Source organism: Pipistrellus kuhlii, unplaced genomic scaffold, assembly GCF_014108245.1.
Source record: "Pipistrellus kuhlii isolate mPipKuh1 unplaced genomic scaffold, mPipKuh1.p scaffold_m20_p_91, whole genome shotgun sequence".
In the NCBI taxonomy this organism is placed as follows: Eukaryota; Metazoa; Chordata; class Mammalia; order Chiroptera; family Vespertilionidae; genus Pipistrellus; species Pipistrellus kuhlii.
The window spans coordinates 10,961-68,272 of NW_023425597.1; the positions used below are offsets into that span (position 1 = coordinate 10,961).

General features: G+C 55.4%; 1 protein-coding gene across 3 annotated transcripts; it reads right to left on the reverse strand.

Moving 5' to 3' along the window:
• Nucleotides 1–20,809: 20,809 nt before the first annotated feature.
• MOB2 (MOB kinase activator 2) lies at nt 20,810–44,595 on the reverse strand. 3 transcript variants are annotated; one of them, XM_036428809.2, is made up of 5 exons: nt 44,446–44,595; nt 24,263–24,423; nt 23,516–23,609; nt 22,285–22,409; nt 20,810–21,772 (listed from the first exon to the last, which is right to left on the reverse strand). In XM_036428809.2, exons 1-5 carry the CDS (start codon nt 44,460–44,462, stop codon nt 21,462–21,464), a joined length of 708 nt encoding a protein of 235 aa, XP_036284702.1. In that variant the 5' UTR covers nt 44,463–44,595; the 3' UTR covers nt 20,810–21,461. The 3 variants fall into 3 exon arrangements, with proteins under 3 accessions (XP_036284702.1, XP_036284701.1, XP_036284700.1); XM_036428808.2 differs by lacking the exon at nt 44,446–44,595 and adding an exon at nt 40,961–41,243; XM_036428807.2 differs by lacking the exon at nt 44,446–44,595 and adding an exon at nt 29,189–29,298.
• Nucleotides 44,596–57,312: the final 12,717 nt, after the last annotated feature.

A 57,312-nucleotide genomic window follows, 5' to 3' on the forward strand; every position in this document is an offset into this window, starting at 1 on the left:
CTGTGGCTGGCATGTGGCTGTGGCTGGCTTGCAAACAATCAATGGCAACTCCACAAAGCTATCCCAAGTACCAGGGAACCCCCACCCTGATCAGGGAACCCCTGCAGGACAAACCAGCTGGCCCCCACCTGTACACCACGCCTGGACGCTATCAAATGTAAGAGTAACATATACATTGACCATCGCTGCAACACACAAGATGGATGCCAACATATGGTCGAAGGCCCTGTATCTGTGGAGAAGAGAAAAAGGCAACACAAGATGGCCAACAGGGGATGGAGGTTGGGAAGGCACCTGGCCTGCAAGGGAGGGGAGCCAGAGACAATCCACCCTCTAGGAAGTTACAATGGTGGATTGGCAGGCCAGCACAGAATAAAATCTGAGGACAAACAGGCTAGCAAGGGAACAGTTACAAATCAATCATGCCAGCACGGTAAAAGGTAGGGTGTGATCAACATGACAATCAAAAGCGGTCAAGGGCAATCAGGATGGCAGGCAATCAGTTTGGGGCCAGCAGTCTACCCTGCATTGTGATAGGGATGTCCAAATACCCGTTTGGCCTAATCACGGCGAGATCGGGCATGAACGGGCACTTCAACATTCCTGGAAGGGTCCCAGATTGCAAAAAAGGCAGCATGCTTACCTTTGCTGACAGGTGTCCATCATATCTCGGCTGAACCAGAGCGAGAAGTTAGCAGAAAGTGGCTGCAGACATCCCTTCTTCTCTTCAAAACTGTTGGGGAAAAAATAATTGGCATCATAGCTCATGCACTGTAATCTCTAGGATAATTACCAAAGTAACATGATCAAATTAACATTAGATTCTCTATATTGAACAGATACACCAGGAAAACTCACACACAGATGAATGACAATGATGGCAACAGAAAGTTTTGGAAAATGGAGAACCATAGAGTTGGATTAAGGTTGATAAATACCTAACATTAAAGAAGAAATTTGTCAGAATGCACATCATGTAGATGCTTGTTGGGTAAGTAATCTCAAAACTACAGGCCCAAAAAATCCTGTCAGCCTGAGCAAAATAACTATATACTCCCAAACAAAACACATACAGATTGTATGCTCGATCAGAAATAAATCGACCAGATAGAATAATGCATTGCTGCTATAATGATACAGGCATTAAAACACTGTGCTAATGCCCTCAATGAGTAGCTGGCAAACCGTGGCTCTTGAGCCACATGTGAGTCTTTCAACCAAAGTATGGCTCTTAAACAAAACACCACAACCTATGCAAGCATATTTTCCAGGGAAAACAGTGCAGTAAATGGAATATTACAGACTTTACATCTGTAAGAGAACACCAACTGTTACACTATTCTCTTGAGTCAAAACTTGGACAACCAGTGCCCAAACTGGTTTAAATCAGTTTGTGTAGCATTAGCCTGCAGACTGGACAGTCCCAGGCAGGCAGGATTCCATGCAAGGGCATACACTTTCCTTTCAGGCACATACCCAGTAGGAGGCATGCACAAATCAGCTGATCAATTGTTATTTTTCAGGGATGCTTCTCTCTGTGTATGCCTCACCTGTCCTCTCTGTAAGATGATGTAAAGGGACACCAGCAAAAAAATTAATTAATAAATCCATCCACTAAGAAAAAAAAAAAAAAAAGAAAAAAATATATATATATATATAAATATATATATATATATATATATATATATATATATATATATATATATAAACAAAGTAACCACCAAGTGAAACAAAAAGCAGTGCATGTTCTGTAAATATGAAAGTGGATTGAACAGAATGGAAACACCAATAATGAACTCAATGGAAAATGGAAACATTGCATGATAGACATTTCACCTGGAACTCGGAGTAATGTAGTACTATCACAATAAATGACAATGGAGTAACAGAACACAGAAAAAATATCCAACATAAATGAATCCATCTCCCTCATAGGCAACACATATTCTAAAAGGGACATAACACTCAGAAATCAACTCCCTCATCTCCCTCATAGGCACCACAGAATCTAAAAGGGACACGGCACTTAAGGGGACAAAGAGATGCAGTAAAAAAAATAAATAAATAAAATTTAAAAAAAAGGGAAATATATTAAGCAAAAATAAGAAAACTCAAAACAATATAAAACAGGGCACTTAAAAGCAAAAGGCATAAATAGACATAAAGAAGGGCAATCCATAAGAAAGAGCTCATTCCCATAAGGAATATCTCTCTCTGGCCTCCTACTTGCAGGAGCTGCCAGGGGGGCGGGGAACAGAGGCAGACAAAAGTGAACTCTGAAATGCAACAGGCTCCCTGTTTGCATCCATAACTACTGAACCACACTCCATCAGGGTAATGTTCCCTCCCAAAAAGGCATTCGCACATAAATGTCTTAGGACTACGTGTGGTGCCTTTCTGAAACCCACCTGAACATCCCCACCTTTAGACAGGGGGGGAAAAACCTGCACCACGAAGCTGAGGTACCAATCTTGAGGCATTAAAACACTCCCCCTTTTAAGGCTCACTGAGCTAACAGGATACAGAGGACGCACGATTCACAGAAACAACAGAGACAAAAACCAACATAAAGGAAAAGCCACAGCCTTGTCTGCTACAGGACCTACCGAGTCCCGGGGCCAGCCACGCTGCTGCGGCTGGAAGGGAAGCGGAGAAAGAGCAGCCTGATGCGGAGCCCCCACCGCTGTCACCTCCCGCCTCTCCTCACGGCCTCCACGGGGCTCACCTCACCTCAGCCGCTTGGCCGCTGCCTCTCCCTGAGGCGCTCGCCTCACACTTCAAGGCCAAGCCACAGCCGGCCACTCGCCTCAGGACCGCACTGCACACCTCGTCACGGAACCCGTACGGATCCAGCAGAGACACCTCACGAAATTAGACCCACACCTTCACTCCCTCAGGCTCACTTCCCGCCTCTCTCGGCCGTTCCCGCCTCTCTCCCCATTTCCCGCGCACGCCGTCAATGGCTTTGGCGGGGACGCACAGAGAGGCCACGCCCCCAAGTGCAACACTGGCTCCAGCATCCAAGCGTGCCCCGCCCCTCGTTCCAACCTAAATGCACACCTCCCTCAGGGAAAAGATTTCCGGCTTAGCCCTTAAGTTACCTGATAATGCTCTTGAAGGACACTTTCACTAATTTTTAAAAGACATTGGAATGGAGCCCTACCTAAACGTCACGACTGTGCATGTACACTGCTAGCCTGTGGACTGAGGGTTCCAGGAATCGACTACAATTAGGGCACACATGCCAAGTTTTAAGACTGGCTACCTGTACGGAACGTACAGGAGTCATCAAGTCCATGGCCCCCTCTCACCATGAGTACTCCTATATATCCACCTATGTCCCTCTTCACCCATCTCCCGAAAACAGGAAAACCATAACCATACTGTCTTAAAAGATGAAGTGTAACACAGAGGGAATAACCAGCAGAATCACGTCAATTTGCAGCCTCCCAAAATGCAGCCCCCTGTCTGGGAAAGGAGCAGGGATACGATATTCTGCTGCAGACATTCATCCCTTTGGAAGAAAAGCGCTATAGCCGCAATGACTGCACAGAACAGCGGCACTAAGTAGCGATCAAGGCCTTTCCCGGACACGCACACAAAAACCACTGTACCCTTTCCCAGCAAGTAAAGAAGGGATAGAGAATGTGGCTGCAGGTCTTTCCGTGACCACACACTCATGACGACCCCCTCCACGGTGCATGGACATTGCATAAGTCACTTGTTTCCTGGTCTATCCTCAGCCCTTCAACAACTTCCAAAGTAAACACTCACAGGCTGTAATTAATATAGGAATGGAAATGTGGCTCAAACCTAAAAAGACTCCCAGCACATAACGGAGAACAAACTCACAAGAATAAAACACAGGGGCTACTCGATCGTGATATTGCTTGCAATTATCCTGGCACATACATAACACACACATCGGCAAGTTTTATGGACTGCATCATGAGGACATACCAAGGCAAGGACTGGGCACACAGACCAGATCACAGTTAGAGAAATTGCACATCCTGGGAAACTAGTAGTTTACGGACTCCCGACCCCAGAGCATGACAAGAAATCCAACTGGCAGACAGATAAAGGCAAGAGCGAACAATCACAGACGCCACACAATGGAGCCAGAACCAAGACACCACGAAAACTCCAAGCCACCCTAAAAAGCCCCCCAGTGCCCAAAGCAGAACACGTACCACAGGACGACAGAGGCAATAAAAGCAATTCTTTGACCATAAACGCTGGACACCACATCACAAAGCATGCTTTGCACAAGGACCTAATGCCATACCTTCATGGGGAACCCACACAGGAACAAAGCAAGTAAACCAAGAACACCCAAACAAACGAGAGACCACCTAAGACAATTTACCGGCAGAAAAACACACTGCAACCGAACCTCAGATCTGCATCTGTGAACTGACATCCCTAAGCAGGCATTGGACACCGGACAACAATCACCACATGGCAGTCATAGAAGTGGAAACACGGGACCTCACACTGAGAACACGGCAGCAACAACTAACAACAGACATCCTACATGACCCTAACCCTTACCCACCCCCACTCTTTATAAAAACCTTTTCAAAGTAAAATGAAATTTAAAAAGGCAAAAAAAGACAATGATGCAGCATCAAACACAACACAGTAAATAAATGAGGACAATATTCCTAGAGCCCAGAAGACAACCACGCACCAAGAGTCTTTCCTAACTTCCCTAAAGAATCCTAATCTCTCCTAAAGAACGCGTGCAAGATGTCAACATTTATTTCCAGCAACCACAGTAATCAAAACAAAAGCAGCTCCCACCTGTGATTTTTAGAATGTAGCCTTTACGCACATGGGAATTTAAAAACTGCACTGTAATATTAAAGAACATGCAACCAACGCAGGATAAAAACTATGAAATGGCTTGCAATTCAAAAGATGTCCACAAGGAAGCAGCACTACATCGTATGTCAAATGCACACAATGGAAAGTGGAAAAGACAGAAGCAACAATTCCAACATTGGCCTCAAGATTGTAGCACAGGATCGCAATGAAAATGCAAGGAATACAGTCAAGAAAACACAGCCGAATCTCTAAGTAAAGGTGCCTGTAAATAAAGGGAAATCGCAGTCGAGAAAACAAAAGGAATCAGCCAAAAGCAAGAAGCAGGACAACCCAAAAGGCATGCACATCACCACATACTTACAAATGTGAAAGAAAAAAGCCACATGCTAACCTGACAAGCTTAGGGAAGGCCTGCGTGGCAGTCTTGCAAACCCAGAGACCTAAGATAACCACAAAAGATGGTTTGAAAATTAAATATCTAACAGGTTATAGTAGGTAGTCATGTCCCAGATATTTTCCCAGACAAAGATCAACTTTGATCTTTTTACTGAGCCCATTTGCCTTTTTGCCTCTAAGATAACATATCTGTGAGATGTCTGGGTAACTTGTAACTTCCCTTTTTCCGAAGCCCCTGGGGAACAACCGAATATGGTGGGCGCCAGGACAGATGCCTCAAATTCCTTCTTTATCATGTTAATTGTTCCTGCACTCACCTGAGTACACGTCCATCATTTTACTTTTTATCCAATCCCAGGAGTTTCCCACCACTTTGCTTTCTCCCACCTCCTTACTCCATCACCAATGAATTTCATGTAATCCACCTATGTCCCTCCTTTGATTTCGGTGTATAAATAGAGAAATGTAACTCGCCATTCTTCGGAGCATTATCTCAATCCGTTGAGGTTTTGCTTCCCGGCAATTGTCGACAGTTTTGGCTCAAATAAACTCATTAAAAAATTCTGTACAGGTTTCAATGGTTTTTTTCTTTAACACAAATGACCTCGGCTACCTTAGTTAACAACAGGCCACAGAACTGGCATACACAAAATGAAACACAGCAGGCAAAACAGCAGAAACTGGCCAAAGCACTCAACATTGTAAATGCCACAGCACAGTAAACCAGCCTCCCTAGGCTGCCGCGCTACTCACCTCAGGAGCCAAGAATGCAAGCGCGATGCTCAAACACTACGTAGGCTTCTGGGAAAGTAACAATCCCATCTCTTCAGGCGCTGCTCCAAGAAAGCATGGCAGACACAGGCGGAGCACAACTCATTGCTCCCCATAAACACACACAAAGAGATGGAATCGTGCAGTTCGCATGCCTGTCATCAGGACAGGGACCTGCCCTGTAACTATCAGATGTGAACCTCAAGACTGGGCTGAGCAATTGCCTTCTATCAAGACAGTTCACTGCATTCAAATTTTCTACAGCAAGTGGTGACTTCCCTCCATCACCAAAGTTCATTGAATCCAGAGACCTACAACAAGGGGTCAATTCCCAATCTCAATAAACATCATTGAATTCAGATATCAGACAAGTGGTGACCTACCTCCTTCAGGAGCCCTGAGGACAGAAAAATGTGCAGAACAAAAGGCGCAGGTGGAATCTCCCTTTGTTAGGGCAATCAAGCCAATCTCCTGCCATCAGGTGGGACAATCACTCAACACCACTCCCAGCCAGAGAAAAGAATACCCATCAATCACCTGGCCATGCACCCAATGGCTTCCCTTCCCTACCGGAGACACTGTCCAACCCCGCGAATGCGGCATCCAATGAAAGGCAGGGAAGCCAGTGCCGCCCTTGCCCCTTGAACGGGAAGTATAAGAGAGGGGCGTGAAATCTCCACCCCCTTTCCGCGTGCTGCCCTCCTCCTCATGGGGATTAGCTCCTGATGTGCAAACACCGTCTTACAGAAACTCAGGAAAGTGTATGAGGACCGTAAAGCACGCCTCGCTCACCTCCCTGCATTTGAGGGAAAACTCCGAGGCAACTCACCCAGGATTACCGTGCGGACTGGAACTCGGTGCCAAATTCCAGCATGGAGCCCATTGCGCTCCGCCTGCCCTCCGCACCTTGCGGCGAACCTGGGTGAGTTGCCTACTGGAGGCACTGCATTCCTTTTTCCTGTGGAGTGCCAGAATTCACTGTCGCTAGCTTCAGAGTTAGATAATCGAGCAGAAAGAAGGTAATGGGGAAAAGCAGCCAGACAAATGTGTGGAGGCATGTGCGTAGCTGTGGCTGATGAACGTGAATGAATGTATGAGCCAGGGTGTAGGAAAGCCAGGCACGCAGAAATAAGAGCTGAACTAGGCCTGCTCCCAGAAGGAACTTCCACATACTCCCTCCTGGGGGACTCTCAGGTGGCCTTAGGGGACTCGGAAAGTCTTGGAGAGCAGTGAGGGCATCCCCAAGGCACAGCATGTTCCCCCATGGGGAAATTCGTCACAGGGCAAAAGTGACGGTCTCGCTCAGAGTGCCCATAAGGCCTCCTAGCAGGCCAGCTCCGCCAGACAGGGCACAGGGCTGGGCGAGAAAACACGGCATGTAACAGGGTTAAATCCCTCCCTCCTGGAGCTCGACCCTGAAGCAGCACACTGGGGATAGCATGCCACAAGATCCCTAAAAAGTACAGGCAGACTACAGTGACCCACCCCTAAAAAAAATAGCAACAATAATCTGAATACTGACAATGATGACATTATTAAAATTGCTAATGAAATAGAGTTAAGATTGACTAAGCCAGCGTTTTTCAACCGCTGTTGCGCGGCACACTAGTGTGCCGCGAGATGTTGCCTGGTGTGCCGTAGGTGCAGACAAGACAAGAATTATATAATTTTTCACTATTTTGTTTACTTAATATTTCATAATAAAGTAATTATAAAATACTTTCTTTGTGTTTATTTGATTCCTATTCAAGAGAATTACTTTATATATAGTCAATATAGGCACAGAGTTAAATTTTTTAACATTTTCTAATGGTGGTGTGCCTCGTGATTTTTTTCATGAAACAAGTGTGCCTTTGCCCAAAAAAGGTTGAAAAACACTGGACTAAGCCATGATGCTTGAACAGGATACATAGTGCACCCAAAGTACAGCAGGCAATGTGGAAATGAGGCAAGGCTTGCTTGAGGAACACAAACTCGCGCCTTGTACACACCTGAAATGAGGAAGACAATCAAAGAAGTAAAGAAGCGGAATGCTAACGTGCACATGAAACAAATGGAGACCCGGGGAAGACAAAGAACTTACACAGGAGCGCCAACGGAGGAGGACTCCACAGACGAGTAAGCGAAAAAGGCTCCATTGCCACCCCTCCACCTTGTGCTCCACATCTGCACTCTGCACTGTCTGCATGAAATCCATTCTGTATTCTCCTACCCCACCTAGTAACTGCATGCTCCCTCTGCTAACATCCCCCACTGGTGTGACGGGACATAGGGAGAAAGAGAAAACTGTGGAAAGTGTTAGCCGTGCCTTTTAGCGGGCGCAGTAAGGAAACAGCACTTCTCAGAAAGGGAATGCAGGACTGGCACATGTTCCTAGCTTGGAAACGCGAGTGCAGATGGCCGGCCAGCCAGCCATCACGTAGCTGTCAGCAGGTATGACCAAAAAATACTTCACACCACATAGCCGTTGGTGATGATGCATTTCTTTCCAAAAGGTGGATATCCGAGGATAAAAAGACTTCCCCAGAGTTGACGATGAATGCCTTCCCTGGAAATGCACCAGGAGAGGAGGATGAAGCAAAGCATGCCACTCACTCGGAAAACAAGACCTGCTACCTGCACTAACAGGTGAGTACCAAATTAGAGCACGTGCCTATCTCTCACTGCAGATGGGGGAAGGTACTCAACACTAAGGAGAGCTAAAGCATCCCATCAGGGCAAGGGACATACAAAGACCTCTGATATTGGGGGGAGGGCGGTGCTGCAAGTTTCTAGATGGAGTGATGTGATGGGGTTGGGGCACTAGGAGGAGAAAGGAGAGCTGGATGAGGATGCATTCCACCCACCCAGCAGAGAAAACACCTTTTCTCCCTGGGCTAAAACCAAAGAAGCATGCACAGGGAAAGGCAGGAGACAGGGGTCAGGAAAAAGTGAACCATTCAGAGGAAACTTGAGTGGCATTAGTGAGGAGTACCTACAAAGTTGCGATACTTACTCACATAAAGAGTACAGTGGAGGAGGGGGAAGAATAAAACCTCCCTGGCAGTTTTCCTGGGAACAATTAGGCACGTGAAAGACCCCAGTAAATTGGTGACTGTAGGGGGATTGGACTGAAGGACAAGAGGGCTTAAGGACTCAGCCAAAGAGATAGCGTTGGGAAGCTATAGGTGAAGGTTGTCCAATGAAGATCTCCCAAGCTTGCAACAGACAGGTTTCAAAGTTTGAGCATGTGAGGAACAAAGGCAACCTCTGTAACGCAACACCTAACCAATACACAGAAAAAACAAGTGCAGGAGACTACGTGCCGCTGCTGGGGACTGCTGGATAACTGAAGAAAGTCCCATTGAGGTGCGTCTTGCTCGGACACCACAGCAATCACCGCTGAACACCCTAGCTGGTGGGTGCCATGGACAAGGAGGGAGGGGTAGTGCTGTACTGCTTTGTAATGCCCATTCACCAGGAGCTCAGGAAATGAGCCATAGAGCAAAAAACCCAGACACCCTGCACAGCCTCTGAAAGGCTGACCTCACCCCAACCCCTTGTCCTGCATGTACCTCCCGTGACCCCCTCACACCTTGCACCACAGTTGCCCTTCTGTCCCCCTTGCCCCCAATCCCACCACCCTGTGAGTGTCCATGCTTTCTTCATTGATGAGCGACTCCGAACATGGCACATGAGAGGGCATTACCATGCATGGCAGGGTGGGCACTGGAAGGGAAAGGGGAGGCACCACGTTGAATTTCAGACAATGGGGTCCAAGGGAGGTTGCACGGGTGCGTGCATGGGTGGGGTGGGTGCAAGCCTGGATGGCTGACGGTGTGGGTGGGTGGATGAGGCCAACATATAATAAGCTGGCAAAGGTGCCAGACGGAAGCAGGTCTACGCAATGAGATGGCAAAAGGTGCCAGATGGAAGCAGGTCTACAATGAGCTGGCAAAGGTGCCAGACAAAAGGAATATCTCGGACAACTGAGCTAAACAGCATGGGAGTCCTCACAAAAATAGATGGGGTTTATCTACTGGCCACAGGAAACACTCATGAAAACAGGAAGCAGGACCACCCTAACGGGAGATGCCACAAAGACTCATGCCACTCATATGTACCTGTCTCCATCCATGGAGTGGGAAGACTAAGGCTTCAATGGGACCTTATAGTGAGAAGCACCATGATTGCGAACAAAGGGAAATATGAAAAGGGTGGAACATGGCTGGTAGCAATAACAAGAACACTCGTGGGGAGGGCACCATGGAACACAAACCAGAAAGACTGGAAAGCGTACCTCTTAGCTACCCAAAGCTTCAGGACAACTGTGGGACAGTGAGGGAAAACAAAACTTGACCAAATCAAAATGCACAACTTTTATTCCATGCAAGGGTTCTGTGAGAATTGGGAAATGGGCAGGTGGGCACACACCCTGACGTGACATGAAAGTCCATGAGGTGGGTGGAAGTAGCAAGTGCACTAAGGGGAGGAATGATGGCATGAACCTGATGGGGAAAGTTTAGTGGAAAACATTGTCCCGGGGATGGGGGCGATAAACCAAGGTGGGCACCCTGAACTCTGGCAGTCCAACTCATGCCTTCAAATAGCAGGAGTGTGAGTGGTCTTTTACAGGGAGCCCCACTTTTGAAAAGGACTACACGGGCAGGACTGCTGGGGTTGGGGGTGTATGTGACACCACTGCTGGACGTGAATGAGGAAGCACATGATAAAAACAGGATTGTGGAAGGGGTCAGACATGGTGGCCTTTCTGTAAAGTCAGCACCACAAGGGGTGGAAAGGGGCACTACTTTTGAAGAAGTAACCTCTGGGATATTGGGACACATACTCATGCATTTGTGGTCAAACAACATACACTGTTGACCACACAGATAGTTTGAAATGAAAATGGAAAGTACTGCCATGATTCAGCTGCTGGATAGCGACAGCAGCTATCACTCAGGCCTAGGGAGGCAGAGGACTTTTGTTCCCACTCTAGGTACCACAGCCAGGTCACGAAATACACTTACCCAAGGCCTGGCAGCTTCACAGCCTTGTGCACCTCCCCTCATGTGGATACAGGTCAGCCACCGCCAGCTGTGCTATCCAGGCTGATGGGGGGGGGGGGGGGGAGGGAGCCTACTAGTTGAGTATACATTGTGGTGGGAGTTAGCATGACTAACTGCATACAATAAACAGCATGACTAAACTGCATACAATAAACAAATAGGCTGGAGGGTTTGCTGCTGACAACCATGATATCCCCATGGAAATGATAATGAGCATACACAGTATGGGGATATATAACCATAGGAAATGCCATCTACAAGGGCACACAGCATCTCTAAGGTGATGAGTACTCACTGCTCACCAGCAAAATAACAAATAACTGGTACATGATGGAGTCAATTAGGAAAAGGGGCAGTAGAAATGCAGGGTGGGGGGCTACCAAGTCATCCACAGGATTAAAGTAAACAGTGAGCCCTTTCGCAAGTACTCCACACCACACTGCAGCACCCCAAGAGCTCAAAGATATAAGACCAAGGAACAAGGAGGGATATGGGCATACATAGCACAGAGATTGCCAGGGCCAATAAAGGTTGCTTGGAACATGCACATGTAGAAAAGAGCTCAGAAGGAACTATTTCAATTCGAAGCAACAGCCATTTAGTGGGCAGAGTCCAACACAGCTGCTAATAGCAGACAAATCACAGGGTGGGAAGGCTATTCCCAGCCAAAGTGTTGTCTGCAACGATCTCTTGTTGCATATCTAAATCCAAGTGGTGGAATCAATGTACTATGATATAAAGTGGATGCCATGGTGAGATGCCTTGGGATTCCAATACTCAGCACCATAGAATGTCAACAATAGGCTGCACACTTATGTATGGCTTGAAATTCAAAGATTACATGTGCAACCACCCATGAGCACTTTGTTAGGCTCATCAAACCATGGAGGTGAGGGGCAGTAATCATGGGATCATGACAGGAATGCTTATAATGAACCATGTGTGATAACTCTGTGATTGACAAGACAGGAAGGTTTAAATACCCATAGGCACTAGATGTCAGTCACATCTTCAAATGACCTGGAGTGCATGATCAGCATCTATTATTTGTCTTATAAAGGGCTCCCACTTTTAAAGGGAAAATATAGCACAGCCAGTAAGGACTGTGTAGCAGGCAGGTACAAATAAGCCACCACTCAACTAACACAGTTCCAGACATGTAAGCATGTGTATGAATCCAGAGAGCAACATGGGAGGGAATGAGGGTGGCTACTTTTGCTGAAACGAGCTCTAGAAGGACAGTTCATATAGACATAACATGCAGTGGCATACAAACTGCACAGATAAACAATGCTGACCACAAAGACATAGGCTACAATAACAGGAAAGTGAAAACTAATGCCATAATTCAGCTGCTGGATAGTGACAGCAGCTATCATTCAGACCTAGGGAAGCAGAGCGCTTTTTGTTGCCACACTAGGCAGGTGGCACAGACACAACAAATAGACTTTCCCAAGGCCTTGCAGCTTCACAGCTTTGTGCACTTCCCCCATGAGGATACAGATCTGCCACTGCCAGGCTATGCTACCCACCCAGGATGATGCAGATGGGGGGGGGGGGCGGGTACTAAAATTCTGTGGGTATACATTGTGGGTAGGAGGAAGCATGACCAAGTACATAGAATAAACTGGCTGGAGGAGCTCCTGGGGTTTACTGCCACATGACCATGGTGGGAATATAACCATAGTAAATGCCATCGCCTACAAGGGCACACACCATCTTTGAGGCCATGTGTACTGACTGCTCCCCAGCAAAACAAATAACCTGTTAGTGAGCAGGACAGAGTTCCATGGAGTCAATTAGGGAAAAGGGCAGAAGATATTCATGGGTTGGCTACCAGCACATCCACAGGATGGTAGCCTGCAGTTGGCCCTTTCTCAAGTACTCCACAGCACACTGCAGCAACCCAAGAGCTCAGAGCTATATGACCAAGGAACAGGGAGTGATATGGGCAGACATAGCACAGGGATTCAATGGTTGCTCAGCACATGCACATATAGGAAAAAACTCGCAAAGAAGTTTTTTCAGGCAAAGCAACAGCCCTTTAGGGACCTGGCTGAGGCCAACACGGGTACTGCTAGCAGCGAACTCACATATGTTGAGACACGGTGATCTAAGTCCAAGTCCTGCGATAAAGGGCAATACATGGTGCCCTTCCCTATAAGAACAAATGCAAACCGTGGCGAGACACCTCAGGATTCAATACTTAGCAGCATAGACTGCCAAGAGTAGTCTGCACACTTACTTGGCTGCAACAACCAAAAGACTTCCAATACCCTAACAGCTGCATGGTTTCTATGCTTTAAAGTTCAGACATTGCAGGTGCAACCATCCATGAGTGCTTCACTATATAAATCACATCATGGGATTGGGTGGTAGGGAAAGATAGAATCATGGCAGAAACAGGCATAATGAACCAATCACGGTAGCCTCTGTGTTCCACATGGGAAGGTTTAGACACCCTGGGCACAATGTCAAGCCCATTTCTTTAAAAGCCCTGAGTGCATGATTACTATCCCTTTGGTGGTTTTACAATGAGCCCCTGTTTTGACAGGCACACTATAGCAGTGACCACTGGGTGCAGGACACTATATTGGATTTCCCAGACACTACTGCTGGACGTGCATGAGCCAGCACACAATGGAAACAATTCTAGGATGGCTTTGACATATTGGCCTTTGTGTGAGGGGAGCGCCCGAAGGGGGTGAGGAAAGGAGCACTACTTTTGGAAAAACAGGCTCTGGCACATTGGGAGACTGACAACAGACATTTGTAAAAGTGCACGTATGGACACTTGGCCGCACACTGATAGTCTGCTGTGAAAACAATGGTAACAGTGATGCCATAATTCAGCTGCTGGACAGCGACATCAGTTACTGGTCAGGCCTGGGGAAACAAGGCTTTTATTCCCACGCTAAGTGACACAGGCACACGACCAAATACACTTCCCATGCTCTTTTTGATGCATCTTGGGGGACCTCCCCCCATGAGAATGCAGGTCAGTCACCAGCAGGCTGTGCTGCCCAGAATCATGTAGTCAGGGGTAGGGGGTACTAAACTCCTGTGAGTACACATGCTGTGGGAGGCAGCAAAAATGACTGCATGGAATACGTTTTTGCTGCTGCCACGCAACCATGAGCTGGCCATACAAGAAAACAATAGGCATCCACGAAATGGAAATATAAAACTAGGAAATTGCACAACATGCAAGGACACACACCACCTTTAAGACTTACTTCATCCTCCCCAACAACCACCAAAAAATAACCTGTTAGTGAACAAGCATGTCCCATTCTGGGGATGGAACCCACAACCTGGGCATGTGCCTGGGCTGGGAATGGAATCAAATGACCTCCTGCTTCATAGGTCGAAGCTCAACCACTGAGCCACACCGGGCAGAGGTCATTTGGTGGCTTTAATGGTGTTCTCTGCACTCAAAGTTCCAAAGAACAGAGACAAAAGGTACATTTACTTGAATGTCAGAGGTGAACTTACCAGGCACTCGAGGCTCCGGGGCCTCTGGAAGGGACTATGCTCTTGAACCCTCACCCTCAGACTGTGACCCTGCAGCCACAATTAGGCGGCCCTAGGACAGGGTCCTCCCGAGACTCTAATTCCTCTTCCTCCTGAAGTGTCCCCTACCAGGCCTCCTGCTGATGCCACCTCACCTGACAAGCCGTCCCAACTGCAGCCCTGTTGTTAAGGGAAACACAGTGGCAGTTGTGTGTGTGTATGTGTGTGTGTGTGTGTGTGTGTGTGTATACATATTTCAAGGCAGGAGAGGGATAGAAAGAGAAACATCCATGATGTGAATCACTCACCAGCTGCCTCCTGCTCACCACACCGGAGATGGAGCAAAAATCTAGGAATCTGACACCAGACCTCCTGGTTCCTAGCTTAAATCTCAACCACTGAGCAACACTGCCCGGGTGCACCCACGTGTAATCACTGTGCCCAGAAGAGAAAAAGTCCTTGGATATGGGCTGTTAACTGTGTTAACTTAGTTTGAACACTGCATTTACTCTGAGAATATCATTGGAAGGGGGGGTTCCCCAGCTCCCCAACTCTTGTGGGTTTGGAGTGTGAGGTGCCTTGACTCCGTCCCCAGTTCTGATTGCGTTCCAAGGGGCATCTCTGGAGCCTGGAGTGTCCCTGATTCCCAACATTTGTATCCACAGGTTCAGCAAAGTGTTAAAGCAATAGAGTCTGTAAAAATTTCCAGGAGGAGGATTGGAAGAGGTGAAGACTCAATGCAAAGTGGGCCTCTAACAAAAAGGGGGTGACAGCAGGGACTCTGGCCGCCTGCCAAGGGCATTCCTGGGACATTGGGCGACATTGAAATCCCTTAAGAGGACTGCACTGCAGAGACGCATCAGCGTGAACTTCCCCATGCTGATGGTTGTGCAGGAGAAGGCCCTGGTTTACAGAAAATTGCCCCTGGTATGTGGGAGAAAAAAATTATAATATTTGTGGGGTCACAGGGCATCACACGGGTAATTTCAAATTGCTCGTGAAGAGACGTCTCTGTGCTATGCTTGTCACTTTACTGTAATTTTGCTTTGGGATGGTTTAAAAAGTGTAAACAAGTGATGCAATTCCAGAGGTGTCCATAAGATGGCGACATAACATCACAAAAGTGGTGTTACCAGGTATATTGATTAATAACGGATTTTTTTTTTTTTCCTAGATGGAATTCTTTAGTAATGAACTAAAACTTCCCGCAAAGGCTCTTCTTTTTGGCATTAAACTCGACATTTTTAAGCGTTAAGATATCTATGATGTTAACGCCTTCAGAAAATATGACATGAAGTTTGAAAGTTTATTCAAAGCATACGTATCAAATCGCACATATAGAACCACATTTGTGCACTTGTTTTGTTTTTCTTTTTTTAATATGTTATGGATCTCGGAGGGGAAGGGAGAGAGAAACACCTATGATTAGAGAAAACCTTCCATCAGCTGCCTTATGCACGCCCTCCTGGGGATGGAGCCCACAGTCTGGCAAGTGCCCTGACTGGGAATGGAACCGCATGACTCCCTGGTTCATAGGCAGAAGCTCAACCAGGGAGCCACACCGGCCGGAGGGCATCGGTGGTGTTAACGGTCTCCTCTTCAGTCAAAGCTCCAAAGAACAGAGATGAAAACAACATTTGCTTGAGAATCGGAGGCGAACTTATCAGGCACTGGAGGCTCTGGGTCCTTCGGGAGGAACTCTGCTCTCCAACCCTCACCCCCAGCCTGTAACCCTGCAGCTGTGAGAACATTAAAGGTTAGAGTCATGATTTTCTCCAAGGACATATTTTCATTTTGGGCACAGAATGACTTCTTGCTGTGAAAGATGAGTTTGTTGGCCCAGCCACACCGGCATGAACATGCAGTTCTGTGGCTACTGAAGCTCTTCTGTGCCAGTTAGTAAATGGCAACCCTGGACTCTCCCTCTCTCCTTGCTGCCCCCTCTCACCGCCAGGAGCAACCCAGCCCCCATCTCCCCAGGACCAGAGCTACAGGGGAAAGGGGATTCTGGTCCCGACTCCCAAGTGCCTTCAACACCCACCCCTTCACCCGAGCAGCTTGTTTTCCAACTGTTTTATATATTGGCTTCAGGTAAGGCTTGGTTTGCAGAAAGTATTCAGTGTGAAAACCATTGGCAAATCCCTGCTCAAGGTCAGCCCTCAGGCCCTTGCAAGCTCCCACTGTCCAGGATTTCTGGGAATGCAGGCCTCTCTCCCAAACACAATAGCTCCTTATAAAGCCAAGTGCCTGTCTGCCTCCTGGTGTCATTACCTTGCATCCTAATGGGCAGCAGACTCAGACCTGTGGCCCCTAAACTGGCTCCAAATCAGATGAGGCAGAAGGTGTGGAGCCCAGGCTCAAGAGGCAGCAGGGAGTGGACATGGCTCTATGCCCAGCCCTGTGCCAGGTGCTCATGGTCCAGAACCATGATCCTGAGAGGTGCTCCCTTGCTCCCTTTCCTCCCTCCCTTCTCTTCCTTCAGGATTTACTAAGCACCACCAAAGGCAAAGCTCGCATCCCCAAAATCTCACCGGCCCGTGAGAACATCTTCCAGAAAACCACTGTGACTGGGGTGGGTGCAGGATGCAGGGGGAGCCCCAAGGGACTCAGGGGAGGTTCTCCAATGAAGTTATTGCTGAGCTGGGATTAGAAGGATGAGGAAGGGCATGGAAGCCGGTTTGGCTCAGTGGTAGAGCATCAGTCTGCGGACTGAAAGGTCCCAGGTTCGATTCCAGTCAAGTAGGGGGTGTGCAAGAGGCAGCTGGTCAATGTTTCTCTCTCATCGACGTTTCTAGCTCTCTCTCTCCCTTTCTCTCTGTTAAAAATCAATAAAATATATTGAAAAAAAGGATGAGGAAGGGCATTCCAGGTGGAGGAACTGCATGTGTGAAGGCAGGGAGGCAGGAACTGTGGGAGGGTGGCTCCAGCCTGTCTGGGACCTATGGGAGAATGATGGAGCCCAGGTCCAGGAAATCTGCTGGGTGAGGTGGGGGTCCCAGAACCCACTACCTGGACCCACTGCCTCCTTTGCTTTTGGCTGCCTGGCCAGAAGGGGCCCTGCCTACCTATACTAAAGGAAGCTTTGAAGCTGAAGAGTGAGGAAGGAGAACCAGCTGGTGTGTATTTTTGGATTGCTTCTCAGAAATCTCCGCCTTCTCCTCCCCCTCCTCCAATACCATGGCAATCAGGGCCACCTATGAGCTGGGCTAAGTTGAGGGGGAGGTGAGCTGGGGGTAGGGACCTCTGCTCCCCCTCTCTGAGCCTCAGTTTTGGCATCTAGAATATGGCCACAACAACCCAGTTGCTGGCTTCTGTCAACCCAGGTGCTCCAGGAAGCAGAGGTCCAGGCTGGACTCATGAGGGGGAAGGTAAGGGTAGGCCTGTGGAGGACTCTGCACCATCCTGCAGCTGGGGGCTGGGCCAGGTGGCTGGAGTCCCTGAGCCACGTGGCCTGCGCTTCCCACCCAGTAGCCCGCCTGATGTGTCCATTGCACTGTCACTGCCCAGGAGCCCAGGGCAGCGGGAGACAGGGCCGAGGCACAGACACAGGGATGGGTCTCCCCAGGAGCCCTGCAGTGAGAGGTCTAGGGATCTCCCCTGCTGGGGCACAAGGCTCAGCTATTCCCAGAACCCGGTCAAAGCCCCTCAATAAAGACTGACCTAAACCCACAGGAGCATGTGCTCTCCCCGTTCAGGGGTCAGAATCTGAAATCAGGGTGTCAGGGCTGTGCTCCCTTGGAAGTTCCAGGGAGGGTCCTTCCTGCCTCTTCAAATTATGGGGACTCCTGGCGGCATCCCTTCAATCTTCACGTGGCCCCACACCTTGTTCATATATCCACTTCCTCTTCATCATGTGGCCCCGCCCCCTTGTTCCTGTGTCTATTCTTGATTACATGGCCCTTCCCTCTTGTTCACGAGTCTACACTGACGTGTTCACTTGGTCCCACCTCCTTGAAGCCTCGGATATGTTTCCCTGGTGCCACCTTCCTGGCTGGCTGTCTGCCCTGCTCTCACACCTGTCAACCGTCCCTTTGCCAAAGTCCTTCCAGAAAATCATTTGCACGTGCCCTCTTTCCTGCTGGGACTGTGACAGCTGGGATTGAAAAGGAGACAGGGGAGGTATCCTGTCCAGAGTCTATGCCAGAGGACCAGAGGGGCCTGTGCAGTCCCTGGAGGGCTGGGGGAGGGAGGGAAGGGTGGTGAGGCAGGGGTGCTGACCAGGGAGTGAATTGCACTCAGGGCACGTGAGATGCACACACAACCACCCCACACTCCTGTGAGGAGCATGTGGCCCATTCTACAGGTGAGGCCACTGTAGCACAGAGAGGGTGAGAGACTTCCTGAGGGCACACAGCAGTGAAAAGGCAAAGCTAAAAAGGGAAACATGGGCTGTCCAGAATGTGTATCTCCTTTACCTGTAACCTCTGGGTAAGTGGCCCCTCACTGTGACCATTTGCTCTGATGGGCTTTACCCTTTCCCTCCACCCACAGTGGACAGGGGTCCTGTCACTCACTGCACCAGTGCCTCTGGGTGGCTGCTCTCGGTCCCACGGTCCCTCCCAGCTGCTAACCTAGACGCAGTCCAGCTGCCTTTGGGCGAGGGCCTTGTGTGGAGAATGCCCCACCTCCCCTCGCCTTCTGTGGCTTCAATGACAAAGTACCATTATTTTTCCTGGGTCTGGCTTCCACTACCCCCCTCCCTGGAAGATTTTGTTTTTCTTCGAAAAAAAAAATTGGTTCAGGGTCTGCAAACGGGCTGACTTCCTGCATTTGCTCTGTGACACGTGGCTCTGCCCCCGTGCCTCCTGGTCCATGTCCCTGATGCCACCCCACCTCCTTGGCAGCATCTCTCATCCCCTGGAGCCCCCTGCAGCTCCAGGGAGATGCCGAGTCATTAGTCCCCCAGGTCCTGCCTGCAGCCCTAGGGTCTACAAACCAGCCTGGGAGGAGCCGGTGGATTGATCCCTTTGACAGAGTCTGAGCTGCCAACCACCTCCTGGAGGACTCGGCCTGCACAGTGTGCCCACCAGAAGAGACACATCTGCAGAGTGGCAGGTGGAACAGGCTTCCCAGGACATCTGGGTGGCCACCTGGCCCCAAAGCCATCCTTCAGCCTCCCACTCACCCCTGCTGAAGGGGAACCAGGTGTGGTTTCTGCCCAGCCCAGCTGCCTGCCAGGGCTCTCTTGGGAGTTGGCAGAGGCTGTCGCCCTCTGCTGGCCTATTCATGTTACTGCAGATGCTAAAGTCCCTGCCACCCAGCCAGAAAACCCTAGAGGGCACCTTGCAGAGGCGATGCAATGGTGGCCCCCCGTGGATATTCTGAGAACAGCACCCTAGCAATGAATTGTGAGCCAGAAAAGAATGCCCTTGACTGAAATCGAACCCAGAACTCTTTAGTCCAAGGGCCAATGCTCTATGCACTGAGCACACCGGCTAGTAATGAATTCCAGGAGTCTGAAAATGAAAACACAAATGACAATCTTACAAAGTTAAGTAGAGCAGGGCCCAGCAAGCCACAGGTGCCTTTTGTGGCTCTGAGCTTCAGAGCCAGGAGCTCATCTGGAGGGCAGGAAACCCAGGGCCCTGTGGGAGGGCACAGGAGCCACATCGAGCTGGGAGACAGACACCAGGGCCTGCCCTCGGGCCCCCCCCCCCCATTTAAGGGGTGAATGGGGGTGAGCATGACTAAATCAACCATCAGAGTAAGCTGTCCCTGTATCACAAGGTGTGATGCCAGACAAGTAGGGGGACCTGCCAGAGCCCCTCTTCTGCCCACAGGGGGGCAGGACACAGCCCCTCCCCCACTTCTTCCTCATGCTCTGCCCCACTGTATGCATTCCCCAGCCCGTCCCAACCCTCACTGCGCCCACCCAGCGTGGCCCCTGCAGTGCAGCCCACTGGAATCCCCACCATTTCTCACCCACACTCTAGAGTCCCTGCCACCTGATGGAGGCCCAGCACAGGGAGAGTGGGTCCGGTCTCTGGAGATGGGTGACACAGGTGTGCCCTCCCTCCAGGGGTCAGCGGGGAAGCCTGCGGCCGCCCTGGCAGAAAGGGCAGCGTCTGCCACTGGATGCCAGTGAGAACTCTACACTCCAGACCGCAGGGAAGAGGTGGCCCCAGGGGGTATGTGCGGGCCTCCGGGAGGACGGGGTGGGATGGGGAACAAAGGGAGGGAAACAGTAGTGGCTGCAGGGCCAGGCCACCCTCAGCACAGGTCAGGGAGACGCTGAGGACACACAGGCGCTGACCTGAGAGAATTCTTTTTATTCGAGCAAACAGAGAGGATCAGAGTGTGAAAAGCTCTGCCTTCTGCCCACAGCCGCTCCGCACAGGCTGCCGCCCCTGATGCCTCGGTCCCAAGGCCGGCTACTCCCTCTTGGGCAGCGGGGGCAGGAGAGACGGGGACATGGGCTAGGGGGCCCCACAGAGCATCACTGGCCTCCCCCACCCCTCCATACCGAGCTGCCAACAGCCCAGATCCAGTCGAGGGGAGAGAGGAGGAACCCATGATAATCCACCCTGAAACACACCAAGAGGACCCCAGTCTGCAGCCCACGCCTGGAGAAGCCTCGTCTCTCTGGCAACTTCTCAGAGCGGCAGAGCTGGGAGGTGGGGCCGGGCCGCAGAGAAGACAGGAAAGGAAGCCCGGAGAAAACAGAGTCCCCTCGGTGTGCTGAGCGGAGGAAGGAGTCCCAGGTGCTTCTCAACAAGCAGCACTTGTCCATCCAACAGGAAAATGGCGCGGGAAGCAGGCAGACGCCGGCTCCGGGGTCCACACGCTGCATGGCCTGGCCTGGGCAGTGTCACCTCTCCAACTTCCTGCCAAGCGTGCCCAAAACATGTGCGCACACAGGTGGACACACACAGGCACACGTGCACGCCTGTCTGGCCGAACGGCTCACCTCTCCTTCACATGGTTCTGTGCCCCTGCACCCCCGCCGCTGGCCCCGTCCGTGCTGCCCCCACTGTGGCCCCCGCCACTGCACAGCACCTCTGTGAGGTCGTCCATGACGGCGGTCTCTTTGGGATCCAGCAGGTTGAACTCCCTGGCGAAGAGGATGAAGTGGATGTAGAGGGTGTTCAAGTGTCCATGCAGCTCGAGCGCCAGGGTCTCCTTGAAGTGGGACGAGTAGATGTGGGCCAGCACGTGGAATAGGTACCTGCAGATCTTCTTCACCAGGGACTCAAAGGAGCTGGGGAACTCTCGGCCTGTGGACAGGGCCATGTCACCCTGGCCCTGCTCCTCACAGCGCCCCTCCTGCCCCCTGGAGCCCTCACCAGGCAGGCAGAAATACCCCCAGCAGTCCTCTCTGAGCAGCCACCAGCACACACTAGAGTGACTTGTCCCCGGGGCCAAGCCCCCGAGAGCTGGACCTCCCGGGCCACCTCTGTGACCAGAGGTCAGAGATCCGCCACATGCCACCCCAACCTGAACTGGCCCTGGGGTCCTACATGCTTCCCTCTACGTGGCCTGGACCCAGGGGAGGCACATGGGGACGTCCTGCCAGCCAGGTTGAGGCCCTGGAAGCTCAGGATTACCCAGAGCCTGCCAAGCCCTGTCCGGCTGGACATACCCATGCTGGCTGCTAGAGACCCACAGGTGCCAGAGCCTGGGGAGAGGTCATCTTGACCCAGGATGGCAGACAACAAGTCAGGCAGCTGCCTGCTCCTCACATGCAGCCACGCCCACCCGGCACCAAGGGGCACTCTGAGAGACCTACCATACTTCGTGGGGAACACGTCCTCGTCCGTCACCAGCTTCTGCACAGAGCTCATGACAAAGTCAACATACTGGGGGGCAGTGCACTTGACCTTCTTCCCTCGTTCGTCATACCAGTAGTACTGTCTGTGGGGACAGAGGCTGGTCACGGGCCACCCCAGCCACACAGCCGCCCTGGTCCAGGGGTGAGGGGCCTGCTGCAGGCCAGAGGTGGCACCAGGTGGGTGGCCACCATGTTGGAGGTGTGGCAGGCGCCCAGGCTTCTCCTCTGAGCCCCTGGGGACACACCTGTGGGACCTGCAGCGGCGTGTGAGGAGGGGCAGACTGTACCAGTCTGACAGAGTCCAGGGAAGAAGACCCCGTCCTCGCACCCCTCCCGCTGCACTTGCTGCAGAGCCACTTCGGTCCCACTCTGTGGCTGCCTGCCAGCTCACCCCGCCTTGCCCGGCCCTGCCCCCCCCCCCCCTTGGGCTGTGCCTTGCAGTAGCTATCTGGGGACATGAGGACACCTCAGCCACCTCATGCTCTTCCCCAAAAACAAGGAAGAAAGAGCCGGTGCCATGTGACCTTGTGCCCACGTGATATGGCCCTGAGCTGGGACACAGTGGGGCCAGGAGAGCAGGACCCAGGGGCTGAGAGCCAGCTCAGCCAGCATGACGCAGGGCAGTGTGCACAGGGACGGAGAGAGGAGCTCCTGGCCTCCTCCTTGACCACCAGCCTCTTGTCAGCACGTGTCCACACTCCTCACTCCTGCTCTGGAGGCTGGGGGAAAGCCCGGACCACATAGCGGCTCTCCTTCCCACCCTGCCCTGAGCTGAGGCAGTGCTGCCAGGGGCTGCTTGCTGAAGACACACATGGCACAAGCTCCGGGGAGAGCGACCAGCAGAGGCCTGTCAGAGCCTCCCTTCTGTGCAGTGCAGGAGCCCAAGGAGGGGCCTCTACTCAAGGACAGCGCTAAAGCAGGGAGCCTGCAGCTTCTCGGGGCGTGCAGACTTAGGAACCCCGTAGGGCGTGTCCTGTCCCTAGGAACTAGGCCCGTTAGCCTCAGGCCAGCTCCTGGCACCCACGCCCCAGCAGGGCCCGCATGGTCAGTGTCCCTGCCTGCCCTGGCCAGGCTCTCTTCCCGTTTCCATGCCAGGCCCTGGGCCCCGTGAGCAGGTCTGAGAGGCAGGAGTACAGCTGCAGAGTCATGGCCCCACAGCCCAGAGTTCCCAGGGCCAGGCGGCACTCACGTATTGCACACGGCCATGGTCTGGCACGCCTCCCCTGTGCAGAACTCCGAGATAGTGCTGTACTGCAGGTTGACGTGGTGGAAGAACGTGGTGGCTGCAGGAGGAGAAAAGAGCAGGCGTGAGCTCCGCCATCTTGCACGAGGCCACTGCCCATATTGCTTGGAGCTGGGACAGCCACCTCCAGAGACAAACAGACCAGAGACAAACGCTCAGAGTGGAGCACCAGCCTTGGGAGCAGCCACCAGCTACCACCAGACAGGCAGCAAATACCAGGTGGGCGGAGGCTGGTAGCCATCGAGCCTGAGCACCCCCACAATAGTGGACAAACTTCCCACCTCAGTGAGGGCCACAACCCCTACTTTTACACACTCCAGCTGGAACGGGACACTGCCTGGGCACTGATTAAACAGAAGGCCACTCCACCCACCACACTTCAGAGAAGAGCCAGTCCCTGCAGAATCCTACTACGTGTGCAGGAGGCCCATGTGCGGCATTCTATGAGCCTGACCTCCAGGCCTGCTCAGGGCCCACACCGAGGCCCCTCAGTGCACTGCAGGGCTGGCCACTCCATGCCTTAGTGTCCAGCCCTCTTTTTTGGTGAGTGACAGCCAGGCCACTGGCCACATGGGCAGCACACCTTCTGCAGACAGAGCTCTGGGGGTCCCCAAGACCCGGAGGGTGGCCACCTGCACTGCTTCCCTGCCAGCTGCAGCCACTGTGGCTCCCAGCCCAGCCGTCCCCACGCACTGTTGCTGGCAAGCCACTCGTTGAGGTCGATCTCCCGGGGTAGCACCACCAGCTCCCTGAACTCGCAATCGGTGATCCTGGACTTGGCATACTCCGGCTCCAGGTACACCTTCTTCTCCTCGGCCGCAGGCTTCTTCCCGTTGGGCTTTGCCTTGGACTTCCTGCCAAGAAAAGGAAATCGTCACCACCCGGCAAGTGCCGGCATGGACTCTGGAACCCCAGGAGACAGCCCATGGGGCACCGAAGAGGCTTCCTAGAGAAGCCTTGGGGTTTCTGCTCCCACTGGCCCCACATACCGTCCCCAGCCATCGTCTGGCCAGCAGAGCCGTCTGGCCACTGCAGGGGAGAGGGGGACACAGACACACGAGCCGGCAGCTTGGCGTCATGGGCTGAACTTGGAAATCTGGCCTCTCCCCTACGTGTGACGCCACAGCCCCGCAGCCAGCCTGGCTCAAACCAAGGGCCTGGCGCTCAAGGCAGGGCGACAAGCAGGACACAGGGTCGGGCATTACTGACCCATGAACAGAGTCCCACAGGCAGGTGGACTGTGGGCAGGCATCCTGCACAACTGACCCGACGGCCCCCTCCTGAGCACTGTTGTGGCCGACAGCCAGAGCCCCATCCTCACGGGCTGCAGGGTCACCCGCATGACCCGTCCCACTCGCCTCTGCTCCCTCGAGTGCACGGAAAGGTTTCCAGGGAGAGGGAGGTGTCAGCCAAATGGTACAGAAATCTGCAGAAATGGCCATTTCCCACTAAAGTTTCTTCTTATTTAGGAAAACAGTACTTTCCACAAAAATGTGCCATTATTTAACAGAGAACAGGTATGTGTGGCTATTTTTATATGAATGAATCTGAATTTCTAACATGTCTTGTTTCCATCTGAACAGTGACGATAGGTGGCTAAACACCATGAACCAAAGCTCGCTGTGCTGAGGGGCTGCATCCCCTCTGCGGTGGAGGCCGTGGCCCAGATCCACCTCCTGCCACTGCCCCAGGCCAGAGCCGGCACGTCCCCGCGGCTAAGGCGGCCAACGAGGTGGCATGTCCCCAGGAAGGAAATCTGTCCCAGGAGCAGCCAGAGACGCCGCCCAGGCTGGGCTAGACCAGGTCACTGAGTCTGTCACACATGGAGCCCCTGGGCAGGATATGGGAGGGTCCCCCTGCGCGCAGGATCCCTCCTTGGCCCTGCCTCCTGCAACCCAGGAGGGCCATGTAGTCGGGTGCTGCCCAGCCCCAGCAGCCCACCCTCAAGTCCTCAGACCTGCAGGAGAAGCCAACAACTCTCCTGGCCCCTGTCGCTGTCCCCACAGCTCAGCCCTGGGGCCTCGGTGGCCCTCCCCCATGCCCCAGGCAAGGCTCACATTGCGGGGGAGAGGGGGGCAGCTGGCTGTGGGGTCAGCTCCCTGACCTTACCCTTTTTTTGTTCTGTTTTAAAAAGTTGCTGGGGTTTATTTGAGAAACAGGAAGAAAAAATGCTCCGTGAACGCCAGGGAAATGTTTTCCCTCCAGCTTCTCACAGGAGATCTTCGCCTTAAAAGGCGACGTGTGCTGGCCTCTGGGGCAGGCCTGAGTGGCCAGTGCCAGGGGGCCACCGGGTTCTGGGGACAACGGGACAGACCCAGACCTGGGGCCCTGCCCCTGCCTGGGTGAGCCAGCTAGAGTGCGAGCACGGATGCCACACACTCTCAGGGGCACGCAGGGGTCCCCGTGGGGGCAAACTGTTCAATGTGGACACATATGCACAGAACTTCTCAGCACCCGCAGCCTCGGCCCAGGCAGGGAGGCTCCATCTTCTCCAGGTCAGAACCACAGAGAGAGACCAGGCCCCAGGAAGAGCTGGGAGCACCGGGGGCTCTGCTGATGCCTGGAGACACTCACTGGGAGTGGGTAGGTAGGGGGCCATGCCACTCCTTGCCCGCAGCCCTTCTCCTGACCCTGGGCCCTGCTCCCAAGTGATGCCCCACCATCAGAAAGCCAAAACTGACCAGGAAGGTCCCAGTGCCTTTGGCCCCAGCAGGTGGGACATGCCGCAGGACACACCTTGCACCAGCGCCAGCCTCTGCACTGGCTGTGCACCATGTCCAGTGCCTGGACCAGGCTGCTCCACCCGCCCCGCCACCTCCCCGCGCACACACGCAGGCACGCACACACACACACACTCACGCACACTGGCCTACGGGCACCGCAGGGCTGGTGCACACACCTTAGTCCTCCGGGTCTGGTGACCACAGTGTGGGGACAGGGCAAGGTGGGGCCCAGACCGTGGAGCTGGCTGCTTGACCTACCTTCACGCTTTGCTACTTAGGAGCCATGTCACCTAGTGACTCACGTACATGCCTGAACACTAGCCTGGAGTGGCCGTTACAGGAGTGGCCACAACCAGCCACTGACACCATCATGGGTATCACACAGGCCTGCACGCTTCCTGTCCACAAGACCCATCCAATGTCACAGCCCCAGGGCCATCTGTGCTGAGCTAAACCATGTCCCTGCTGGGCCCACTGGAGGTGGCGTGAGGCTGCTCCCCATTGGCTAAGAAAGGAGTCTGGCTCTAGGAACATGGCCACATGCAGGAGATCCCCCACCTGCCCGCACAGAGCACTGGTGGAATGGCATCAGCTGAAGGGACACACAGAGTGCCAAGTGCCAGCCCTGCCCCGCAGGCCAGGGGACACAGCCCTAGACACCTGGCTGGCATGGTCCCGCCCTCTGAGAAGCAGCAAGTAAGTTCCAGGTTTTGAAAATGGGATGAATCTTCAAAGCATGAGCCAGGTGGCGAGGGCTGGTAGTCCCCAGGTCCAGGGCGAATGCACTCCCTCTTTTTCTAGGCTGCCCCACTCAGCCTGCTGTGCGTGCACTGTCGCTCCCTCGCTTCCTCGCGGGTGCTGGGATAGCTCAGGCCATCGCCCAGAGAAGGATGCAGGGGGGTCTGGAAGGGGCGCCGTGGGAAGTCAGAGAAAGGAAGGGACTCAGAGAGCAGGAAGGACCAGAAGTGGCTGTGACTGGAGACAGAGGGACGTGGGAACTGGAAGGTCTAAGGTAGGGAGCAGTGGGCCCAGTGCTCAGGTGCTGGCAGACCCCATAGAAACTGCTCCATGAACAGGGGTGCTGTCGGTAGTCTGAGAAGGGGAGCCACTGAGAGGGCGGCCAGCAGGACCTCACCCTGAGCCTCAGCCAATGCCCCTCACTCCAGGTTACCTCAGGGCAGGGGCGCGGACATGAGAAAGAGCTGTTTGGGGGCAGTGTGCAGGCGGGAGCGGGGACAGCTATGTCCCTGGCAGAGGCACAGGCAGGCTCCTGCCAAGTTCCTCCCTAGGGCACTGAGGGGTGCAGGGACTCGGCCCCCACTCCGGCAGGAGCTGTGGTGCTACCCTGTCACCCCTGATGGCCAGACCCAGACATGCAGGGGGCGCGGGCACTGGGGCTCTCCACCTTCGAGGGATACCTCACCCCAAGTTTTTGATGCAGGGCCCTGGGGTGGAGCCTGAACTGTCCTGAACCTTGGAGATTCCCAGCCTGACTGTTCTCTCAGGTCCCAACTAGCCTGGCGCCACTGCACCCTGACAGGCAAAGAGCCGGTCCCGTCAGACCTCCACAGTCAGACCTCCACAGGCTACAGCGGCCGGACTGTTTCTCCTGGTTTGACTGCCCGTGGTCAGCACCACAAACAAAGGGAACTTTCATAAGCTATTGCCCTACCAGGAGAGAGACTGCCCACAGGCAGCCAGAGGAAGGCAGGGCAGGAGCTCTGCACAACGCTGGCCCCAAATGCAGCCACCGTGTGGCCACTGTGCCGTGGCCATGGGTTCCCCTCTGACTCTCTGACTGTGAAATAAGCGGCTCTTCCTTCAACACTGAGCCCAGGTGTCACCTTCACCTGGAGTCTTCCCAGGCCCCAGGGGACACGACCTCAGCCCCGGCCCACAAGAGCTCACCTCTGGGGTCCCAAGCGCAGCTCAGATCATGGGTTATGCTGTCTTCCATGGGGCTGGGCCATTTCCATGCCAGCCCTTTTCCATTGTGCACACCGGTGTGTACACACCCACAATGCACACAGGTGTGCACACATGTGGTCGCCTACGCCGTCCGAGACAGTCAGTCACTTTCCTGATGGGAACCAACCACCTGGAGAGTGCCACCAACCTGCTCACACTTCCAAATGCCCTGGTGAGCTGACTTGCTGCAGCAGGAGGAGGTGGACACCAGAGGTGCCCAGAGATGCCGAAGGCACGAACCTTACAGGTTCTAGAACTCAGCGGTCACTCCAGCAGGATCACCCATCAGGCTTGGCCCACACCCAGACCCCCACCACAGCCTGCTACTCACTCACAGCTACAGACAGAACTGGAAAAGCGAGGCACTCCACTGACCCGCTACCAGCACCTGAAGGAAAGCAGGCTTGAGCTCAACTGTGACAAATCCCAAGGGACAGTTGCTACTGACCCCCGGGGCCCCTCCAGCACCGTCCCTGACCCCCAAGGGCCTCTCTGCTCCCTCGCCCCCCATGCACGTGCACATTCACACAGGAAAGGTGCTGCCCATGGGTGGGGGGGGGCGCTCTGGAGGCCCTGCAGTAGAAGAGGAACAGATGATCGTGGCTGCCTAGGTCAGTACTCCAGATACGGCTCCTCATGGACAGGCTCCAATCACCCGCCTGGAGACAACAGGCCTGTGGCAAAGCCTGTCCCACAGGCTCGGAGGGGCAAGGCAAGGACTGCTGTGGCCAGAAAGACTCACCAGCAGGCCCTTCTCACCTCCCAAATGCAGGCGCAAACTCCTGCCCTCGAGCAGCAGGAGGCAGGCATTTAGGGGAACCTCCTGCAAACAAAGCTCCTGACCAAGTCCTGGGGGCAGCAGATAACTGCAGCCTGACCCAGGGCAGGGATCAGGGGTTGTCTGACCAGCACCGTGCCCAGCGTTCACCTGAGCACTCTGCCGACGGCCTGAAGCACCATTTTGCAGCTGAGTCCAGTCTTGGGGGGCTGGCTGAGAAGAGTCCGGTCTGCAGGGGGGCTGCTGTGGTCCCCCAGCATGCTGGGGCAGCACGGAGGTGCCGAGGGAAGTGGGAGCCTCGGCACCAGCGTCGCTCCCTCCCTGGGCAGTCTGCCTGGGAGCAGGCGACACCAGCCAATGAGGACGCGGAGGGGAAAGGAGGGCTCTGGCCTGGCAGACACACAGCTGCTCCTTTCACAGGCCAGGCCAGCCCGCCTGGTTAGTTGAGGGCGTGTCTCAGTGGACTTTTCAAAGTGGCGCCTTGCGGGCGGTGCTGCATGGGGAGGGCAGAGCCCCAGGGAAGAAGAACGCGTCAGCCGGGCCCTGGCACCTTGAGGCCCTTGTGACACAGCTGGAAGAGCTCTTGTGACACAGGCGGCAGCTCTGCCCTGACCTCCAAAGCTGACAGCACCCCTGGCCGGAGCCCAGCCTCTGCAGCTGCAGACACAGCTGTCACCTGCAGAGTGGCGCAGGCTGAGACAGGAGGAAGGCAAGGCTGGCAGGCTTTGGGGCATCCAGACCAGGCATGAGCTGCCCAGGGCCTTCCAGTGGGGGAGAGGCCGTGCAGCCACGCCTTCCTGACAGCTGCCTGCAGGTGGGAGAGCAGGAAGCACCAAAACCCCGAGTGGCTGACCACAGGGGCAGAGACAGCTCGCAGTACACAGAGATCACTGAGAGGCCCCACCTAGCAAGGGGATGTTCACATCCCCACCCATCTCAGCCCTGCCCTCCACCCACCACTCCCACCCCAAGACCGCATCCCAAAAAGGGCCCCTCCCATCTCCTCAGCTGTCCAGGTTCAACCCAGCTGGCACTGCGGCAACTCCAAAGCCACAGTGAGGACAGAACAACAGGCAGTGCAGAAAGGCTGCCTCTGCCCTGGGGACACCATGGGGACTAGGGTAAAAGGCCCTTCTGTCCCCACAGCCACCCAGATTGTCCGGGGACAGACATCCACGGGCCAGCCACAGCACCAGGCAGCTAGGGTAACTGAGCACTAAGGGGTGCTTCTAGGCTCACCGTGTCCCATCCCTGCCCTGTCCTAGAGCCAGCCATCTCCGCCTGGTTCCTTCCCTGGGGAAAACAGCCCGAGACTGCACGTGCCCACACCGCTGTGGGCCTCTCCACTGCCAGCACAGAGCCGTGTGCAGGCTTGTCCACTTCAGTCCCAGCGACACGGTGTCTGTGTGCAGATCACGATGCACATGAGTCCCTTCCCATGACCCTACTCTGGTCCCTCACCCATGGATCACTGCAACCTCCTCAGGCTCGTCTGTAACCAGCCCCAGACATCAGAAAAGTGCAGAAATAAAGTGGCATGCAGAGAGATTTGAACAGGGGCACAAGAGCTCTTAGAATCGGGAACGAGAGCTCCTGAACAATGGGGGAGCTACCAGAAACTCAAAGGGACACACGGGGAACATGAGGCTAAGAGGGATTCTCATCCCCACTTGGGTGATGATGGAGCAACAGACACAGGCCCAGACCGCCGCCATCACCAAAGGGTAAAATACACACAGCAACTGGCAGGCGCTGGTCAGCATGCTGGCGCACAGGAGGCTGGTGCTGAGGACAGGGTGGGGCTGCCCATCAAGACACTCTGCCCCATGGACAGAGCCACCAAACCCTCGAGCCAACCACGTGGCTGAGGGTGTACAGAGCCTCGCAAACAACAGCTCCAAGGAGCCGGGCGCTCAAGCAGCCTTGCCGAGGTAGTGAAGCAGGAAGGCAGCACGCTCCCACCCAGAGCCCCACTGCGGGCTCTGCGGGGGAGCAGACCTGCAGCAGTCCCAGAGGTTTTCTCTAGAGCGGCCCTCAGAAAGCTTTTGCTAAACCAATAAAAGATGAACAGCCCACTGGAACCACCATCATGCTCCTCATTGGAGGACTTTCAACAGCACCGCCACCCCACAGCTAACACAAGAAATGTGCGTATCAGGTGAGGAAACAGAAAAATGCAACCGTAACCAGAAAAGAGGCCCAGACCACGTTGAAGATGCTAAAGGTAAAAACTACTTTAAATAACAACCATGGTCAGCAATGCTGCTGTGCTCACTCCACTTCCGGCACACACACAGCCTGGCACAGCCTTACCATCACCATGCCAGGGAGTCATGTCCGGAATGTCGCCCACTGTGCTGACGGCTGCATCCCAGCACCTACAACCATCCTGGGAATGTGTGGGACACCCGTTCGGTCTGATTCATGACTCTGCTGAACAGGGTCGGCTTCCCAGAGCTACTGGCTAGACCATCACACAAGACCTGGTGGCTCGCCCTTTACCTGCACAGCTGCCTGCTCGGCAGCCCTCCGCTCAGGGGAGGGGTCACCACACCCAGCAGTCGCTGCTGTGATAACTGCATCCTACGTTTGTCTGACCTGCTACACAAATAAGAGGAAGCACTGAGGAGGTGTGTGTCCGAGACAGAGGGGGCAGGAGTGGTCTGGACCGTGGGGACGCTGACTCTGGAGTCACTGATACAGGGACTGACAGTCTCCTGAGGCCAGAGGTCCCACCCCACATGGTCCAGTGGGACAGAGAAGGAGCGACCTCTCTGAGGACCAAGGCCATCTTGGCACCACCCCTGCAGGTCAGCCACCAGAGTGACCATGGAAACAAGGCTCAGTGTGGGTCTGGCCACGAGACCCAAACCTGGCGTGTCCCAAGTTGGGTAGAAAGGCCTTCACCTGCTCCCCTGAGACCTCACTGGGCCAGGAGCCCTGAGTGTGAGGAGGCAGGACAGAAAGGCACTGGCCACCTGGAATCCCCAGCTCCTGGGCCTCCTCAGCCCACCCATTCCCGTTCGCCTCTGCTGCCCAGGGTGACGCCATGAGCGGGTGTGACACCTTGTCTGGATCAGTCTACAGAACTGCTCCCCCAGCACACTACGACTACTCTCCAGGTGTTTGCACCCTTGAACCTCAACTTCCAAAGGCCAGCATGCGCTGCCTCCCTCCCAACCCAACAGCAGAGGGAGGGATCAGGAAAGACAAAGGCCCCAGTGCACCTGCCCCCACAGCTGACAGTGCCTCACACCAGAGACGCCCATGCACTGCTCGCCCCAGGAAAAGCGGAGCAGTGACAGCCCTGCCTGTCCAAGACACGCCTTGGCACCAGTGTGGGCAGGGCCAGGTCTGCCGGGTGAGGCAGAGACACAGACATAGGGTGGGGCCACCCTATTCACCTTGCACACTCACCTGACAGCTCTGTACAACCAGGCCCCGGAGGTGAGGGAAGACCCTCTGGTGGGCAGGCCAAGGGGTACCAAGTGCCCACTGAAGCCCAGCCATGGCAACGCCGGACACCGGAGCCCACGGAAACAGGAGGAGGGCAGCCACAGACCCCGGGGCCAGGGCATTAAGTCACAGAAGGCAGAGAAACACCCACGTGCCCCACATACCACCTAAACCATCTGTTTCAAGTTCAAGTCAAGGCACAATTCAAGCGATTACAGTGCCTGTTGGAGCTGCTGGGTCATCACACCTGGCCCCCAGCTACCGCTGGCTGAGGGGCAGGGTACCCAGGCCATGGGCAGCCACCTCTGGCAAGTGTCCCCTGACCCTGCACTGCATCTGCTGAATTAGGGCCCACCAGCCTTGGGCACTGACAAGGTGGCTGAGACCCCTGAGAAAACAGCACCCTGTTTAATGCAGCAGAGCCCCGTGCTGGAGGCAGAGCCCTCCCCTCTGCCCGCCCAGGGCACAGGCCCGGACAGAGGCTGGTGCTCACGGCTCCATGGTGAGTCACCTGGGCTCAGAAAAGCCCGTGGATTCATGGCAGGGACAGGTGACACTTCTCTCTTCCCTCCCCTGGCTGTCACTAGCCAAGCAGGCACCAAGCCCAGGCAGCCAAGTTCAGGCTGCCTACGAAAGGGCACGTGGGTCCTGCCAAGTCACTCCGCCCTCCCTGTGGTATAAAAGCCTCGGCTGCAGGATTTAGCCCAGGCTCAGTGCACAGGAAGGCGACTCAGCCACAGGGAGGGAGCAGTGACTGGAGCAGCCACTAGCAGACCCAGGAGCGCCTGGGAGAGGCAGGAGACCATGGCTTCCCAGCACCCAAAGCTGTCCCTCACTCCTATGGACCTGGCAACCTGCTGGTCCTCCAGAAACACAGGGAATCTTTTTTCCCCCCCAAAAAAAAATGAAATCTAAGAAAAAAAGCCTAGCCTGGGAAAATGCCACGGAGAGATGGCAGTGCCCTCACTGTGGAAGGGCAGTAGAAATGTTCCCAGAGATGGAGGGAATCCCGGGAGGCACAGCCCGAAGGGCCAACGGGTGGAGAAGACTTCCCACCCCCTGGTCACCCTGCAGACCCACAGGGAGGGACCTTCCTTCCCTGATCACAGGGCCCACGCTAGCCCCTCACAGCAGACCCACACCAGGAAGGCCACCATCCTGGGTCAGGGGAGAGCGCAGGGAAGCACAGACTGGAGGTGCCCCATGCCCGTGAGCACACACGGGCCCATGGAACCTGGTCTGCCTGGGCTGCAGCTCAGTGCGGGCGAGGGTCAAAACCCACCCTGGGGCTCTGTCCCCCAGAGCTTTGCTGCAGCCACCCTGCCATCCAGGCCTCATCTACTTCCCTTCCTGTGGTACCACGAGCCTGGGCAGGGCGTGTCCCTGCTTTTTTATGGAGGAATAACACCCAGCAGGTCACAGGCAGAGAGGGGTGCTGGGAGAAGGACCCTGGTCCTCCTCCTGGATGCCCTGGCGGCCAAGGTGAAAGGGCACATTCCCCTCTAATTGGAAACGAATTTTCTCTTTGGAATGAGAGGGGAGGCATAAGATGTGGGTGTGCCCGAAAGGGAGAGGAATGCCGAGATGCCACGGTCCATACTTCAGATTCCCAAGGGGAGACCCAAAGAAGCCTAGGAGGAGACGCTCAGCAGGGAGCAGGGTCCAGGGACAGAGGGCCGGGCAGGAGCCAGGATCAGCCTTAGGTATCTTCTAAGTGACCAGAAGGCAGGCCGCAGCCTTGGTTCTTCATGACAGCACGTTCAGCTCTGGCAGAGCGACCAGCAGGGGGATTCCCCCGCACCACAGCCCCCTCCCTCTCCCTTCAGCACTGGTACCCTCAAATGCTTCCTGGAAGAGGTTCCTACGAGAAAGGGGTTCCCAGGAGGAAAGGGGTCATGGGAAGAATGGGGTTCCCAGGAAGACGGGGTGACAGGAAGTGCTCTCTCCTGGACTGCACTGAGGAGGGTTCCCCCACAGCATCCTGAGGACCGTGTTTAGCATCTGTGTGGGACTGTGCTCGGTTCTGGTTTTGGGAACTTTCCCTGTACCTGGTGTCTGAAATGTCACAAATGTGACCCCAGGCCCTTTACACGGGAGCCTGTTGCACCTGAACTTGCTGCCTGTGGATCCGGAAAACTGTAGAGTTTCTTTAACTCATCTCTATGCTTCTGGCTCCTGCTGGCCCCACGTGGTCGCAGCTCTGCACGGACACATGGAAGCTCTGCATCTCCCCTGCTCGCCAGGTGTCCACGCCAGGCTGATCGACTTGCTGAGAAGTGCACCCATTTCCCTCCGGTCCTTTAGTCAGGATTTCAGTTTGCTGTGCCTCTCACTGCCCCGCATTCTCATTCGTTCTCAGGCTGCTCATCGTGTGGGGGCTGTGCAGTCCTGGCATCTTTGAGGAGAGTGACCACAGCGGTTTCTGTTTCCTGCGTCCTTTTCTTCTGGCATTGCTCTGTCTTATGCAGGTTTTCCTCAAAATACCCAGGGAGCCCGCCACCCACTCCTCTTTCACAGTGGGCACTGAGAGCACCTGGCAGCTCCAGGGCAGGGGGGTTCTCGGGGGGCATCACTGGGCACCACCTGGCTCGCTGGCAGCACATGGAGGACGACCCCTCCACTCTCAGTTCTAGGGGTCCTTCTCTTATATTGTTCAGACTCCCATGCCTGGAGAGGAGACCTCAACATTGGGGTCTGGGACCAGAGTGGCTGGTTGTGGGACGTCCTTGATGCTTGAAGGTGCCCCTTTGGGGCAGACAGCAGGGGTGGGGGGTGACTCACTGCTGCTTCTCCAGTTCGCCCCTTCCCAGCTCTTGGGTCCTACCAATGTGGACCTGGTGGAGGTCCCTCAGCGGCTCCTGCTGGCCTGAGCTCAACTTTCCCAAATCCGCATTCCATCCCATCCTCAGCTTCCCAACATCTAAACCTGTTTGTGCTGTCTGCCATCCTGCGCTTCTGTGGGTTCTGCCTCCCAGAATTCCCTTTGCTCTCATTTCAGTGGGGTTGGGAGGGAGCAAGTCCAATTACAAGGCCAGTACACTCGGTTCCGGTAGCAGGTCCATGTGTGATACAGGATGTGGGCAGACAGCCCAGCTCCCTTCCCGGCAGGACCGGCATCTCCAGCACACAAAGGGGCACTGGCATCAACAGGAGCTCTGCTCACTGACTGTAGGGCCTCCCACCCAGCTCAGGACCGCTCACGGAGGAGGGCCCAGCCCTGCCTGGACATCACTGTGCTGGATGGCAGGGCTATAAGGTACCCTGACAGCCTCTCCCGAAAGGCTCAGCCCCACCCACTTTCTGCCAGTATCACAGGATGGCCCTCCATGTAGGTCCTAGCCCCACACCACCACCCAGTCAGAAAGCCATGGCCTTGATCCTACCCTGAGGGTCAGTGTCCAAGGCCAGGACTGTACCCAGGTCCCAGCCCAAGGCTTCCGAACAAACACCACTGTCTCCCTGGGGGTGCTAAGATGCCAAGAACAAGCACAAATCTGTCCTCTACTGGACCCTCAACACATTGCTGAGCCTCATTGCTGCCCAGAAAGGGGTCTCTGACCTGCCAGGATACCCACAACACCTCATGTTGGGGGTCCCCACCACAGCTACACATGCCCACCCCCACGTGAGATCCCAACACCACCCAGAGGTTTGTGTGGCTCAGGAAGGTCCCGATCCGCTAGTCACAGGCACGTCCCTGATCTGGGGGGCGGGAGGGGGGGGGGCGCGGGCATTGGCCCCAGGATGTGGTAGGGGTGGGCATTCATGTTGATGGAATGTATCACACGTTTTGGCCTGGGCTGTGGGAGTGCACACCTAAGGTTTCACTTTGCAGTTACATGTGCACAGGTGCCTGAGGTGGACCTGGCCAGTCCAGCCCTCAGCAAGCATCGGTCTGTCCCATGAAGTCAACCTTGCTACACTCACCCTTCCCTGACACTTCCGGCTCACAGCAGCCCACGGTGACATCTGTGAATGACCTGGTACCTGTTCCATACATGTGGTCTGGTACTGTAACTGCTGCTCCTCACCACTGTGGTCACCTGCACCAGAACTTAGCCTTCCTGCGTGGTCGACAGCGCCCCCTGGTGGATGTCTATCTACTTGCACAGCCAGGGACCTGTCTTCCCTGGTAACAGGAAAGGGGAATCAAGGTGACTCTTCAAGTCTTGAAGTCTGGACAGACCTTCTCTCTCCTCCCGAGAGCCCTTGAAAGGTCCCCCATGGCCATCCTGGTCTGCACACCCTTAGTCTCTGGGAGCCATGTCTGGAGGTCCTAAAGGCAGCAGTGAGATGGCGGCATTCGGACACACCCCAGAAGCGAGTGGGATAGTGGACTTGGAGCAAAGAGCAGCGCACTGACCTGGCACCAGCCTCCAGCCTCAGGCCCCTGGCCAGCTACCGGCCTCTCGGCCTCAATTTCCTGCCTACAAATGGGATGCTGACCTCCAACACAGTGTCCTGAGAGGGCAGAGGAACCCATCACCAGCTTCCGGATGCCCTGGGTACTCAGGGTCTGCTGCCCAAGAGCCGGGAGCCTAGGCCGCCAGAAGCAGCCCCTCAGGAAAGCCGGATCTCCTGCTGTGCAGTGACGAGGCCAGTGCACACAGACAGTGCCAAGCACAGCTGCTTCCAGGGCCCCATGACATGGGACTATGCCGCCCTCTGTCTCTCTAGTGCCTCTGGCGAGTGGAGCTGAGGAGCGAGGAAGAAAAGTCCTTTCTCAGCCGTGACCAGGTGACCCTAAACAGCATCCGGAGAATGCCAGGAGCAGCCTGCAGAGGAAAACTCACAGAAGGTAACAGAGATCACAAACAGGCTCACCCCACTAACAGCGAAACACAGGTGACAGACAGCAGAGCCCTTGAAAACTGGCAGCCCTGCCAGAGCAGGCCCTTGCCCACCCAGCAGGCACAAGCTAACAGAATGTATGTGACAAAATGTATCCACGAGGGGAGGGCCACCTGACTCTCCTGGAAAAAAAAAAAAAGCAACAGACACATGCCCACAGCCCTGCTACGCTGTTTCCAGCCACCACACATGGAAACAACCTAGTCCGCAGGTTACAGTCCCACTGGCTGGCTCCCAACCACCAGCCGGAAAGAGGCCACAACAGGTCTCAGCAAGACCCAGAACAGGGAACAAAGACACCAACACCAGAAAGAACATTCTTCTTGTCCAGGTCCGGGGGTGGAGAAGGAGACGGGACACTGGCATCTCACCTTCCAACAGTGGAAGGTGACACAGGTATCACTTTACCTTGCATCTCTTTACACAGTGAGGAAGGGCATGCCATCCAAAAGGCCCAGACCTGTGTTGGGACCACCTCGCAGAGCACAGCGTGCTCCCTGCCTCTGGTGGTTTATTCTCAGTGTGTGGTCCCTGAGTCCAATGAGAAAATGCAAACAACACCAGGGGAAGAGCAGGGTGCCCAGAAGCCATGAGGGGCACTGACCCAACAAGCCACAGACTTCTGCCCTTCAGTGAGAACCCTCAGGAAAGCTCAAGGTCCTCTGAGGCCGGTCTGCATCCCACACGGCAGTTATTACCTTTCGGCTAAAACTCTTCTCATTTCTTTTATGAGCCCTTCTTTGTCCCACTGGTCACTCAGAAGTGTGTCTCCTAGCTCCTAAATACCGATGCTTGATTCACTTTGGCCAAGAACATGCTCTGGAGGGTTTCCGTTTGCTGAAATCTGCAGAGGTTCCGGTCAGTAGATGTTCCAAGTGCTTAGAGGGTGTGCAGTCTGCTGTTGGTGGGCCCTCTATTCTCTGCATTAGGTCAAACATGTGCACTGTGGTTTTCGAGACTCTGCTGCTGTCACATGTGGTCAGGGGATCGCTACACTGAGCCTCTGTGACGAGCCCCTCCCGCCACCGCATGAGTGCAAGGCAGGTGGGTGGGTTCAGCCCCAACACCTTCCTGGGCCCCGGGCCAGTTCCACATCCTCCCAAGGGCTGTTTTTTCAGGCTGAATAACTTCCATTGTATATATAGACCACGTTTTATCTATCACCATCCACAGACACTTAGACGGTGTCCATGTCTGGGCTGTTGAAAATAATGCTGCAATGAACATGGTAGTGCAGATAGCTCTTCAAGATAATGATTTTGTTTGGATATAGATCCAGTAGTGAAACTGCGGGATCATAAGGGAGTAATTTCCTGAATTTTTTTTTGGAGGAATTTCCACAGTGGCTGCACCAAATGTACATCTCCACCAACAGTGTGTGGGGCTCCTGTTCTGCAAGCCTCACCAGCACTTGCCTCCCACCTTCCCAGTGAGGCCCCCTAACAGGAGCCTGCGGAGCTGTGCTCTCTGCAGCTGCTCCCAGCTTTGTGTTTAGCCTGGCGGTGCAGGTGTGGGGTGAGGACTCGGCCACGACACCTCCCCAGTCGCCTGTTGGTGTTCTCTGCACCAGCTCCACCATGGGGGAGATGGTGGTGCCCCTAACAGAACCATCTCAAGAGAGAGTAGACACTGCTGCCTTTCTGAGGACAGTTCAGACCTCAGGGACCAGCAAACCACCAGTGCTCCTTCCTTCCTAAAACATGAGTCCAATAAGAAGGAGGCAGTAAACGAGGAGAAACTAGCACAAAACACCCAGAGGAAGCACAGCTCCCCCGTGGCCAATGCCTGCTCCTCAGTCCTGTGCAGAAGGTCGGCATGGAGCACGGGGAGATGACAGCTGCCTGTTAGCCTAGAGGAGTCCCTGAAGACAACTAAGGTACCACAAGATGACACACTTATTTTTACATGAATTATAAGTGCCAGGAACTCACAGCAGAATTCAGGGAGTCCAGCCAAAACAGGTTTGGCTCAGTGGATAGAGCGTCAGCCTGTGGACACAAAGGTCCCAGGTTCGATTCTGGTCAAGGGCATGTACCTTGGTTGTGGGCACATCCAGTAGGGGGCATGCAAGAGGCAGCTGATGTATGACTCTCATCGATGTTTCTAACTTTCTATCTCTCTCCCCTCCTCTCTATAAAAAAATCAATAAAATATATTAAAAAAAAAAAGAATTCAGGGAGTCCAGCATTTATTTATATATACATTATTGATTTTTTACAGAGAGGAGGGGAGAGGGATAGAGAGCTAGAAACTTCGATGAGAGAGAAACATCAACCAGCTGCCTCCTGCACACCCCCTACCGGGGATGTGCCCACAACCAAGGTACATGCCCTTGACCAGAATTGAACCTGGGACCTTTCAGTCCACAGGTCGATGCTCTCTATCCATTGAGCCAAAGCGGTTTCGGCAAGTTCAGCATTTCTTCAGCCAAAAAGGTAGGAGGCCATCCCAGTAGGAATACAGGGTTAATGACAAAACATTTCTGAGCCCTGCAGAGATATCCCAGAGGACGGCCTTTCTGCTCTGAATGAAAACTTAGGAGCCAATGTCAGCACAGCCCCGGGCCCATGGCACAGCCAGCCTGAACCCCAGCCAGCAGCAGCCCTTTGCTTCCCAAAGGCCAGGCAGGGTGGCAGCAGGGACAGCCTGCATGGTGACAATTTGACCACAGGACACACGACCCATGCTCCCGGTGCCTCCTCCCTCTGGGGCTTCAGCACATCAGCGTCCCTGACACTAGCAAACCTCACTGCAGCGATGACGTTGCCAGGATCAGGGCCTCTGAGAAGCCACGTCAGCCTCACCACTGCATGCAGGGCTGGGAGTCCTCCCCAGAGCTGGGTGGCGAGGCTCAAGGAACTGTGACTCCCAGGACGGCCTGACACATAGGGCATGCCAGGCGGGCACCCATGCCTCCTGTCAGGGCCTGCAGGGCAGATGCCCATTGCCAGCGTTTGTGTGGCGGCTGCCACACGCAGGCTCAGGGTGCAGCATGCGCTGCTGTCTCCCACCACAGACGAGCCTCACAATGTCATACTAAGTGGCCCAGCCACAGAAGACCGCAGGTGTAATGCCCAGAACAGACACACCCACAGAGAGAAAACAAGTGGGATGGGGTGGGGGCAGGGGCGGAGTGGGGAGGGACTGCTGATGGACATTGGCTTTCTTCTTGGGTGAAGGCAACGTTCTCAAATTAAACTGTGGTGATGGTTACTCAACTCTGTAATTTCACTAAAAATTACTTAATTGTATGCTCGAAACAAGTACACTTTATGGTATGTGAATTTTACCTCAACGAGGCTGTTATAAAAATAGCCTAGAGACTGGGGCGAGCTCAGTCTGGTCCCCTCATAATCAGGCTCAGTGGCCAGCTACCAGCAACACCTGCCCAGGAGGCAACGTGTGACAGCCACTCAGCCCCTGAGATACAGGCAGGCAGGCTCCACTCAGCACAGGACGCCTGCAGGCAGAGCCACAGGCCAGACGCCTTGTGACTCAGCTCAGCAAAGACGGTCAACTGGCCGAGAGCTCCAGGGCCATGCACTCGGCACTACATCTCCTTGTGGTTGGTTTGTCTCCTTGGCCAGAGCCAGGAAGCTCTGACTGACACCTCACCTCAACTGCTGCTTGGAGGAGCAGGACATGGCTATGTCAAGGTGTCCGCAGCCCCAGGAAGGGGGAAGAGGGTTCCTGGGGTGTGTTTGCTACCCCTAGCTTTGGTCCCAGCCAGAGGGTAGGTTGTCCCTGCAAACATCACCCTGTGGGCCCCACCCAAGGCCAGGGGGAGGGCGCCCAGGTTTGCCCCCGCAGTCAGAAGAGGGAGGAAGTACATTTCCTCTTCTGTATGTCCAGAGCTTGGAAGCTTCTGCATTGTACTTTCTGTTGGTAAAATTTACACAGCACTTTTCTTGTCCGCTCATAAATGCCCACAGCTGCCAGTTAAGGATAAGGCACAAGTCTTCCCCAGACGCTGCCGCAGACCTCGCTGAATCTGACGTGCCTCCCACAGCCTCTCCCGGGGCTGCTTTCTTCCCAGGGGCCAAGCTGCCACCTTGCCATCAGCTTCCCAGGATGGAGACAGCCAGGGACTGAAGAGGCAGACCACACAAGAGCGGTGACCCTTTGCAAGTTAGAAAAAGAAAGTGCTACACCTACTGCAACAGCCAGCTCAAGGCCAAGAACAGGAAACGCACAGTGTCACAGATGCACGCAAGCCACACAGCAAGAAGCTCCTCTCTGAGTCAGGCCGGCAGATTCCACAGGCAAGCTGCAACGTGCGGTGGGGTTTCTGGCTTCCGTGCAGGTTTCCTGAGGGACCTCCCTTCCCTCAGACGCAGCCGGGAGAGCTGAAGATAAGGCCACCCCATTACTCAGCACAGCCCTTCCAGTGACAAAAGCCACACTGGTACTTCCAGTGACTGGTCACAGCCTGAGGGATCATTAGCACTACGTTAGTGGAGTCCATACTTTGTCACCTGAGATGAACTGATGCAAAGAAACTCTTTCTTAGAAAAACAGGATAAACAGCATTTAAAAAACAAAGAACTATATTGCAAACTACATGGCTGACACTGAATGGTGTGAATTAATAAAAATAGCAAGGAAGTATAAAAAAACACATTTCCTGACATCTCCCAGGCTGAAACCAGTTGAAGTATTGAGGGCCAGCTCAAGCTCCAGTGCTGAGTGCACAAAAGGCGTACAACGGGTGCAAGTGCCACTGGCTGGCTGTCCTCGCTGGAGTGGAGGGACCGGTTAAGTGAGAAGTGGACCCGAGTGGGAGACATCTTCAGAGTTTTGCTATTCACCCACTCTATGGCTTCGTCTGGGCCTCGCAACGTCCTATTTTCCAGTAACTGCTCAATAAACATGCGGGAGGGGCACCTGGCCCTGCTGGCTCCAGCATCCTTAGACACCACATTGAAAACAAGCTCTTGAGGAAGATCAGTACTCGACAAAAGAGATTGTGCCTCTTTTTAAAATAGTGGGAGGGGGTCCTAGTTAAGGATTATGGAAGAATTCGTGGTTTATAATGTCCAATATGCAACCCACTGAATTTAAGAACACATGCACAAAGATAACACACCACCAACTCCCCACAACTCAGTGTCCTTCTGGAACTGCCCATTGCACAGCCAGGCAGAGAGGACACTCCTTTCCCTTCCCAGGGGCCTATGGAAGCAGCAGCTACAAGCCTCGTCCCTTTTAGATCTGTCTTCCTCTAGTCCAGCACCTGGACCAGCCACCCCAGGAGGAGGCCCAGGAAATGTGTGCGCCAAGGCCTTCCACAGATGACTGCCTGGGTGCCAAGGTCTTGGCAAGGACCTCAAGAACCAGTCCCTTCGAAGCCTAACTGTGGTTAGTTTCTGGATAGTCACAGCTGCGACAGCAAAGTCCACAAAGCACAGACATCTGTCCAGTTAAATGACTGTCTGCTGGGCAATTTTCAGGCCCTGGAGTACCTGCTTCCTATGGACAGCCATCCTCACAGAGAAGGGGCAAAATACCAAAATACCAGCAGCTGCTTCCTCAGCAACTCAGCTGATCAGGCTGGTCCTTCCCATACAGGCACTGTGAGTGTACTTGGCTAAAACAGGCTTACTGGGAGGCCAGGTTGCCCCCAATACAATCCCTCCCAATAAATGCAATTCAAAACAAGGCAAACACTGCCATGAGCCTTCAGAGGCCTCCTACAAAACACCTCTGGTAGGAATGGTCAGCACACAGCAATGCCAAACACCGTGTCAGTGCTCTTCTCCGTGTCCTCTGCTCACCCTCCCCCAAAGCCATCCGGCCAGCACTACAACTTCTATCTCACAGGAGGAGGTCAGGAGAGGTATGTGACCACCCAAAGTCACACAGCTAGCAGCAGCAGGGCTGAGTAGCAATGCTGCCTCCCCAAGAAGCCAAGTGAGCCGGCCACACCAAGGCTGGTCCCCAGCATCACCCACACGCTGCCCTGACCCCTGCACTCTGGCTCCCCACCTACCCCACCACACGTGGCACTTCTCTCTGGCCTCTCAATTCATCCCTCAAGTTGCTTGCCCCCCCCCCCTGCCCCCAGGGATACCCCTTCCCTAGACTACACACAACCTGCAGGAAAAGGTTGATGGATCTAACCCATCGCCTTGGTTATCCAACAGCACCCTCCACTCTGCCCTATACCCGGCAAGGGGAAACAAAGACCTCCTCCTTCCTTTCCTGTACTTCAGTGTCCAGACAAGCCTTTCCATGAGCCGAGGCCAAAAGCAACAGCTCCCCCACCCTTAGCCCCAGCCCCAGCCCCTGAGTAAGGAACCTGCCTCCAAAGAAGTGCTAGTAAAATGAGAGCTGAGGACAGATGGAGCAGTGCCTTCCCTTCTTGGTCCTCAAAAGTAAACGGTCAGAACAATCACTTTAGCCATTGAACTTTTTGGAGACGGTGTGACATTTTACCTCGTTTCTCTCATTTCCAGCTAAACACAAAAGCAAACTGAAGGGGAAGCCCAGCCCGCTGCTCCCAGCCTCACGCTTCCTTCCTACTCCACCCGGGCCCGTATCCGCAGATCGCAGCGCGGCGTGCGCCTCGCCCACCGCACCCTCTCCACCCGCCAGCCTCGCCCGGCTCGCCCTCCTCCCGAGTCCGGATGACAGATCAAGTTGGGCTGCTTTGCTTCGTTTCCCTCGATTTTAAGGAGCTGCTCTCTGTCGGTGCTGAAGTGATTTCTTCCAGAAGCAAGTTCCCCTCAGCTACCGGCGAGAGGGGCACCGGGTCCGACCTCCCCGGGCGCCCGACACCCAGCGGCGAGGTGTGGCCGGCCTGCCCTGGGCCGGCTCCCGGGGCGCGGCGGGAAGCGCGGGCGCCGGTCCTGCCCAAGCCGAGCCAGCTCCGCTCCCGGTCCCGATACCCCGCGTCCGGCCCCGCCGCAGCGGCTCCCAGGCTCGCGCCCCGCCGGGCCGGTCACTGGCCCGGCGCCCCGGTCCCCAGTCCAGTCCCCACGGAGCCGCCCCGGCCGGCCAGCCGCTCCACCCGCACCGGATGCCCTTGACCGACGGTGCCCGCGGCGCGCCCCGAGTTCCCTCCCGCGGGCTCGGCCCTCCCGCCCGGCCGCCCGACTCACCCCATGAGCCAGTCCATGGCTGCGCGGGACCCGCCGCGCCCGCCGCCCAACACGCTCGGCCCTCAGCCCGCGGCGGCCGGAAGTAAACACTCGCTCGTACACGCCCACACGCGTACCGCGGCGCCGCAGGAAGTGACGCTACTGAGCCGCCTGCTGGGAAATGTAGTCCCGGCGGTCCTAATCCCATGCATCTCTCCGCCCGCGCCGCCGGAGCGTGCACCATGCTGTCCTCCCTGTCTTGGAACTGACCTCAGAGCCTAGACTGTCCTTCGCTCCTCCGACTGTCCCCCTGCAGCCCGCACACCCCGGACTGTGTCTTGGCGCCCCGGTTGTCTATTCACACGCTGGGCTGTCCACCGTTCTCCGGACTCCCCCCCCCCCCCATCCCCCCCTCCCCGCACAACCCCCACCAATGCCTCGCCGGCTCCTTGCAACAGAAGGAAGCAGCCTGACTCTCAGAGGGGCCCATCCAGCCCTGCCCTCCCCTCCAGATCCCCTCCTGTCGCCTCGCTTTCTCTCCAGGCTCAGAAAGTCTCAGGTGTCATCAGGCAGGGCTCTCAGTTGCCAACAGCGGAAAGGTCTCAGGTGAAAGGAATTTATGGACGGATATAGGTGCCCGCAGCATTGCCAGGAGAGGTGGAGAGATGGAGAACTGAGCCCACACGCCGGTCACAACGGCCTCTTCTGTGATTCTGAGCCCCTGCATCCTGCAATTCCCCAAGGTGGAGACCTGCAAGTAAAACCTGTCAATCCTAGCCTCCCTCGCATCAGCGGGAGGCTAGGATGTGGTATGACAGATGAGGTGAACCAGAGGTCCCCCTCCAGAGTGACCAGAAGAGGCTGGGCCTTCTGCTGCTTGAGCATGATGCCTGGAGGCACAGAGCCATCTTGGGACCAGTGGAAGCCACTGGGAACAAAAGACAGAACTTGGGACATGGGTGCCTTCAAACAGCTGCTTTCTTCCAGGTCCTAGACATTTAAGAACTGTAGGCCCTTCTGCCAGTCACAGCCGAGCCCTTCTTACCGATATGTGAGCTGCAGAACTGGGATGTTCAAGGTGGTCACTGTTGCCACTGGTGGTGCCAGAACCAATGTTCCTGGATGCAACTGTGTGACACTGCACTAGGGTGGGCGCTGGGCAGCAGGCTGACGGGGAAAACTAGGTCTGTTGCCGGCGCCCAGCTGCACCAGAGTCGAGCAGCCTCCAGAATGAGAGTCAGCAGGTGAGGATTCCTAGGAAGGAAGTTAGTCCACCCAAGTTTGCTCCTTTGCCACTGTTCTCTCACCTACAGGTCCAAAGAGAGAAAAAAAAACATGCTGTCCACCATAGTGCAATGGCCCTTTATACACTTGAAACTGCTCACCCCTCTCTAAAGGCCCAGCCTTAGTGTTGCCAGCGACCATCAGGATGTAGAGACATCCCTTCTCCCTTCATTACTTCGTGACTGTGAAACTTCTGGCACAAACTACAGAAGTTTCCACCAACAGCCATTGAGACAGAGCAGTGAGGAGACAAAGGAGAGAGGTTCCCTCCACGTGTGATGTCTCAGAAAAGAAGAGCATGCAAATACTGCTGGAGTCTCTCGCAACCACTGGGCTTCCTTCTCCCCATTCACTCTGCCTCTAGCCAGCCCTGTGGCAGGCTACGTCTCCTCCTGGTGCAGGGACTCAAACCACCCTTCCTGAGGAATAGGGGCTTGGTGACCCCCGCCAGCCTGTGGTGCTGCTCTTCCATTATCTGTGACAATAGCATGTGATTTTAAGAATGCTTCAGGCAACCCCCAGGGCCCATCCATCTTCCTTCCTGTCCCCACTGTGCACCAGCAATTCTATGTCCCCTCCATAGTCTGGGGTTCACATCTCAGCTCTTCCACTTACCAGCTGGTGGCTTGGACAACTTGTTTAACACCCTGTGACTCAGTTTCCTTAGTAGTATATAATGAGAATAATGTTACCAGATGTGTCATAAGGTCACAGTGTAGATCGGGGGTGGGGAAGTGGGAGGTATGACTGGGAGTATCGGGAGTGTGACCCACCTGTTCAGGCAGCTTACCTGTGCTCAAGGCAAATCCACATCCCCTTGATGAGGGTGCTGCTGGGCACACCCCACTTTATGGCATCACGTCACCCAGTCTGCAATGCGCAATTCAGATCACATGGGCACGTGGTATCCCATAGTGTGTGTGCTGTGCTATCTGAGGTGGAGCACAGTAGCAAGTCAAAACTTGCATCTCAAAGAACCATGGGTCATTGGCTTTGCTCCAAAAGCCCAGGGCCCTCCTGCCTCACTCTTCTGTTGGCACTTGCCATGATCTCCACGCGCCTGGGAGTAGTGAGTGCCAAGTGGTAGCACTGCCTGGTCTGCAGCCTCGGTTACGGCTTCTCAGTGAGGGCACATTCTCTGAGTCCACTGGAAGGGCCCTTACTAATTGGGTTAGAGCAGCACAGCCAGGGAGCACTGGCCAGACTGTCAGTTCCCTGCCCTCCGTCCACATCCATTTCCTCCTCTGTCTGCTCTCCTCTTTCCTCGAGAGAACAGTCACCCCAGTGGTAGGGACAAAGAAGGCTGGGTATCAAGGGCTGAATTATGTCCCTCTCCCCAAAAAAAGACATATTGAAGTCCTGACCCCTAGTGCCTCATAATGTGACCTTATCTGAAAATAGGGCCATTGCAGGTTAAATCTGTTACAATGAGTTCATACTGGGGAAGGGTGGGCCACTAACCCAATATGACTGACTGGCGTCCTTAGGACCAGGGGAACTTGGGGCCCAGAGAGTGGTGAGCACAGAGGGTGGAGGGTGTGAAGAACCACAGGGAGGGGACGTGCCTACACAGCCGAGGGGAGGAGGCGTGGGCCAGCTTCTCTCCAGGTCTGAGGCCACCAGCCTGCTGACACCACACCCTGGCGGTTCTGACCTCCAGAGCTGAGAAAAGACATTTCTACTGTTGAAGCCACTCATATGTGGGACTTTGTTACCTCAGCACTAGCAAGCTAATCCAGGCTGCAGCCTTCAGCCTTGCCTTTTCCTGTTGGTACTTGCCTCTGCCCAGGTTCCCAGGGGCACCTGGAGCTGCCGAGCCAGGGAGGTGGGCGGCGTGGTTTTCCCAATGATGCTTTGCTTTGGACTGGGGGCTCTGTGAAGGCAGGACCTGTAGGAATCTCCCCAAGGAAGCCTTCCTCCATTGTGGAGTGGACCATGAGGCTTGCAGGAAGAGGGTGGCCACATGGCTGAGACTTAGGGCCAAAGCTGACTCTGATCAGCTACCCAGGATGCAGGCCGAGCCTGCTGGGTCCTCACTTCTTTCCTGGCCTCTGGCCTGATCCTGTCTGTCCCACAGCACCACTGACTGCACCCGCCCCCCCTCCCCAGGCTCCTGATCATTGTATGGGGCAAAGGGCCCTCCTCTCTGCCTTCCCTTCCTCCCACAGCCAATGGGGGTTTGACCAGAGGGTCAGTGCAGAGCATTTCCTCCCTGTGCAGCTGCCCCACCAAGAGGTAATGGTTCTCTCTCCTCCTGAGCTGGTTCCTGTGCTGGGACAGTCCCAAGTGAGGTGAAGGATGAGCGGCAGCAGTGCCCGCAGCACAGAGACTCAGAAAGGCCTGTTTCTGCTCTGGGAAAGGCCCTGCCCAAAGCCAGTCTCCCATGGGAACCACACATGCCCCTGCCTTCTCCCTCCCAGGGCTTCTGCCCTTGGGAGCCCTCAGCTCCTGCAGCCACACTGGGCCAGCGCCCTGGGCAGGCTCCTAACACAACATCATCTGCTCACTTTTGGGGACAGTGATACTCAGGCAGGAGACCCAGGCTCCTACCATGCAGGGACATGTCCCAGGTCCCTCAGCCATCAGGTAAGGAGTTGGGACTCCCCAGCCATCTGCTCCCCAAGCCTGCCACCTTCCCACCCTGTTCTGCCTCCCACAGGGGCTGGCCTCCTGGGTCTGGAGAGGACAATGGGAGAGGTCACCCTAGGAGCAGCCTGTGGAGCGGCCACCTGTCCCACAGTGGCAGGGGGGCTGAGCTGCCTGGAGATGGAGAGGCGGAAGGCTTCAGGCCCTGCCCCGTGGAGAGCAGGAAGGGCCCTTTTGTGGGCATTTGGCTTAGGCTCTGTGGAGGCCAGGTGAATGGTGCCTGTGGGCTAAAGTTTCAATAGGGACACAAATCATATCACCTGGGACACTAACATTTTGTACCATGACCCATGGTCTCTCTGCACCCTTCAGTCGGGGCCTCAGCATCCCTGTCTCCAGGTGTGGCTGAGCCACCTGGCCCAGGCTGTACATAGAGGCAGTTTCCACAGGGCTTCTGCTTCTGGGTTCATCATCACCATGCACAGCCACCCTGCCTTTGCCCTGGCATCCAGGTCTTTCTTCTCCTCCTCCTCAAGCCCCCTCCCTGGGACCTACCTCAACTGGAAAGCTTTGGCCAGGCAATGTGTCCTGAGAACCAGCAACACAGGTGCCTCTGCTCCCAGGCACTCGCCGTGTTTACTTAGCTGAGGGCTGCTGGGACCTTCCAGGCTAACGATGCCTGTGTTTTCTTCCCTGTCTGAGGCTCATTCTTCTGCTCAAGGCCCGAGGCTGAGGCAGCACCCCTGCCCCCGGCTGTCAGTTCAGGACTTATTAGTATGTTTGTAGAGATTTAACCTTTAGAAAAACTGAATCGAGATGCTGTGGGAGATGGTCTCCATCTCCTAGGAGTGCTATAGAAACTGGCCACAAATGGGTTGGCCTACCTCAACTGGAATGTATTCTCCCGCAGCTCCTGAGGGAGCACCCTGCCATGTCTTTCCAGCTTCTGCAGGCAGGCCCGGGCATGTAGTGGCATCTCTCCAATCTCTGCCTCCCTTCCCGTGACGGCCCCCTGTGGGAGTCCAATCTCTATTCAAACTTCCCTCTTTTTCTAGCGACGCCAGTGGTCCAGGCTCACCCCATGACCTCATACAGAGACTCATTTCCAGAAAAAGTCACAATCACAGGTGCTGGGGTTAGGACTTCCAAAGATTTTGGGGGCCACACAGTTCAAACCATCACAGAGGTGGTGCTTCCGTCGCATGGCCCCAAGCACAGCTGCAGTGCTTCACGTGAGGCTTGGATGGGACTCTGTATGTCCCCAAGGACCCGAAGTTATAATTTGACCTAAGTGTGACTCATTTCTGAGGTGACAGTCCAAGATTCCTTTTTAGGAATTAATCCTAAGGTCTAGCTTGATCCTTTCCCCACCAGTTCCCAAATGTATTAATAGGTCTTCTATTCACTGGAACCTCATGGGGGACTTTCAAGAGCATCACTCACCTGGGTCCTTTCTGGCATTGATTGTGGGAGCCAGACTTCCTCTTCCTGGACCCTTCTGCCTCAAGGAAGAGAAGGAAGCCACCTCCATCTTCATGGGACTATGCACACAGGTAGGTTTCTCCCTATTCCCCAGGAGGTCATTTCCATTTTGTGGCTGGTTCTACCCTCCAGCCCAGAACAGCAAGAAATGACTTCTTGTGGGAAGGAGGTTTCTCCTGGCCCACTGGCCCCGCAGCACAGGGCAGCCAAGGAAAAGATGACCTCTCAAAGCCTGAGACCGCAGGCCCAACCTTGCCAGGCCTTCCATTGTCAAAAGAAGACATGCAAGTATTTAGGTAGCATTCCCAAGGACACCCCTGGGCCCAGCACAGGCTGAGTGAGTGGAGCTGAAGGCGAGTCTCAGGCAGGACAGAGTGCCAGGAGGTGCAGAGGTTCTGGCTCTCAGGGTGGTGGCCTCATCCTAGTACACCTGGTACCTGCTCCTCCCCCCGCCACCACCACCCCCCCCCCCGCTCCTCCCACTCCCTCCACACACACTCCAGAAAGGGAAAGCCCTGGAGGGCGGCAGGGCACTGGCCTGCAGAAGGCACCAGAGGGCAGCCTGCACATGCCTCTAGGCACTAAGAGCTCACTCCTGGCCCTGCCTTCCGAGGGTCCTGTGCCCCTCCCCGTCCCATTGTTTTAACTGTAGAGAACTCCTGGTCATCCCTCAAAGGCCTCTCTCAAATGTCCCTCCCTTGGGGAAGTGTTTCTGCTGCCCTCTTCCTCTGAATAGTGGCAACCCTTGCCGCTGATGTCACTATGGTGTGTGGTGCATGCCCCCTGCCACTCATCTCCACACACCAGGGCCCCAGGGTGTGAGGGGTGAGGGGTCTGTCTTACGGAGGGCTTCCAATACATGATAAGTGAAATAGTTCACTGTGGTGAAAGCAGGAAGATTAGTCAGTGATATTCTCTCCTTGGTCCCCATTCCCATTTTACAGGTGAGAAACTGAGGCCCTGAGAGGGTGGCACTTGCCCAAGGTGCAATGAGGAGGTGGTGGAGCCGGGCTAGACTCCTGGTCAGGAGGAGGTCATGGATCTACTCCTACTCCTTTCACAGGTGGTGGACTCACAGGGTAGCTCTGCTACCTGGAGGCCTGGGGGGGCTGAAGCACCCCCCCCCCCCCAGGGGCCAGCAGGAGCTGGATCGGAGTTCGGGCATAGGAGAGGCTATGCTGGTGGAAGTGTTGTGCCCCGGGAGGGGCACAGGGTGCTCTGGGGTATTGGTGGTTTGGGAGGTTAGAGCAGCAGGGCCCAAGCTTCGAACCCTTAATTTGGGCTGCAGCCTGGCTGTTGCTGGAATGGCCAGGCCTTTTGCTCAGAGACCTCAGCGGGATGTTACCGGGCCACCATCAGCCCTTCTCCAGTGGGTGGGGTGGAGTAATCAGAAACTTCTGAGGGAGAGAAAAGGGTGAGCAAGGCAAGAGGGACTGCAGTGGCCTCCCTCCCACCCACCCACCCACCACCCCTTCCAGGGCTTTCACAGGCCTCCCAGCTCTCCTGTGCTTGGTCGCCTGCCAGTGGAATATCATGACTGAGCTTCAACAGAGTGGAGGTGCCTCAGGTCAGAGGTCAGGGGCCACCGCATTCCCAGGGCTCCTCTCCCCAACCCTGTTCCATGCAGGCTGTCTGGGGCAGGGCAGGCTGAGGGTCCCTAGGAGTAGGGCTGGGAGGAGCCAGGAGATTCAGCTCTCCTTCTGGCCCTAAGGCCAGCTAGGCTCCCTCTCACCCCGTCTGTCCAGTGGGCAGGGTCACGAGAGCCCTCACCAATAGGTACAGCCAACTCCAACTCCCTGGAACTTTGGAAATGCAGATTTCTGGGCTTTGTTCCTCCTTAGTGTCTGACTCTAGGTCTGCTCTCAGGGGATCCTGACGGGCAACCAGGTGAGAGCCCTGAAATAATGAGCCCTATTGACATTTCTTAATCCACCCGGTGCAAAGAGCCAGAGCGTGGTGGGCGGTGAGGCTGGCTCTGCAGACCTGTACAGGCGTTCCCAGGGAAGGCTGCTGAGCATGTCTGAGGGGCTTCCCATGGTCCTGGGGAGAGTGTGTGCCTCCCTCCCTTCCTCCCCCCCTTCCTCCCCTGACACTTGGATGGGCAGGGAAGAGTTGGAGGTGTTGAGATGAGATACCAGTCACACTGTAGGCAGCACCCAGATCTTGGCAGTTCCGGGTCCGAAGATCAAGGATGAAATCTGTCTGGAGAGCAGCTGGGGCCATTGACTGCATTTGAGTTCCCAGAAGCCATGGGTGTGGCAGCTCAGAGCAGGTGGAGGTTGTGGGCAGTTGGGGCTGCAGACAAGCCAAGTGGGGGGCCTCGGGCTGGAGAGGGCAGAAGACCTGAAGCCCAGCGGGGGGCGCGCTTCCTCCTAGCCTGTAGAGCCCGGAAAGATGGGACTCCCAGAGCCTGGGATGGGCTGATCCTTGGCCCGCGACGGTCTGCCTTTCCCGGGCATGGGCAGCAGGTGGCGCTGCGAGGTTGCTCTGGGCCCTTGGGGCTCCGGGAGCGCGCGGTGGGGTGGACCGCGAGCCGACGTCAGAACCTTAGCCTCAAGAGGAGCGCAAACTACCGCCCAGGCCAGCAGGCCCACTCTGCGGGGGCGTCTGCCGGGCCCCACCCGGCAGTTGTTTGCCCACCTGGGGCCACGGCCGAGGGTGGCGGGGCGGGGCCTGGGGGCGCGCGCTCTGGGCCGGGCAGGTGCCCCGCTCGGGCTCTCCGCTCTGGCCCGAGGGGCGCGCAGGGGCGGGAGCTGCGGGCAGTGCGCGGCGCTCGGATGAAGAAAGGGGCCGCGGTCCGCCTGCGGCGGCGGAGGGGGTGCGGCCTTCCCGGGTGAACTCACCCTGAGCCGCGCGGGTGTCGTCTCCTGGGAGCCGGCTCAGCGGGGACCGGGCTCTTTCCGGGAGGACCCGCTGCAGGTGCGGCGCTGTGGGCGCTCCGACACCTGGAGGACCTCACTGCCCACGCGGGAGTACCCCCCCCCAACCCCACTTGGCCGCGCCCACTCCCCCCCCACCCTCCCCCACCCCCCGCTAGCAGAGCAGCAGCGCAGCGCCTGCGGGGGTCCTCGGCCTAGGGAAGGTGTGGGGCAGTTAGCCACCTGAGGAGAGAGGTCAAGGCCCTAAGGTGCCCTCTCCACCCCACCCCACTGCCCCAAATCCTGCCCCTCCCGCAGTTTCCCGTCGGAGTGACTCAAGGGGAAGGGCCTTATCAGCTGTGCGTGCCATCCCCTTGTTCTTTATCTCCCCAGGACTGCCGGCCCCCTCCCGGGGCTGCCACGGGCAGAAATGGGGAGCTGAGAGGGGCGGGCGCTCGGGTGGGGGAACCTCCGAGAGAGTGGGGGTGGGAACCAGGGCTGAAGTCACTGGGGAGGGAGGGGACTCAGGAAGGAGGTCCTGGGTTCTCTCCCTAACCTGCAGGTGAGCAGCTGTGAAACCCCTGCTCAGCTGTTTGCGCAGGCCTGCAGGCCTGCAGTTGCCCAGTCTTGGCCTAGGGCCCCAGACCCCCAGGTGAGTGGGTAGGAGGAGAAAAGGAGCTGAGCAGAAAGACCATGGGCACCGGCAGCCAGGAGGTCCCCAGAGCCTCCCCCATCGGCACAGCCTGCGTCCTTGGACAGGCTGGCCACGCCTCTGAGCCTCTCCCAGTCAGGGAGGTTCCTGCAGGATGGTGCAGGTCAAGGTGCAGAAAGAGTCTCCTTCCTGCCAGGCCAGGGCAGGCAGTGCCCAGTGATCCCCGTCCCCGTGGGTCTCCAGCACCAGGGGCTTGACCGGGTGGCGCTAGGAAGGGGCAGTGGGAATCTCCATCCGCCTCCTCCTGGAGGCAGAGGAGCAGGGGCCACACTGCCCACAGGCCACCTGGGACGGGAGGGAGCTTGGTGGGCACAGATCATACCCCCTTCACTCCTCTGGGCTGGCAGAATTCTCGACTTCATCCTGCTTCACTGATGTCCAGTACGGACACTCCATGCATAGCCAGGGGCAGGGTGATCGACAGGGCTTTGTCTCCTTGGTGACAGGCGCTCCTCCACACTGGGCTCCAGGACTAGCCACCCTTCCTTCCCCCACTTCTATTTCAAGTTCTTGGCTATTTATAGCAACATTGGCCAATGGCATCAGGCCCAGTCTGGCTTCTGCTGTCCCCCACACCAATGGTGCCACCTCCCCTTGGTCCCCCCATCACCTGCCGTGTGTGTGTGTGTGTGTGTGTGTGTGTGTGTGTGTGTGTGTGTTCGTACTTGCACTCGCCTGGCTGGAGCACCACGCAGCTGGGGCTGGGGTACCAGGGAGGAGCCGAAGGATCGCAGGTGCTGGGGGTGGGATGGGAGACCCAGCACCCCGCCTAGTTCATGGCCAGGAAGAGTAACACAGCTTTTTCTTCTGTTCCCCGAAACCCCTGCTGGGCCACCTGGGGAAAGGCCTCTCTGCTTCTGTTTCCAGTTTGGATCTGGGTTCCCCAGGAGAAGACCTTTGAAGGGAGCTGGCCAGGCACCTGCCTGGTGTTGACCAGGCCTGTGGGGGAGCAGCGGGAAGCACCCTGTTCTTCCCCTAGCCCCACTGGGACCCACTCTGGGCTCTGGGAACGGCCCCATGGCTCAGCCTCATTTTCTCCTGCCTGCCCAGCCTGGCGATGGCCCCCCTCTCCCTGATCCCCTCTCCCTGCACAAAGTCACTGCCAGGTCCTCATGGCCGGGCCTTCCTAAAGGACCCTTTGTCTGGGAGCAGGCCCAGGGTCTGCCCACCAAGCTAGACCTCCGCCCCACCCCCTGCCAAAACGGATGAGACTCCTCTGGGGGTGGGTGCCAGGAGCCTGGTCAGCTGAGAGGGAGACTGCACTTCCCAGGGGCTCTGCCAGCTGCAGGAGGCCCCTGGAATAGCCCTGCCAAGAATCCGCCCACTCATACTCCTGTCTGTCCAGCACCCGGCCCTTTGTGCCCCTTTTTGGGAGAATGGGACACCAGCTGCCCAGTTTTGGTTCTGTTCTCCAACTCCTCAGAGGCTCCTGGCTCCTCCTGGATGAGGAGGCTTCGCCCTGCTCAGGACGGACCACATTTCTGCAGGAACCATGAAACTCCTCCCCCACCTGCTATCAGAACCATGCGGAGCGGTGCCCATTCCCCATCTCTCCTCATCTGGGGTGGAGGCAGCCCCAGTGTTGTGCAACCCCACCTCTGCCCTTTTGCCCTCAAGGGCCCAGGCGGCAATGCCCCAGGCTCTCCAAACACAACCTGGCCTTCCAGGCCTCCCCCCCCCCTTCCTGAGACCTAGCCCTTTTCTCTCTCCCCCACAGAGCCCCTCAGGTCTGAGCCTCAGAAGACCCTGACGGATCCATCCACAGGAGCATGGTCTGAGTTGGAAGGAGGCTGAGTGGCCACTGAGGCTGGCCCCTCCCAGGGACTGCTCAGCCAGGCAGAGCGGAGCCCCGGATCAGGGTACGGAGGCCACCCCCACCTCGGCCCAACTCTGAGGGATGTTAAGTCAGGTCCCCTCCTTGGGCCTTGGAGAGGGTTGACCTGGGTTTCTGGGGTGGTGTCCAACTCTTGAGACCAATGGGTTTTGGTTTATTCATTAAGTATTCATTGGGTGCCTCCTATCGGCAAGGACCAGTAGCTTTTTCTGGTCCATTGGGAACCTGAAGGTAAGCACTCAACTTAAATATAAGGAGACTAGCAGAGTGATAAACATTACTACTCACCCACCTTCTCTCCCTCCCTTCCTTTCTCCCATTCACTGCCTCATCATTTCCTACCCACCTTGCTCCCCACCCATCCAACCTGCCACCCACCTACCCACCCTACCACCCATCCACCCTACTATCCATCTCACCACCCATCCATCCACCTACCCACCTTACCTCCTACCGATCAATCCACCTCCTATCCATGAACTTACCCATTTCCTATCTAACTATCCACCTACTAACCCATCATCCATCAATCCATCCATCCATTCATCATCTATCCACTTAACCACTCATCTATACATTCATCTACCTACCCACCCCATCCATCAATCTGCTCACCCACTCATTTATATACCCCATTCATTCATCCACTCCTTAACCAGCCATCTACCCAACCACTTACCCACCCACCCATCCATCCATCTACTCACTCTCCTTCACAATCAATCACCCACCCTCACACCCACCCATTCACCTACCCATTAGTCCTAAGTGTCTGACACTGGCTTTGTTGATTGTAAGGTAAGCACCAGCACTGCAGCTTTTGGTGGCTGAGGCATCTGTCTCAAAGGCATGGATCACCCATAAACACATTGTCCACTATATCAACCACCCCATCCCTGAACTTCCTCAAAACCCTAGGCACCCACCCTTTCCCCAACAAAGGCAGAGCCCCATACATCTGCCCCTATACCTCGCCGCGTGGCCTTGGGCATGAGGCTGACACTCCAGGAGCTGACTAATATATCCCGTGTTTTCAGACCTCCCTGATGGTTGGTGCTGAGATGTGTCATTCGATCATAGTAAGATGGGCTGGGCCGACCACAGTCCTGGCTCTGATCTGTGAGGGGAGCTCAGGTGAGTGACCCAGCATCCTAACCAATAGAATAGCTTCACCATGGACAGGCCGAGACCCACACAACACCACCCCATACCCACCCTCTACCCACCACCCAGAACCCGCAAGTATCTACAGTTCTTGGCCCAGAGCTGGGTAGACAGAGACAGATACAGGAGTGCCCAGGGTTTAGGAGACCTGCTGTCCCTCTAGGACAGTGTGGGGGCCGGAGCAGGTGTAGGCCAAATCACAGGGTTCAAGTCTTGCCTCACTACCTGCTTGGTTCAGGCTGGCCCACTTGGTCAGTGATCCCCACCCCTATCCAGTCTTTCACTACCTCAGGGTCCGAGGCCATCTGCACTCCATGGGTCAAGCCCCCCCAAACCCCCCTCCCCAGCAGCAGGGGCTCAGGAGCATGAGAGGTGGGGGAGCACCTTACACTGCTTGTGACAACACCCGCTTTTTCCAGTCCTCCTTTTATTGACTCCAAGGGGCTGCCAGAGTTATAAATAGATGTTCTTTAGCTAAAAATAGCCTTGCTGGAGTGCCAGCCCATGATTCTAGCTTTCAGCCTCTTTCAGAACTCTCAAGGGTGCAGGATTCAAGGACCCCAGCTCCTTCCACAGCCCCCACCCGTGTATGTGGACACGCCCACCCGTGCATTCACATGCACACACAGCCACACAGGTCTAGCCGGTGTCACTGGTGTGGGCTACCTCCCTGCTTGCAAAGAGAAGCAGGCCAAACCTCCAAGGTCAGGCCCCCGTGGGTCTTGTATGGTACTTGCCACAGGACCATGGGGTTGGGGGCACAGGCCTGTTTGGAGCTGCCTAGAAAATGCCCAGTGAGGTGCCTGGCAGATGGTGGGTGTCCAGCAGCAGGGCTGGGCTATGGTAACTGCCAGGCAAAATTGGGAGGGACCCAGGTCAGCCTGTCTGAAGCCTCCCTTGTGAGTCCCTTAGGATCACACACACCACGCAGCCTGCAGCCTCTGCTGCCTGGTGCCTGTGAGGGGCAG

What these genes read in the sequence shown, in the direction of transcription:
- MOB2 (XM_036428807.2), bottom strand. Translation starts at nt 29,298, where the DNA reads ATGCTGGGGGACCACAGCAGCCCCCCTGCAGACCGGACTCTTCTCAGC. An exon ending in GCCGTCGGCAGAGTGCTCAG is followed by an intron (nt 24,424 to 29,188) that starts GTGAACGCTGGG and finishes TTTTCTTGGCAG; the next exon opens with GAAGTCCAAGGCAAAGCCCA. An exon ending in CGAGTGGCTTGCCAGCAACA is followed by an intron (nt 23,610 to 24,262) that starts GTGCGTGGGGAC and finishes CTCCTCCTGCAG; the next exon opens with CCACCACGTTCTTCCACCAC.